This window comes from Stegostoma tigrinum, chromosome X (assembly GCF_030684315.1).
Source record: "Stegostoma tigrinum isolate sSteTig4 chromosome X, sSteTig4.hap1, whole genome shotgun sequence".
Classification (NCBI taxonomy): Eukaryota; Metazoa; Chordata; class Chondrichthyes; order Orectolobiformes; family Stegostomatidae; genus Stegostoma; species Stegostoma tigrinum.
Window position 1 is genome coordinate 17,206,084 of NC_081404.1, and position 72,089 is coordinate 17,278,172.

Here is a 72,089-nt window from a genome sequence, read left to right on the forward strand (position 1 = left end):
CATTGAATGGCAGAGCAGGGCTGATGGGCTGAATGGCCTATTTCTGCTCCTACATCTTATGGTGTTAATAAATGTGGAATATAAACTAGTCTCAGTGATGGTGACCTTGCTGATCATCATCCATTGTCAGGGAGAAAACCCCATCTGGTTCACTCATGCCCTTTAGGGAAGGAAACTGCCATCCTTACCCGGTCTGGCCTACATGTGACTCCAGAACCCGCAGCCTAGGGCTTGAGTCTTAACTGCCCTCCGAAATGGCCGAGCTCAGTTCATGGGCAATCGAAGGCGAACAGCGAATGCTTGCAAGTGTCTGAATACAGGTTCCACGTCACCACCAGTACCAAGGTCCGAGAGGGTACCAGCACCCCGAGAACAATGGCAACTTGGGTTGACGTAGCGCCGTTTATGATGATGCAGCTTGACCAGCAGCAGCGGACAAAGACAGAGAGCTTCAGGGAGGCGATGCAAGAGTTTTAGGGCAGACGGCTGAAGGTGAGGGCACCAGGACCGGACCAAAGCACAATGTGCAGTCAGTCTCTGAGTTATTTGGATTGGCAGCGTCTGTTGAGAGCTGCTCCCTAATGCAGTGTGACTGATGGCCCACACTTCAATGTCAGTACGTGGAGCAGTTCAGAGGATGCCTGGAAACACACTCAGTTCAAACACGTCCTCCATGGGGCATCGATGCAAAATGATGCTTTGCCGTCCAGTCCCTGTTAACTATAGCACTCTGTTACTTTAGCTCGCTGTAAAGAAAGATTCACATTGCTGTTTGAGCTAAAACTGTGCTTGCAGTGATGGCTTCTTTCAGTCCTTGTTCAAAACAGAGAGGAGAAAGTTTTGTTTTCCTTCTTTGCGCAGATGGAGGTGTATCTTTGTGGAATTCTCTGCCCTGAAGGGAAGTGGGCGTTTAGCCACTGCCTATGGGAGGAAGTTGGTTAGCTAATTCGTTTTCGATAAAGAGTGAGACACCAATAACATGGGTTTAATTCCTGCATTAGCTGAGGTTAGCATGTAGGACTTCCCATCCTCTCTTGTGGTGCAGTGACCCTCAGGTTAAACCCATTGCCAGTCATCTCGCTCTCTCTCTCTCTCTCTGGAGAGAGTGGGATTTTTAAAAAACCTTACCTTTAAGATGAAGAATTCTGGAGATTAAATATAAAGTGAGACAGGAATAACGGCTTTGGGGTGGAAGATTAGCCATGATCTAGAATGAATGCATGCCCAGCCTCTGCTGCCAAGCTCCAGCATGTGTGTGGACTGTACCAGCTGGCACTAAACGGGTTAACATGCCTGCTGCTGCCAGTAAACACTCGGTGCCATTTGATGTACCCGCTTTAATTTCATTATCTTCCAGCCTTTCCAGTTCATTACTGCCTAATTGAACACTGCTCTAGATAAACAGATTAAAAGCAAATTGTAATTGTTAGCACACTATCTAATTATCAATTGAGAGCCACACACCCCTCTGTATAAGTCATTTGAATTGCTGTTTACATCTCCTTTCAGGATTACAGCGCATGAAGAGTGGTGTAGGCCTGGCTGACTGGCAATTTGTTGTTTCCATGGTAACGTGGCTCTGGTTGCCATCAGCAAACCGCTTTGAGGTGGGCTGTACACCATTTTACTTCTTTCAGGAACAAAGCTCAAATCTACCTCTTCCCCCAGCCACAGAGGGGCCCAGGGCTCGGTGTCAAGTGGCACGACCTTTGAGATCTCTCAAGAAATTCAGCAAGTACCAGCACCAGGACGGAGGCTCGACTCGCTTTCCTTTTGTGATCCAGGATGCTTCAGTGCCATGCCATATTACCCAGTCATCCCCACTCTCTCAGCTACTCAATCCTCACTGTTCGATGACAATTTAGTGTTCAATCTAATCAAAAAAATCAACCCCCCCCCCCCCAATGTTTCCTTCTCTCATAGAAATGTAGGCTCACGTTAGTCAGTACCACAAAACTTGCATTGCCCCCTCGCCACTGCCCGCTGTACCCTCATATCGAGGCTCTGTGCCTGCTGCCAGTCAACCCCTCCTCCCTCCACATGCGCCAGGATCTTCCAAAGGCTCTCACCCACCTCGATCCCTCATGCTGACATTCTGCATCGCTGCTCTGAATTGAAAAATAATTTATTTTCGGATGGGGTACGAATATGTTTGGGCTGTCAAGAGGCAAGAAACACAGGTGCCAGGCAGTGACCATGTCCAGCACATTGTGCCAGCTCTTCAGGTAGGCATCATTACCCAGCGCCAATCTCCTGTTTTCTCCTTCTACGTCATTGCACTTTGCTTTTACCCCAATAACCATCCAATGCCCCTCTTGAATGCCCCAATGGAACCTGCCTCCCTGACATTTCCAGGCAGTGCATTCCACACCCTGACTACTCGCTGGGTGAGAATGTTTCTCCTCACATCCCCCTCGCTTCATCACTTTCAATCCACTCCCCCCTCGTTCTAGTTCTTTTTACATATGGGAACTGCTTCTCCCTGTTTACTCTGTCCAGCCCCCACTCATCATGTTGAAAACCTCGAACAGATCTCCCTCTCAGCCTTCTTCTCTCCAAGGAGCACATTCCCAACTTCTTCAATCCATCCTCGTCGCTGAACTCTCTCATTCCGGGAACCATTCTTGTAAATCCCTTCTGCACTGTCTGCCCACTTGCCTCCAACAACACTCAAGAGGCTGGACACCACCCAGGACAAAGCAGCCCTCTTTGCTGGTATCTCATCCATCAGATTAAACCCTTACTCCCTCCACCAAGACCTAGTGGCAGAAGGATGTACCATCTGCAAGATTCACCAGAACAACTCACCAAGGCTCCAACAATAGCACCTTCTAAACTCCGGACCTCTACCCCCCTCGAAGGACAAGGGCAGCAGATACACAGGAACACCACCCCCTGCAAGTTCCCCTCCAAACCACTCACCATGCTGACATGGAAATATAATCGCCATTCCCTCACTGTCGCAGTCAAAACCCTGGAATTCCATCCCTAAAGGGACACAGCCCCCAGCACATGGACTGCAGCAGTTCAATATGGCAGCTCCCCACCACCATCCCAAAGTCAACTAGGGACAGGGCAATTAATGCTAGGCCAGGCAGCAGTACCCACGCTCCATGAAATAAACCTTGATTGGACGACAACACCTTGGGGTTTCCCTGACATTTAGGTCAGCGGACACAAACAGTGATGGGAGCGCTGGATGCCCACCCCCAGCTCTGAAGAAATGGAGCAGTCAGTCATCGCCTCTCCCCACAGCCAGATCCTTCTGTTGTGGAGGCCCATGTAGTTCAGAGTGCAGCACGGCCCTGACACCCTGGGAGAACCATATTGGTGGGTACCTAAAGATCAATAGGAGGCACAGAAACTCCCCGGGGCCTGCTCAGCAGCTGTATAGGCATTGGTTAAGCCACAGAGCTAGTGTGTTGTGCACCGTCCTGGAACCCACATTATAGGAAGTTTGGCCGGGGGGGCGCGGCGGTGCGCACGGGGGAAGGTGGTGTTAATCTCCCTCTGTTCCCCCGATCCAGTGCTATCTGGGAAGTTGTCCCTGGGGCTGGAGAGAGATTGGACAGTCAGGGGTTTTCATCGGAGCAGAGGATACGGAGGGCAGGGGGGAGGGCATGTGATTGTGATGTATAAAATGACAAGGGGCACAGGCGCAGTAGACAAGAAACATTTCCCTTTGGTGGAGGAACATAAATTCAGGATAATGCTAATGCACAGGTGGTTTAGGGCGATGGGCGGGGGGAAACAAAACAGAGGGTGGTGGGAACGTAGAACGCGGACGGTCAAAGAGGCAGAAACCCTCAATCATATTAAAATAATACTTCGATATGCACTTGTGACACTAAGGCAGCAGGGTTTATTGGCCTAGCGTGAGGAAATGGGATTGGAATAGTTAGGTGGTTGGTTTTGACCAGCACAGACTTGCTGGGCCAAATGGCCTTTTTTCTGTGCTACAGGCCTCCAATGACACAAGTCAATGGGACAGGACAATTTAAAGTGTGTAACATGGGGCAGGGGAGGAAATGGTTAACCACATGTCACAAGTATGTTGGACAGGGAAATGCAGACTTCCTGCTGCACTATCAATCCATGTGGACAGAGAGGATGCTGGGAAGACAGCCACGCTGGTTGTCCATTCTTAAATCACCCAAGTGGTCACCCAAACATTTATTTTAAAAAAAAACAGCTGTGTAGAAGACACTACATTTTTCAATTTCTCTCCACCTGGAGAACCAAAAAAGTACACTCACCAATTTACGCAGAGACAGCTCAGAATTACTGTGCTACTCACAGGAGCGTAAAGATGGTCAGCGCAGGCAGGTAACATTGGCGGTTTATTCAGGAATCTCATTTGTGACCAAAAGTGACTTGGCATGAAGTCTCACAGCTCCTTTTGAAAGCTATCAATCATTCTGGGAGGCATAGCAAGTCAACCTTGGAGGGTTTTAATTGACTGGGTCGTTTGCTTTGGGAGTAAAAAGCCTTTGAGCTGTGTATATTGGGAGTGGACCAGGAAGTTCCATTTCTACTGCTACATTCTGAGTTTGCATCATACGCGTGGCATGAGTGCAAGTCACCCATTAATCTTACCCATAATAACCTGGTCTCTGCAGCCTTTGCTAGCCTGCATTTTAAAGTGCTGAAGTTAAAAAGCTTCCCATTACTTGGAATTAAAATGTATAGAATTGATTATAGACCCCCCTTTCGCTTCTGATACATACTATCTTTCTTTCTTGCCCTACGACAGGAGGCGGGCCAGCTTTTGTAGCCCAACTCTAATTGTCCCTTGAACTGAATCGCAGAGGAAAGACCTAAAAAAGGGGACCCAAGGGGCAACTTTTTCACACAGAGCGTGGTGCATGTATGGAATGAGCTGCCAGAGGAAGTGGGTGGAGGCTGGTACAGTTACATTTAAAAGGCATCTGGATGGGTACATGAATAGGAAGGGTTTAAGAGGGATATGGACCAAACGCTGGTGAATGGGACTGGATTGATTTAGGATATCTGGTCAGCATGGATGAGTTGGACCGAAAGGTCTGTTTCTGTGCTGTATGACCGACTGTGGTTCTCTTTCCTTCCCTGTGGGATGTTTCTTTAAACAATTCTGAGATCAACTTTCGCCCTAATATTTCACTAGGTGGATTGCAGTGTCAAATCAATGTCTGGTTAATGCTCCCATCAAGCGCCACAGGATTGTTTTCTGCTTGCTCTACAAATAGGTGTTGCGTTTAAGCTGCAGGCTGCTCTCAATTGATCCAGGAACTGTTTCATTAGCATTATGAAATAGCTGGAGTGTGTAAAATGACTCAATCACAACCCTTTTCAGTTCCGAGAAACAAACCCGGAGCCATTAGTGACTAACTGCATTACGGTTAAGTACACACTAAAACTTGCCAATGCTGGGGACACTGATTGGCTCAACTTAGCTTCTTCTATTAGAGACACATTAGGAAGAACAGCATGGCGACAGGTCATTATAGGACCCAGGGCTCCTGACAGACAGCCTTACCTGCCGAGTGCACATAGCCAGGGTAATGCCTCACACAAACCTCAGTGTTTCATCCACTTTTATTCCCATCCAATGTTTCTATTGCAGTTCCAACACAATTGGATATTGCTAGGACTCTTTCAAAAGGGACAGTTAGGGGTCAACCTTATTGCAGTGAGCCTGAAGCCACGTTTATGCCAGGCCAGGTGAGACTGGCAGATTTCCAAGTCAATGAAGTCAAGCAGATGGAGTTTTGTGTTCTCTCTGGGATGACCAATGGTCAATGCAGATTTGTTTTGCAGCTCTCCTTAGACCAGGACAACATTAATTGCAAGACAGAGCAGGAGAAATAGGCCACTCGGCCCATCACATCTGCTGTGACATTCAATGAGACAGTGGGTGATTTGATCATCCTCAACTTCACTTTCCTGCCTTATCCTCAGTGGGCCAAGGAGTGACAGATGGAGTTTGACTGCGATAAAAGCAAGGTGTTGTATTTCAGTAAGACAAACTTACATAGTAAACAGTAGGACCCTGGGAGCGTTGTCAAACGGAGAGACCTGTGGGGGTGGGTTCAGGTGCACAGTTCCTTGAAAAGTGGCTCTCAAGGTGAAGAAAACATTTGGCATGCTTAAACTTTAAAATCAGTCACAACACTGACTATCGGAGCTGGGACAACTTATTACAGCTGTGGAGACCTTGGTGAGGCCACTTGTAGAATACTGTGTACATTTGTGGTCATTCTGCTATAGGAAGCAGTTCAGAGAAGGTTTACTAGACTAATAGCAGATTAGTCCGGAGGAAAGGCTAGGCCTGTAGCCTCAAGTTTAGAAGAGTCAGAGGAGACTTCATCGAAACAAAACCCTGAGGGGATTTGGCTGGGTGAATGTGGAAAGGATGGTCCCTCTTGTGGGAGAATCTACAATGTGGGGTCAGAGTTTAAAAATAAGAGGTACAGATGAAGAAACATTGGAGGATTGAGAGTCTTTAGAATTCTCTTCAGAAATCATTCAACATTTTGAAGGTAGAGGGAGACCGAGGGGATAAAGAATTAAAACAAACAAACAAATAAATAAATAAGGGGATATGCAGGAATGAAGAGTTGAGGTTAAAAATCAGATCAGCCATGGTCTTATTGGATGACAGAACAGATTAAAAAAAAGGGCCAATTAGCCTACTCTTGTAGATGCGAGAGAGATCATAAATCCGAATCAATGTAAGAGTCTTGTGGCACAGTGGGAGTGTCCCTGCTTCTGGGCAAGTTCAGAGTTCAAAGTCAGAGCCGAAATGGCTTGTACACATTCATGACTTGAAATGTAGCGATGAATGATCAGTGCTTTGGGACACAGGACAGGTCTGGTCAGAGAAATCCCTCTTTGCACGCCCCTACATCCATCAAAATATATGGCTGTCCCCAAAAACATTCTGCATTAAAATGGTGCTAACCATACCAAAACATTAAGCAAAAACAGACACTGAGATGGCGCACAACTTAGAAAATATTTAATTTTGCCACATAACACCAAAAAACTCTCTCTACACTTGAATATATGAGAAGCCATATTGAAAATAGCATGCAGTCACGTTTTACATGCTAGAGAGATCGGAAAGTGAAGAAACCTTCAAATTCTACCAAGAGGTCTCCAATTCTCCATGACTGTAGCGAGTTACATAGTTACAGAGCAGCTGTTGCAGACATAATCCACAGGAGGCTGATTAACCACCAAAACTGCTCATTCACCAATGTCCCCGCCCCCCCCCTCCCCAAAACTGTACACTTGGTACATTCCACCCTTACTCCTGTTTAAAATATTTGCTCCAACAGGATTGAGCACATTTATTTGGGTGGGGTGGGACCAGCAGCAAGAGTGAGAGCCTTACCAACACCTACCCTTACACCTTGTACTCCCAACTTCTTAAAAAAAGTTTCCCCAAAAGTGTAATTTGGAGGATATGCAGCCTGAAGATTTGAGACAGCAAACAGGCCAAAACAAAAATCAGATTCTCATCTTCGATCTCCAGAGGGTAGTCAGGCAGGCGCCTTTATTCCCAGAATACATCACTGTCAAGGCTCTACTGGAGCACACAGCGTCACCCCCGGCACAGGCACCCATCAGCCTAAGGGTGGGGGAAAGGAGGGGCACAGGAAGAAAGTTAAATTGCTTTTTATTAACAACAGACAGGCTGTGTTTTGGAAGACCTGACACTGACACCAGAGCACACGGGATTGGCCACTTTGCAACTGACCAGATGTTACAAATCGCAGCACAGAAAAATCTTTGAAACAGCTTCAACTGCCACATGCTATAAACAATATAAACAGTTGACCTAAAACAATTCAGGAGCTGAGTGTGGAGTCTGATTAATACACACATCATGCTGGCTGAGGAAATCCTATACCTCTTCATTCTACACCGCATTCCAGTAATGTAGTTTACTAATCTTACTCACAACACAAAGCCAGAGGGGAAATTCAGATCCCTGCCCTAGATATTGGGAGAAGTGTGCATGCGCTAGTACACTGAAAATTTTAAAGATTCAAGATTGCAAGTTGCAGTGAGAGAAATTTTAAAAAATGTTAGTTCCAAGGGCAAAAAAAAAAGGAATCAGTTTTAAAAACATGCATTTTCACACGTGCTTGAATGAGGCACTGAACAACCCTCTTGCAAGAGCGAGACTTCTTCCAAAGCAAGACTCCAGTTTGCATCTTGGCAATATTTAAAGAAGAAAACAAGATAGCACAGGCATGGGTCAATTTGAAACACACAAATGTGTCGCGACTACTGGCCGTCTGAACAGGCCACTAAACCAGTCAAATTATTTGGACCAAGAAGAGATTGTTTAAATTCTTTTGGTTGCTACCAAATGCTAGGAGAGGTTAATTTGAAAACCAAAAAAGACATTGATTTTTGTGGTGTGGAGGTCAATGGCGATATTTTACATCTAAAACATTTTTTCACCACCCACCCATCTACAGTTGGCTCCACAAATGGCAGTGCGGTCCTTGCTCACAAACAATAATGACCAGCAAAGTCACTCAAAAAAAGGACAAGGTAAGCAGTTGGTTGCCTCAGCATAAAGAGAACATATACCCACGTGCTGTCAAATTCACCTGGAACTAAGGGGATAGGCCTCATCCAAAATCCCAGCCTGCAGCATTTGTTTGCAAGGCCTTCCAAGCCAAAATGACCGCCCTGTAGAAGATGCTATAAGACAGCGAGGGAGGGACGGAGGGGAGGGAAGGAAGAGGGAGAGACAGATCTTTGTAGTCCTCAGAGATAGAACGAGGGTGCCCTAAAAGAAGCCAGCGATGAGCTGTACTTGAGCTGCAATTGGCAAGTCAATACATTTACATTTTAGTATTTATACATTTTTAAAAAACCAAAAGCAGGATAGAAAAAGATACAGACATTTGTTTCCTCTGAAGGAAATAATTTTTTCATTGCGATTAACATTCACAGGTGTGGCAAAAATACAGACAAAAATATATAAATCGGACAAAAAAATTGGCCTTTTAAAGACGGAGACTACATTACTTCATAGCCACTTCGAATGCCTTTCATGAGCACACAGGCAAAGATGATACCCAGGAGCTGGAAAGGAAACAAAAGAAGAAAGCACTTCAAAGACTATACAAAGAGGTACTTTCAAAACATCAAAACAACAAACAGGTCATCATTCTCGTTAGTACAAGAGAGAGACCTTGACACATACAAAGCAGCCACTCCATTTGCCTACTGTCGGGGATATTTTCCAACCGCTGTCATCTTGCAAGGGTGTTCAACATACCAAATTCCTGCCCGCCCACCCACACCATTTCAATATTGGCATTAGCTCAAAAACTATGCCATCAGGGGAAGCAGTACCACGTGGCTTAGAAAGTATTAACTCTTGAAGCACCAAGATGGCAGATTTATAAAGAAAAAAATCTCAACTTGTTCTCTGGGAATGGTTGCTTTAAAGAGATAAAAATCACTGGAGACATGATAAATTTATTAACATTGCTCTGAAGTAGTTTAAACAATTAAATTCAAACTTGGCTATCCACTCAAGAATTGGTATCTCGCTAGGGAAAGAACCTGCCAAAGAACCGACACTGGCAGTCACTATCAATAACAGGCACAAGAGGATCACAAAGGGGGATTTTCTGAGCCTCTCAATCACATCAAATTCCCCATGTTCTCTAAACCAAGGGACTTCCTCCTGTAAAGTAACTGCAACAAAATCCAGAAGATCAGCACAACTATTGCTTCTGTTTGGTTGAAGTTTGTTCTCTCATTCTTCAGTCTTGCCAAATCTTTGAACTCAACCACCAAAGAAAGATTTTTACAGAAAAAAAAAATTTTAAAAACCTCAACCCAAATTTGGGAAAGCAACAAGACACCAGCAGGACTGGGCTATACAAAATACCTAGCGCTCACCAGCACAGCTGTATAACACAGGTAAAGCAGTGGTCACATTCTCATGGCATCATTTTACATCCTGGTAACAAAAAAAAAGTATTTCCAAACAATGTTCATGTGTCGTTACATTGGAGCAGATGGGAATTGAACCCAGGCCTCCTGGTAGGGACATTACCACTGTGCCACAAGAACTCATCACTTCACAGCTCTCATACTGATAGGTGGGTCGTCATTTGTGTTCTCCTGAACAGGAGGCAACGTTCAACTGGCAAGTGGAAACTGAGTTAAGTAGGGGCTGGGAGAACAGCTGAGAGATAATGGGAACTGCAGATGCTGGAGAATTCCAAGATAATAAAATGTGAGGCTGGATGAACACAGCAGGCCCAGCAGCATCTCAGGAGCACAAAAGCTGACGTTTCGGGCCTAGACCCTTCATCAGAGAGCTCTCGGATGAAGGGTCTAGGCCCGAAACGTCAGCTTTTGTGCTCCCGAGATGCTGCTTGGCCTGCTGTGTTCATCCAGCCTCACATTTTATTAGCTGGGAGAACAGCTTTTTGTTTTGGACCAAAATACAATACCCAACACCCCACTACCCACTCCATGCATACACGTCAGGAAGTTTCCATTTCCAGGCACCTAGGCCCTTGATCAAACCATCCTGCATACCCCTGGAAATTACCCATTGGCAATTAGCACCCCACCACAAATTGGACACCCAGTGCCCACTCTCAGGCCATCAGACCATTGGGCTGCTGGAAGTTTTAACAGAAGCAGCCATCTGGCCATTAGAGAGCAGTCTTTGATCACATTGCACTGCACTTCTCTTTTGCCCCTCTAACCCTCCATCTCCCTCTCTACCCACAATCTCTTAAAATAGTCTCTCCCTCAACTAGGCAACAGAATTGCAAATATATTCGTCAACTGTCTATTAGAACAGTACAGGCCTTTTGACCCACAATGCTGTGCTGAAATTTTACCCTAAACCTCAGGTCTACGTAACCTCCACCCCTACCTTATACTATCACCCATATGCCAAACTAATAGCTGCTTAAATGCCCCTAATGAGGCCGACTCCACTACCCTCTCCGGCAATGCATTCCACGCCCTGACCAGTCTCCGAGTAAAGGACGTCTGACGTCTCCCTGATATCTACCTCCACTCACTTTAAAACTATGCCCCCTCGTAATAACTACCTCCACCCTAGGAAAGAGTCTCTGGCTGACTACTCTATCTATACCTCTGATCATTTTGTACACCTCTATCAAGTCACCTCTCGTCCTTCGTCATTCTAAAGAGAAAAGCCTGCGCTCTCTCAACCTTTCCTTCTAAGGCCTTCCTTCCATTCCAGTCAACATCCCGGTAAATCTCCTCTGTACCTCTTCCAATGCTTCCTCATCTTTCCTGTAATGAGGCGACCAGAACTGGACACAATACCCCAGATGTGGCCGAACCAGGCTTTTGGCTAGCTGAACTGTTGTCTATTGCAAGCAGCTTTCTCCTATCTTTTGACCACCCCTTGGCTGTATCAAAATGTGTCTTAAAACAAAGCATTTCAAATTGTGTTTCACCTTAATCCTCTCATTATCATTTTCTGCCCGTTCAGGAAGTACCCAACCCAAAAAGGGAAAACCAAAGAGATACCAGCAGCTTTTTCTTCCCCCCCCAAAAAAAAACACCCAGCCAGAAAAACAACTCCAGCCAACTACACAGCAAGGTTGAATTCAAGTGAAGGACAGGTTTAACGATATCACAAAATAGATTATGGTACAACAGCAGACAGGAAACCCCTCCTCTTCCTAAAATGGTCAGTCCACCTCATACAGGAACGAGTGGATTCCCTTATGAGGAAAGGCTAGACAGGCTAGGCCTGTATCTTATGGAGTTTACAAGAGTCAGAAGTGATTTAATTGAAACATAAAATCCGGAGGGGATCAGGTGCATGTGGAAACGATTCAGAGATAGCAAGAACTGCTGACGCTGGAGAATCCGAGATAATGAGGTGGTGTTGAGCTGGATGGACACAGCAGGCCAAGCAGCATCAGAGGAGCAGGAAGGCTGATGTTTCGGGTCTAGAACCTTCTTCAGAAAAAGAAGAAATATGTGGTTGTGGTTTAAAAATAAGGGATGTCCATTTAAAGACAGAAGAAACAACAACATTTCCTTCCCCCAACTCCCCCCCTCAGAGGATCGTGTCTCTTTGAAATTCCCCACCTCAAAAGGCAGTGGATGCAGAATCTTTCTATAATTTCGAAGGCAGAGGAAGATGGATTCTGAACTGAGGAGGATGGAAGATTAAATTTGCGGGGGGTGGGAAATATACAAGGATGTAAGTTTAAGGTTAGGACGAGATCAGCCCTGGTCTTATTGAACAGCAGAACCGGTTTGAAGGGCTGAGCAGCCTGCTTGTCAATAGGCTCTCACTGGGAAGGTAATTGCACAGTGAACAGAACTGTACATGGAACATGTATGCCAGCTGCATTTTGAACGAGCCAAGCCGCAAGAGATCACTGGCCTTGCACAAGTCAAAATGAAGCAGCTGACTGAAAACAGCCTAATTATAAATGGTCTGTTAAATTTTACTTTATATCCACATCACACCAACTATAGAATGGAGTCTTTTTATACCTGGAATAAGGCGATGCCAAGAGCCACACCCGCAACAATCAGACTGTTTTTTTTGAGCCATGCATTAATAACATTCACACAACCCTGTGGGAAATAAAAGTACGAGGAATTAAAACCATGAAACAGTAGCTTAATGAAAAGCCAAGAAGCATAATGTATTGAGAGGGAAGTTACTAAATTCACAGCAAGACTGCAGAAGAAGTAACACCACAAACTAAACCTGAATTGACTTGTGATACAAGGGAAATTTTGGAGGGGGGGGGGGGGGGGGGAGAGAAACGAGGCGATTTCTTTCCAATCTCAAGACAAAATGCTCTGTCCAAAGAGTCCCGACAGGAGGGCAGCACACAACAGCAGTGCAGGGCAGCTTCAACAACACTTGGGTCTCCAGGCAGGTGATAACATTTAGCCTAAGGGAGGGTCATCGGCACGACATGTTGGAATCTAAAGGCTAGCCCACCACCAGCTCACATCAGGTCTGGTCAAGCCCACAAGTGACTGAATAGGAAATTTAAGAGTACCAGCAGAAAGGGAGGTAGTTGGAGAAGCCTTCAGAGTGTGGGCATCACTGGCATCTCAAATGCCCATGCCCCAGCATCTTAGATGCGGTGGAGTGGCTCAACTTCTCTGGTGGGAGGGGAAAAGGTTTTTCTGCTAGACGACAGTTTTCCCCTTCCTTAAGGGGAAGGGCAGAACGTGAACAAGTCAGGGGTTTTTTGAAAATAACTTCATGTTGACTTTTCGGTGACCAGCTTGAAAAACCCGAAAAGCTAGGGCAGGATGTGACCTTGCATTTTCCAGAGCCACGTCACTGCCCAAATATTCAATTGGTTCTGTCACCCACTTTGCTTCTGACTGTCTACCTTCATGTTAGGTCACAGAGGGGAGTGGTGTCATTTTTACAGCGCATGTGTAGATGCACGTGAAATAAACAGTGACCAGCTAGAAGCAAGGCATGTTCTGATGACTAGCAAAAGGCTGTTGCCATCAAGTTGGCGCCATCAAGTGCCAAACTGCCCCAGGGCAGTGACAGCAACAAACTAGGCAGTCATTTGGGACAGACCTGGCAAGTTACAAGCAATTCCTGCTGAAGAGAAATTATGGAGCTGGGGTATCCTCCTCCAAAGGCCTCCCATTCCCAACAGGCACTAATTTGAAAGATTAAAAAACAAAAAAAAAGCGTCACAAGTGGATACTCGCCTCTTTGTTAATATTGCTCGATGTAGGCTTGCTCCCGCAGCCAGGACGCTCAGCTTTACAACAGGAATCTGGGACTGTGTCGTTCAACAGCGGAAGCCAGTCATTGTAGGAGGCACTTCCACAGCAGCTAAACTGAAACAAAGAACAAAAAAAAAATATCAAGCAAGGGCACTGGGCTACAGGGATCTAAAATCATGGATGCATAGAAATTCAAATACACCAACCTGGTCCTCCTGAGCTCATCGCATTTAAATGCGGAGTCCCAGCCCAGTAATAAATAGGAAGTTTTCACACTCACTTCAAATCAAAGAGTAAATTTCTAGTTTTAGGCATCACAAGAGCTACAATTTCGTCAGAAAATCCCAAAGGAAGGGGGCTGCTGACTACTGCAAAGCCAACACAAAAACAAGACAGCAGTTTTACTGGAGTCAGGGTCGTAGAATTGCTGCAGCATGGAAGCAGGCCCTTCAGCCCAACAAAATCCACATCAACCCTCAGAGCATCCCACCCAGGTCCATCCCCGAACACTACAGACAATTTAGCACAGCCAAACCACCCTATGCGTCTTTGGGCTGTGGGAGAGAACTGGAGGAAACCCACGCAGACGTGGGGAGAATGCGCAAACACCATGCAGACAGTCACCCGAGGGTGGAATCAAAACCCAAGAACCTTTATCGTTTGCCCCTCCACTTTTGAGATTTAAAAGTCAAGAGGATCAAGAGTTTCCAGCTCACCTGCTTCTGCAACTCATCAATGTTGACAGCATTTCCTGTTTTGTTGTAATTCCTCATCGTTTCATTAAGTGTCCTCTCAAGGACCCCACGAATCTGTCATTGAAGGAAGATAAGGCTTTTGTTTGATGCAAATTTAAGTACACAAATTTGGTGCAATTTCTCCAAACTTCAGCTATTTAGGACAGGCACCGAACAACGATTTAACAGCTCTGTACGCAAGATCACTCGATCAATGGAAACACGAACGAGAGATCAATCCCCTTGGGTTCCCTCATGCAATTCATTTCCCCAATAGAAACAAATTGTGCGTGTGTGGGGAGAGAGGCTGATGCCAACCAACCTTTGCAACATGTTACAAACATCAGCTGAAAATTATTCATGAGGCAGTTTATAGTCGCAACTTTAAAAAACAAGCAGCACCTTGGAGAGGTTACACAAATCAAATCAAGACATCAATTCCACCCCCAAAAATCTCACAGCTGAACAGGAATCTCCCCCACTGTTACTGGTTTGGAATTCAAACTCTATCCACTACACTGCAAGACCTCAAAGCAGGAATAAAAGGGAGAGAAAAAAAAGGGGGTGGGGGAAAGAGAGAGTCAACTATATGAGCTCTCCATTTCCAATCTCACTACCTCCTCCACCCCCAAAACTACAGTTAAATGCTAAAGTTAATGTCGATCACAGGTTGGCCTGTTAATGCCCAGATGGTAAGAGGAATTTGAAAAAAAAATGGCTTAGTCAGAAAAGATGCCACAAGATGGAAGTTCAAGCTAACAGGACACACAGTGATACTCAAACGTGCATTTCTCATGTAGATTTAAAAAAGAATGGCCTTTTAAAGAAAAGGCTGATCAAACCTTGGTCATCGTGCCAAGCTCAAGTTTGCAAAATTATCACAAGGATGCACGGACCATGTCTGATTCAGTCATGCTCAATTACTACAAAAAAGTCAATTTAAAAAAACACCTTTGGAGCAGAATTAACTTGGGGAAGCAGTTACAACACGAAGAAAATCCATTCACCCACACAGAGCATCAAGGGAGCTGGATGGCTCACACACTATCCAACCTCTTATTCAAAGAGCAGCTCCACTTCACAGAAACAGCCGTGTACTTTAGGCCAATGCATGACTCACCTGATCCTTGAAGATGTAACCAGCAATGGCAGCAGCAATTTCCACAATGAAAATCAGGATCAGCAGAACTGCAAACTAAAAGAACCAAAAAAAAACAGAAAAACGACAAGCTAGTTTCACCAGGTGAGTACTCTGGAAATTGGCTCCTTAATCAAATGCTGAAAAATTTTGGGGAGACAAAACAATTACAGTTACACTATAGACTGTGAAAGAGGAACATTGTAGGCACTTACCCACTACAATGCAGAGGCAACTAAAAAAGTGGTGGGTTAATGTTTTCCTCTCCTTTTTGCTCATCCTGACCCAATTAAAAACACTCTCATCACACCCAAGCTGTGATATTGCTCGTTCTAGAAAATTGGGTGGTATCACAGTCAGGCAAATTTAAAGCCTCTTCAAAAGCCGAGAATCCTGGACAGCACTTCTGAACTATTAAAGCTTCCAGGCCATTGAAACGGGTCATCAATTTGCCACTCACCACTATTCACAGTCTCTGGACTTGTCACTAGCGTCTGCATTTTATGCCTGCTCTACTCAACCATCCTTCATTCTGAAAGCGGGGGGGGGGGGGGGGGGGGGGGGGCGGTCCCCCCGACCAGAGGCATCAGCTTTCCTGCTCCTTCAATGCTGCCTGGCTCGCTGTGTTCCTCCAGATCCACACTATGTTCCCTCCTTCACATTCATTTTCAGCGTAGTAGCCAGGAGAGACATGTTATAGGGTGTAAACGATTATATTTGGAGTCGTACATCACATGTGTGCCGCGAGAGAGAGCGCGCGCGAGATGAAAAGCACAAAGCTCTACATGCTCCCATATCAGGCTTGGGCTGCAATGCAGCACGAGAAGGTTATGAGACCAAATGGTAAATGACCATCTCCAACAAGATAAAAATCTAACCCTATCGCCTTGACATTCACAGTCATAACTCTTGCTAAACCTGATCACCATCATCAACCAGAAAGTGAACTGGACTCACCACAAACAGCTACAAAGAGCAGGTCAGAGGCTAGGAATGCCGCAGCCAGCAACTCTGCTCCCGACTCCCCAAAGCCTGTCCAAAAGGCACAATTCGTGTGATGGCATACTCCCCATTTGCCTGGATGGATGCAGCTCCAAAACAAAAGCAGCTCGACACCATCCAGGACAAAGCATCCAATTTATTGGCATTCCACCCACAGCCTCACCACTGGCAGCAGTGGGACTGATTTACAAGATGGGCTACAGCTGCTAGCCAACACTCCTTAGAAAGCACCGGGTCATCTCTACCGTCGAGGAGACGGGCTGCAGATACACGGGACCACCATCAACCGAAAGATCCCCCGAGCCACTCGATCCTGACCTAATCTTGTTGCAATTCCAGGACATATAACCTTGTGAAAAATAACAGTACTCCTTCCCCAATAGCAAGGAGCCCTGTCTGTAACTAACAGGCTACAGCAATTCAAAGCAACAGCCTGCCACCACCTTCTCCAAAAAAAAAGGTGGATGCGTTATACATTCTGGTTTTACACTAGCAACATTAGCAGTGTGCACACAAGTGTTTGGAAAAAAAAAGCACTAAAATGAAAATCAAAAGAACTGCAGGTTTTGTAAATCAGTTCTGAGGAAGGGTCACTGGACCCAAAGCATTAACTGATATTTTTCCTTCAGATGCTGCCAGACCTGCTGAGCTATTCCAGCAACTTCTGTTTGTATTGCAAAACACTCAAGTGGATAATCAGGACTGTAACGAGCTGACAACTACCAGGTTAAATTGCTCACATGTACAGAAATGCATTCCTTCCACTTTAAAAAACAGAACTAGATACAAAACTTCAAGAAAAGGAGAAAAATGGAGAATGCACGTGAGGCAGAGACCCACCCACTCAGCTCTCAAAACAGAAACAGCTGCGAAACACACTAATCTGCACCATATCATAGCTTGGGGATTGCTGGGAAAAAAGAAGTGCAAAACAAAAGCCAAAATTGCTGGAAGAGCTCAGCAGGTCCAGCAACATCTGTGGAGAGAAAGCAGAGTTAGCGTTTCAGGTTGAGTGACCCTTGCTCAGGGCTGTCATTCTCGATTGGACAGCCCTCCAACTTGAAGAGTAGCTGACTACGTTCGGAGCTGCAGCCCGAGGGAACGGTTTACGCGGTGCCGACAAGCCCCTTACCGTAGTCACCATGCAGTAGTTCTCCTTCCAGGCACCACAGCAGCCAAAAAAGGCGACAAAGTTGATGATCACCCCGACGATAATGATGACAATGGGAGCTCCAGAGGCAGCGACGCTGGTGATGTGCAGGGAGCCATTCAACTTGGTCTGCACCACGATGCCGACCACGATAAGTGCAATGCCAGAGACCTGGAACAAGGGAGAGGAAAAACCAAAGGGGAACAATTCATGCCAGGCCAGAGGATTGTGACACTTGCCCCTTTGGAGAGTTCACAGCAACCAAAATGCTTCAAATCTCACTGAAGGATAGTTACTGCGTCAAGCAATTCAAGGTCATTTTGGCCTTCCTTCTTTCCCCAGCTCCCCAGAAGAAAATACTTATGTAAAGCAGCAATTTGGCATCTACTAGAGATGGTCACCCACTTCTACTGTCCTTATAGGCAGCAAGGTACAAGTCACCACCATCACACACTCACCCGCATCTCGGACTAAACCTTTAGCTTGTGGTTGCACCTGGTCCTCGTGGCATCACCCAACAGGAAGCATTTAACCCGCCAGAGGAGAACGTGTTCATCTCTGGGCTGTTACTACACAGTAGCCAGAAAACAGTCCTCACTTTAAGCAACAATTTAAAGCACACACACCCCGAAAGTAAGAACTGCCAATGCTGGAGTCAGGGATAACAGTGCGGAGCTGGAGGAACACAGCAGGCCAGACAGCAGCAAAGTTGCCATTTCGGGTCAGGACTCTTTCCCAACCAGAAACGTCAACTTTCCTGCTCTCCTGAGTTCCTCCAGCTCCGCACTTACCAATTTAAAAAAAAGATATAGTCTTTGAAGTGAAATGCTCAAAAATATAGAAAGAGCAAAAGGAATCCCCACTGCTGCCCCCCCACCACTGCCTGTGACTCAGACAAGGGAGAACAGAAATCCACCAAAAAAAAGCCACAGGGTTTTCCAATTCCCCCTCTATCTCAAGAGGAGTTACAAAGCATGGCTCCACATGTGGAAGGAGTCTTTGCTGCTGTTATACAGCCACTGCTCGGAATGGGCAGACAGATGGCAGATGCAGTATAATGTGGTTAAAATGGGAGGTGATCCACTTTGGAAGCTTAAACAGGAAAAGAGATTATCTGAACAGTGATATATTGGGAAGGGGGGAGGCGCAGTGAGACCTGGGTGTCCTTGTACACCAGTCACTGAAAGTCAACATTACAGGTGCAGCAGGCAGTGAAGAAGGTAAGTGGTCTGTTGGCCTTCACAGTGAGAGGGTTCGAGTCCAGGAGCAGGGATGTCTTGCTGCAATTGTACAGGGCCTTGGCGAGACCACACCTGGAGTATTGTGGGCAGTTTTGTTCTCCTTACCTGAGGAAGGATGTTCTGGTGATGGAGGGAGTGCAGCGAAGGTTTATCAGACTGATTCCTGGGATGGCAGGGCTGATGTATGAAGAGAGACTGGATCAGTTAGGACTGTATTCAGTGGAGTTTAGAAGAACAGGGTGTTCTCAAACTTGTAAAACTCTAAACAGTGCCAGTCAGAACCAGGAGTCACAGTACAAAAGGATAAGAGGTTGGTAATTTAGGACCAGTTTTCTATGTTCCTAGACTGCATTAGGGCAGTTACAAAAAGATAGTAGGAAAGAAAACTGTTTACAGCAGCTAACAGCTGTGGTTGCGATCCAGGGGGAAAAACGGCATCTCGCCTTTGGCATCCAATGTCAAGGAGACAGCCATTTGGGTAGTGCAGGAGTGGCCAGGATATTTAACAGAGGCATGTAGCACCTCACTGCTGAATGCAGGCACACATCTGAAAGAAATCAATTTCCAAATATTGCTCCTGGTGCACATCAGAAGGAAGACGGTTGAGACACCATGCTTGCAGCAGTAGTGTCACTGCCTCTGAGCCAGGAGTTCCCAATTCACGTGCCACCTGTTTTTGATCGGGTCTGTACGGGGGCGGGGTGTCCAGGTCCACAGACACTCCGATGTTGCCTGTCCTACCACATTCCTCCAGCTCCACACGACTGAACAGAAACATTTGTCAGCAGACCCCATTAATGAGACAGGATGGGGGGCAAAAATAAGGTGCATAATGGAGATTGGAAATTGCTTCAGTACACTTCAGGGATGCACAGATTGTGCGCACACACAGGACAAAAAAAAGGAAAGCTGTGTCCAAACATCTTTAGTGTGGAGGCACTGGATGGGGACAGACAAGATCATAAGTCCCACGCTGCCAGGTTATAGTCCAACAGATTTATTTCAAATCCCAAGCTTTTGGAGCGCTGCTCCTTCATCAGGCTCACCAAACAGGAGCGGCGCTCCGAAAGCTTGTGATTCCAATTAACCCTTTGGACTACAACCTGGCAGCGTGGGACTTGTCAAAACTTCAACATCCAAAAGATGTTTGTCAAGACTGCAAGGTGACTTGGACTCAATCTGGCTCAGAGGTTTGATATTTGGAGCGTACATAGAGCACTTTTTTTAAAAAAAAAGAAATTCTTCTTGTACACTTTTTAGGCGGAGACTTGTAGATCCCAATATACCTGGGAAGCTTCTCTTCTTAAAAAAAGAGAATATTGATTTACTAGGCCCCTCAGAACAAAGATCTTTTTATCTAGGTTTTAAAAAAAACCAAACTATGAACTTCAAAAATGCCTCTGTGCCTAAAAAGTTAAACCCAACCTGATCAGTCCCTTCCACGTGGGCAAAAGTTCTCAACAACAGGCAATATCCTCAAACCTCCTCCACCACAAATCACATCTTTGTCACTGCCAGCCACCAGCCAGGCCCTCGTCTCACTAAGGCCATTCAGGCTCTCTCAATATCATGGGGCCAAATGTTAGCCCCCTTTTAAAACAGCCCACAAAGATCTACATTTTGGGTGGGATTGAGAGGAGAGATGGAGCCCTGTGTCCTAATTGAATCCAAAAAAAATACAAGACCGACACACGAATTATATTCTGATAAAGATTTATGATTAAACTGTTAACAGTTTAAACGACACTCTCATAACAGTGCTCTTCCCCTAGGCCCTTGTCAAGTATATCTAACCTACACCAGTCTCCTTATGTGTTGTTGCATTATTCCAGATAGTGGAGGCACTGCTGAATGGGACAACGAGAGAGAAAATACTTAACTGACAAGTTGTAAGTAATTCGTTACTATCTTTTTTCAGCTTACATCAAGTCTGTTATTCCTCCCCCCAAAAGTGACACATTTGGGTTTTGGTGAGGGTGAAGAGAGAAGGATCAAAACCAAAAATGAATTCAAAACTGAAGTGGCAGGGTGTATGAGGCACCGTGGCTGGCAGCTTACAAAATATTTAAGGGCAAAGCGAAAGGGAGGTTCAAGAGACATTAAATAACAAAGCCAGAATGTCGAGAGCCTAAAAACAAACAGAAACCAGCTGCTTCCCTCCAGTCGGGACATAACCACATGAATTGCTGGAATGTTTGCATTCGGTCGAAACTGTACCCCTGTGGGATCTGTGAGCAGAACGAGGCTTTCGCCAATACTTCCGGACAAGCAAAGAGTGGGGAAAAAAAAAGGACAAAATTTGGTTCACGCCAGTTGAGGAAGAACTGCCAAGTTGCCAAAAAAAAGGCTTGATATATTTGTCTGCATGGTAGAGTTAATTGCTAAGTCACATTAGATGTTGCTACTGACTTTATTGCCTTCAAGATAAATCTATTTGCCCAATTTCCCCCAGCCTACAACCTGATTAGTGGGGAGCTTAATGCAGCCTAACATTATCCCTTTCAAAACCACTGCTGGAAATACACTCTAAATTAAGCATACAATTATGCCTATTTAAGTTTAAAAAAAGTGAAATCTTCTGAATCATACAATCTGAAGGCATTACTCACACACTTCCCAACAGTAACTGGTGTTTCTGGTAACAAGTTCAAACTCCAACTCAATGATTCAACACCACATGGCAATTCCAACAAACAGGCTTTTATTCAAAATAGATTGGCAAGTTTAACCAAATTAATACTCAGGAGGGGGAATGAGGAGAGAGAGAAAAAAGGAAACAGAATTTCAGTTGCTTCCAGGGGGTTTAGAAGAAAGGTCACACGTTACAAGCAACTCCTGAAGCTGGGCCAAATGACAACATTTGAAGAGATGTAGAACAATGAGCCATCAGCAGGATGAAGGACAGAGGTCAGGGTCACATGCTTACAGACAGACAAAATAAATTCTGTGCAAAAGGAAGATATTTGTCGAGCCCGAGAAATGCATTCACTCCGAATCCCAAACAACGGGCAGTACACACAGTGACACCAATTCATACTTGTGCCTTTCAGCAATGCAAGATCAATAAGTAATCTGCTATCCTGGAGATTGGAGAAAAAACCCCCCAAGCAGAAAGCAACATGGGCAGCAGGTCACATCTCAGAATCTATATCCCTTAACCATCCACCTTCCCCACCCCAAACAAAAACTGCCAAACACCAGCACCCTGCCATGTTTTGGGGGTTGGGGTGGCGGGGGAAAGAAAGAGGAGGGTTGGAGAAGCAGCAAATTGGAGTTCTCTCAGTACTGTGGGGTGAAACATTAGTCCCTGTTAAGTAGTGCTAATGAAGCAGCACAGTCTCAGTGGCCAGTGACCCAGGTTCGATCCCACCCTCAGGCAAGTGTCCTCTAGTTCCTTCCCACAGTCCAAAGATGTGCAGGTTGGGTGAACTGGCCACGCCAAATTACCCATAGCGTTCAGGAATGTGCAGGCTAGGTGGTTAGCTGTGGGGAAATGCAGGGTTACAGGGATAGGTAGAGGACAGGTCTGGGTGGGGTGCAGGCTCAATGGGCTGAATGGCCTGCTTCCACACTAAGGGCTCTGATTCTGGTTTGGGGTGGGGGGTGTTGGATAGAGAAGGAGCTCCAGATTTACTAAGGTATTTACAGGACCAACATACAAAATAATATTCTGATAAAGATTCATTATTGCATGTTAACAGTTTAATGCCTCATATTAGTGCCCTTCCCCAGGTCCCTTCCCAATCATGTCTAACTCTCATTGGTCTCCTAACATCCCGGAGAATGGAGGCACCACTGAACGGACAGCTCCAATCGGAGTTATAGGTACAAGCCAGACAGAGCACACTTAGATATTAAATAATTCATTTATGTGAAAGCAAAAATCACATCAAGTCTGTCATTCCTCCCCATGTCTACTCCAGCTTGGGTTGGAGACAGCAGCAATGGGGGGGAAAAAAAACCTAACTGACCTTGATAAGATATGGTTCTTAACTGCCATGCAGTTTTAAAGCGGTAAATCAGCAGCAACACGCAGGATTGAAGTTAACCATGCCCTCATGTTATGTCTTGTAGGGCAAGATAAGAGAGGGGGGACAGGATTGATTTCATATGCAAGAGGCCATTCAGCCCCATACCTGCTCCTAGAACTCCTCAGTTTGTTCCATTTCCCGTGATGCTTTAAAATTTTTCCCCATTTAAACCCCCAAATCTCTACTGATTGCAATGAGATTATCCATTCTGGTAGCAGATTCCAGATCTGATCTCACCGACATCTTCATCTCCCCTCCGAGTTACCAACTACCTTCAATCTGCAAACTCTCACCTTGTTTAGGTGAGAACTTAGCCACAAAAGGAAAATGTGGGACAATACAGATGGTGCTGGGATTGGGGGGGGGGGGGGGGGGGGGGGTGGGGAGAACTACCTGTGTGATGCTTCTTTCAAATGGGAATTTGAAATTTAAATAAAAACTGGTGTGTAAACAAACCAAATTTGTCACTGCTGGCTTGTAACCAAGTAAAAGTGACTTCCATCGCTCCTAGTGATGAATGCACTGCAGGGAACGTTCACAGCACTCGCTACCTGGACATTGGCCTGTTTTCACATTGGCTGGAGTAGCAGCAGATGGAGTTTAATTTAGATAAATGTGAGGTGCTGCATTTTGGAAAGGCAAATCAGGGCAGGACTTATACACCTAACGGTAAGGTCCTGGGGAGTGTTACTGAACAAAGACCTCGGAGGTGCAGGTTCATAGTTCCTTGAAAGTGAAAAACACAGGTAGACAGGATAGCGAAGGCAGCATTTGGTATGCTTGCCTTTTGAAAGGCAAGTGTATCGAGTACAGGAGTTGGGAGGGTCATGTTGCAGCTGTACAGGATGGTGGTGGGACCACTTTTGGAATACTGTGTTCAATTCTAGTCTCCCTGCTATAGGAAGGATATTGTGAAACTTGAAAGGGTTCAGAAAACATTCACAAGGATGTTGCCAGGGTTGGAGGGTTTGAGCTATACAGAGAGGCCGAATAGACTGGGGCTATTTTCCCTGGAGCATCAGTAGCTGAGGGGGTGAGCTTAGAGGTTTATAAAATCATGAGGGTAAGTAAATCCAAAACTAGACAGCATAGGTTTACAGTGAGAGGGGAAAAGATTTGAGAGACTCAACGGACAACTTTTCCACGCAAAGGGTAGTGCATGCAGGTACAATTACAACAGTTGAAACAAGGCATCTGGATGGGTAGGTGAATAGGAAACGTTTAGAGGGACATGGGCCAAATGCTGGCACGTGGGATGAGATTAAATGTAGGATTTCTGGTTGGCACAGACAAATTGGAGCAAAGGGTGCTGTTCGACCAAGGTAGGACAAGTTAGAAATACTAGGGAAAACTGCACTAAATTTCTTCTGATCCATCAGCATTCCAACAGGATTGGTTTCTAGATGGTGGTCTGGCACTTCAGATAGTTCATTATATTTTTTAAAAAAGGATGAGAGGAGCTACAAATTTTGACGTGGGGTGGAAACTGTGTGGACGTAGGCAAGGCAGATCACCCTGCCAAATCAACTTTCCTTCAAGTTGAGCTGAAACTGTTGGAGCCAAGAATAGATGGTGGTCTCAAAACAAAAAAATAAACATAAAAACCTGAGGGGTCTGGACAGAAAATACTGAGAAGATGCTTCTCCTGGGAGAGAACAGAATTAGGTGACAGGTTAAAACTAGGATTCTTCTATTTATGACAAATTTATTTCTCAAAGCGTTGAGAACTTCCTGGAGCCAGATGCTTTATTCAATACTTCCATGACAGACGTGTAGATTCTTTTAAATAAAAAAAAATCACGTTTTAGAATTTTTATTTGAAACAGAAGGAGAAAAAAGGTGAAGTCAGGGAGAGTACAAGCAGTTACCTTGCAGGTTAGGAGGGATGGGTACAAACACAATGCTTCAAAAGAATAAATAAATAAGCAGCTTGGAAATTTTAAAAGCGGTGAAAAAAATTGAGCTACAGTAGTCAGCCTCGTCATTCCCTCCCTCCTAGGGATGGGAAACCAACTGTATCATCACACAGTCAGTCATTATCAATTTGCTCAGTGGAGGCTGTTGATCAACACTACAGGGAGCTTTGATTTAAAAAAAGTGCTAAACTCGATATCTTGTTTAGAAAGGGGGGGCAGGGGGGTCATTATGATGGCTAGAACAGATTGCTACACTCTAGGCTCGAGCAGGAATCACTCCATTTCACGGCAGTAAACATCAGGACAAAGGGCGATGCTCAGAGCAGAAATAGGCAAACGAGATGCAAGAGCCAAAATCTCCAGCCCTAAAACCGAAACATGCCACAATTTCACTGGGGCAGGCAAATCAGAGTTTAAGATTTACAGACAAGATCCAGCTCAAACATGAACGGTGTTTATTTTCAGTTTTGCAAGCAAAGATGCATAAAAAACAGTCGCTTATGAAAGTGACATCCCTGCTACCACTAGTCACAACCCCCAGCCCAATAATCTCCAAATTGGGGAATTTATCCAACCTGTTTATTTTCACAGGAATTGCTGATGACTAATCGTACAAATTAAAGCTGGACTTGAATTGAAATAATTTATTCCAGTACGCAAGAGGCCGTTGCTCTATCAATGATGGCATTCTTAAGTGAAGAGTTCACCAAGTGGTCACTCCCAGTCCCCACCTGTGCATTCTGCTCAGATTATGATCTAATTCAGTCTTGAACATCTCAACTGAAATGGCCTCCAAGCTCAGGAAGTGCATTCCCAAACCTAACTGCTGAAGAACAAAACACGCTGGAGTCCTGAAATAAAATAACGTGCTGCAGGAACCCAGGTCTGGCAGCATCTGAGGGGAGAGGAACAGTTTAACATTCATAGGATCCCTACAGTGTGGAAACTAGCCCTTCGGCCCAGCAAGTCCACACTGATCCACAAAGCATCCCATCTGGACCCATTCCCCTATAACCCACCTAATCTACATATCCCTGGGCACTACGGGGTAATCTAGCATGGCCAATTCACTCTAACCTGCACATCTTCAGACTGTGGGAGGAAAGCTACAAACATGGGGAGAATGTGCAAACTCCACACAAACAGTGGCCCAAAAAGGTGGAACTGAACTTGGGTCCCTGGCAGCAGCGCTAACCTCCGCCTTGGGGTCTGAGATACATTTTTTAAAAAAAGCTCAGCTGCAGATTTCTTCAGCTGACTGTTTCATCCCATAACCTGACCGCTTACTCCATCTTAGTCTTGTCCTCTCCATCTCTTTCACTACCAACTACATTGCATTAGCACCCTATCGTGTTTGAACCTTCTACCAAATCTCCACCTCTCCAACCATTCCCATGATGTACAACACCTACAAAAAAAAAGTTTCTCCATGACTGCCTCACCTCGATCACCTTTCCTCGCCCCCAAAAAGATTTAAGACTTCAGCAAACATATTAGCCAAAAAAGACCTCACAAAAGGGAATGTGTGACCAAACAGCAAAAAAAAAAGACAAAACATTGTTTTGGGAGAAGAATTATTGATCAGGCATCTTGGTCCTCTTCACACCATGATATTTGGCATTTGCCAAAGAGAATCAGGCTACAGAACCAGGTGCCTAACAAGGGGACCATGTTCAAGAACAGCCAGCAAAATGGTGGTCAGAGTAGGCCACTTTGCGGCCTAGCCCACACCCACACCCACCTCACTGTTCCTCCCCAGTATTTCAATCACAGATGGACACGCAGCCGAGGGGAGCGGGTGAAAGTAGGAACACCCAGTGTGGGCAAGACACTGGGGTTATTAAAATAAACACTTCATACACAGCACCTGCTATAGTGTTACAACCAGATCACTAAAGCTACAGCCATAGGTAGATCCTGTGAGACACTGAATTAGGTCGTTACTGAAAGTGTTCTCGTTGCTCAAAAGAGGCCGCCATGTTTTTTTCCTTGCAGATTGCATGTGGAGGATGCATCGATTGCGATAGCCGATTAGAAAAAAGGGAATTATTAACCTGACCCCTCAAAAGCTGCCCACAGTGATTCAAAATACCCGATAGGTAGCAGCTGCCTTCATGAGTACAAAACCAGTAATGTTAGTGGGCAGGGTGGACCGAGCGAGCACGCGAGGTAGTCACTTCCGTTAGTGAAAGATCCAAAAGCCATGAAGTTAAAAAGAGAAGGCAGAGTGGCTGACAGCCAGAGTGGAGCAACAGTTGGGCTGGGGACTGGTATGGACGGTCAGTGACTTGTGAAGCTGGTCAGACACCATGTGGAAGGCCCTGTGCTGATCTACTGCAATGTTTATCTGTAATCTGGTTTCTCAAACTGTAATGTTCATCCTTTTAAATGGTGTCTTATTTCCTAACTTCTACTGTGAAGCACTGCAAGGTAATATTATTTTTCCCTTTTCTTTGGAGGAGATTTGTACCGGGCCCCACGATGGGGTGATATTGCACTTGAATACACGCGACAATGAAACCTAATTCTAAATGCAAAGCGACAGAGCAGGACCCCATAAGCCTGCCCTTTTGTTTACAATTATGGCTGAACAGATGAGCATGCTCTTTCCAATCCTACCCCATGAAACTCACACCCCCTTGTTCAACATGTGAACCACCTCGGACTTGAGCATTCAAAGGCCATGCTTCCACTACTATTGAGGTCAAGAGTTTCAAAGACCCACAAAAATTCTCCTTGGTTTGGAAGAGGGGTGAGCCCCTTAGCCCAAGGGAGGAATAAAAAAAACAGCCTCTCCACACATTGCTTCCTTGTCAAGGCCTCTCATCTCCATCAAACCCCAGCAGGGACAAGTCCAACCCATCCGACATTTCCCGCAAAAGCAGCCTGCCCATTAATCTAGCCCAGCAAACCTCCTTCCGATGCATTTACACCTCTGCTTAAATAAATAAAAAGAAAGCCATTACTCCAGGTATCATCTCACCAATTCACCCTTCATTCCCAAAAGCAGCCAGAATTTCGCTTGCTCATAACAACTAGAAACGTTGTCAAGAGCTTTGGGCCCCTTACTGAAAGGGAGGTTGGCCTGCCTCAGACAGCTCACTCACTTGATCCCAGGTTCAGAGGGACCATCATGAGGGGAGAGGTGGAGTAGATTGGGTCCATACTCGGTCACACAGCATGGTCCAAAAGGTCTTTCTCCAACTAGTTCATGCCAACCATATTCCTGAACTAAATGAGTCCCATCTGCTTGTGTTTGGCCCACATCCCTCCAAACCTTTCCTATTCATGAATATATCCAAAAAAGTTTTAATAAAATGCTGTAACTGTACCTGCGTCCACCCTTTTCTCTGGCAGTTCAATCCACACGCACACAAAGGTGGGGGGGGCCTTTAAAAAAACTCTTTCACTTTAAAAAACACACCTGTTTGGAAATACCCTACTTTAGGGAAAGGGCCTTTGCTACTTATTATCTGTACCCCCTACAATTTTATACAGTCAATCATATGGTCCTCAACCTCCTGTGCTCCAGCTAAAAAGTCCCAGCCTATTTTGATAACTCCAAACTTAATTCCCAGCAACATCCTGGTAAATCTCCTCCAAGCCCTCTTAGTTTAATAATATCCTGCCTGTTACAGATCGACCAGAACTGTGCTCCAGAAGAGGCCTCACCAACATCCTGTACAACCTCAACATGACAGCCCAACTCCTACACTCAAAAGGAATGAGCAATGAAGGCAAGCATTCTAAAAATGCTTTTCTAAAAGCAACTTGTCTATAATGTAACACAAACCTCAAGAGAATATATGTCTGAACACCCACCCCACCCAACCAAGGTCTCTTTTCTACAAGAGAACCCAGGGCCCTACTTTTAATTATCCAAGTCCTGTCCTTGTTTGCTGTACCAACATGCAATGCCTCACATTTATCTAAATTAACTCGATCCGCCACTTGAGCCCAAGGGCCCAATTGATCAAGATCTCTTGGTAACCTTTGACAACCTTGCTCATTGTCCACAGTGAGGAACTGGATCTGAGAGGAGGAAGGGGAAGAGGAAGGAAAGGGAAAAAAAAAATAAAAATCACTTTCTGGACAGGCGTACTGTCCTTATGAAAGATAAGGATGTAGGATGACAACAGCAATGACTGATCATCCCATCCTACTCAACTGAAACAAAAAAAAAGGGTTTACAACTAACGAGAAGAGATTGGTCAAATTCCACTGAAAGAAAGAAAGCCACGCCACCATTTTATACATCAATGCTGATCCGACTGTACACAGCAGCATTCACAGAACACCACAGATTAAGCCACATAGCATTGAATTTCAACCATAAGCTGCTTCAAATTTAAAAAGTCGAGTCTAATATCTTAAAATTACTCAAATGGCACTTAAGTACACATTATATCCTGGTTTACATACCTTCCATGTGGCAGAGCAAACAAGAGCACAAACACACAGAGTATGTATGCAAGCTAACACCCCATCATTATATACTATCAAAGAAAATAAAGGGCCCATAATATTTTGGTGAACAATGGCAGAGGCTCCCACTGAATTCTGGGTAGTTAATCCACTAGCATCAATGCAGACGATCACGTTCCTGCTTGAGGGAGCTTGCTAAATGCCCTGCATGAGTGACTTTCATAACTTGGCAAGTATACAAATGCAAATGAATAAAGTGTTGTGGCGCAGTGCTGGTTACAGTTCCCGCGGGCCAGAAGATCTGGGTTCAAGTCCCACCTACCCTGGAATCAGGTCAGAAACATCCAAATGGGTTGATTAAAATAGCTACAAATATGGTCTTCCTCTACTTGCACAACATAAAAGTTGCAATCATTTCCAAACAAGGAGTGGGGGTGGGGGTGGGGGAAAAACCAAGAGAGACAGTAACCCCTAGTGCAGTTACAATTTTCTGATGCAGCTCAGCAAGGTTCAGGCTGTTGATCAACAAAAGGCAAGTAACATGTTGGGTTCAAGTAGTTGTTTAAAACAGACTATAAATGGTAGAGTGCAACCCAAATGATTCACATTTTAGCAACAGACTTAAAGTGGAAAAGGAGCCATCTGCTCAGCTTTATCAAAGATCATTTGCCATTTATGATTGCCAACACCTGTTTATCACCATTCTCCATTTAATATCAAAGGTCAGGATGCAGACAGACTCCAGTGAGCTCCCTCAGCGAGGAGAGGGTATTAGAGCAGAATCAACTCCTGTTTGGCTCAGAGCCAGGACCGGGATGGAATATCACCCACGTGCCTGAACGTGTGTAGCTCCAGCGACACTCGAGAACCAGCTGCAACAGTATCTGGACGACCCAGCAACCAACTGTAACCACTGCTCCACCAACATCTTGCTGGCTACAACCAAATGCCACCAATAAAGAGATCCTCATGGTGGAGGCAAATTCAAGCAAAAAAAAACAAAAGAGACAAACCCCTTTTCATTTCTTCTTTATTCATTCATGGAATGAGTGTCATTGACCAGGCAGCCTTTAATGCCCAGAGACAATGGGAACTGCAGATGCTTAAGAGTCCGAGATAAAGCGTGGAGCTGGATGAACACAACAGGCCAAGCAGCTTCTTAGGAGCACAAAAGCTGACGTTTCAAGCCTAGACCCTTCATCAGAAATCCTAATTGCCAAGAGGGCAGTTAAGATTTAGCCACATTGCTGTGGGTCCAGAGTCACATGTAGCCCAGACCAGGTCAGGATGGCAGCTTCCTTCCCTAAAGGACAGTAGTGAGCCAGATGGATTTTTCCAACAATCAACAATGGATTCACGATCTTTAGATTCTTAATTTCAGATACTTATTGAATTCAGATCCTACCACAGCAGATGGTGGAATTCGAACCCAGGTCCCCAGAACGTTATCTGGCTCTCTGCATTAATAGTCCAGCAATAATATCACCATGCCACTGCTTTCCCACTTGAAGAGGGGTGCTGTGGTGAGACCACACCTGGAGTATTGTGGGCAGGCTTGGTCTCCTTACCAGAGGATGGATGTTCTGGCAACGGAGGGAGTGCAGCGAGGGTTTACCAGTTAGATTCCTGGGATGGCAGGGCCGATGTATGAAGGAGGACTGGATCAGTTCCGTTTATATTCAAAAGGAGTTGAGGAAAAAAAGGGGGAATCTCGATCCTGTAAAATTCTAATAGGACTAGATAGGATAGATGCAGGGAGGATGTTCCCAATGAGTGGGGAGTCCAGAACCAGAGGTCACAGTCTAAGGATACAGGGTGGGTCATTTAGGACTGAGATGAGGAGCAATGTCTTCACCCAGAGAGTGGGGAGCTTGAGGAATTCTCTGTCACAGAAAGCGGTTAAGGGCAAAACATTGAATCTTTTCAAAAAGGAGTTGGATATAGCACTTAGAGCTAAAAAGGATCAGAAGGTACAGGGTGACAGCAGGAAGGGGGCTGGAGAGCACAGAGTTGGATGATCATTTTGAATGGGGTGGGGGGGGGGGGGGGAGAAAAGAGAGCAGGCTGAAAACAAAAAAAGTGCTAAAAATGGCCTACTCCCACACATTATTTTAAAAGCAAACAAACAGAGATACAGACTCATAGGCCAAGTGAACTGCCCAGCAGGTGGCCATTTGATGCCACCATACGCTGACCTACAGTTCAGCGAGGCACTTCTCCAGCACAACTGTTGATCCATTCCCCATGCAATGAGACTCACCCAGTGCTCCCTCCTCAAGCTCACCATCTGTATCCTCCTGGCATTGTGTAGCTGAGCTGGTGCTTGCAGACGGTGCTGAGGGGGACACAAGGGCCTGTCCTGTTCTTGGCCACGAACAGCCTGCTCTTCCAGGCCTACAGTGACAGAGAAAGGACGCCACGTTAGAGTGCTGCTTCCCTTAAAAAAGTAAAGCTTACAATTAAAAAGAGACAACTTCAGCTAAGTTTGCATTAAGCCACACCTCAAAAACTAAAAGTCTCAGTAAGTTCATTAGGATAGCCCTCCAAATAAAGCGTGTGGCAACAGACTGACGTTCAAATGCATGCCTCAGGTGAGCTAGGCAGTCAAAGCAAACGTAAGTGTTTAAAAAATGTGAGCCCAGAGCGGGTGAGAGGTCTCTAGCTCCACGTAAGGCACTCATAATAGCCTCCTCACAAGAGAGAGTATCAATGACTGATTGAGTGGTTCAATTTGGGGCTTATGGATTTTGTGCCATATTGCATTGCAAACAGTTCAGTTATGATTGAACACTGGCCGAAACAAGTAGTAGTGACAAAAAGAGGACAGGATCTTATCTCGCTGCTGGGAGCAACTGGCCAAAGCTGGGCTGAGTTACTCTGCTGGCTTGCGTAGCTTTTTTTTTGGTGGAGGGGGTGGGGTGAGGTGGGAGAGTGCTGGGGCTTTCTTAGATGCGCGCCTTGCTGGACTTTGGAGCTGCGTGATTAAAAAGCAATGCTCAGGTGCGAGGGAGGGGGAAGACGGACGGACGGACGGGGGGGGGGGGGAAAAGAGTGTGGCACCATCGCGCAGCCCGTACCTTGGCTGTTTCCTCAAGGCGGCCTCTCTTCTTCCACGTGGTTCCAATTTTCTGCCGGTAACGCGCACATCTCAGCGGCTGGCAGCCTCACAGCAGCCATGTCGTGTTGCCGTCCTCTGGGAAGGTTGCCCTGAAGTGCTAACTAGGGCAACCTCCCCCTTCTCTCACTGCAACCTTCACATCCCCTGCAAGGCCTCCATTTTGTCATCTGCTCAACGTAGACCACAAGATGTAGGAGCAGGTGTAGGCCATTCAACCCATTGAGTCTGCTCTGCCATTCAATGGGCTCATGGCTGATCTGATCATCTTCAGCACTGCTCTCCTGCCCTTTTCCCCTATAACCCTCAGGTAATGGGTTCCCAATTCCAGTGCCACAGAGACGAACTTTCTTTTCTGGCCTCCTCTCAAAAAGATGGAGCAAGAAAATTCTTTTGACATCGCTGTCACTTTCTTGCCATTAAGAAGAAAACAGAAGTGCCAGCTGCACAGGCCACACCAGCCCCGTTCTCTTTGCTCTGCAAGCTAGGAAGGGATGGGCGCTCCAAAAGGCAGTGGTCAGGCACAGCTCCTGAGAAGGTTTAGTGCAGACAATAGGCAAGAAGCTTCAGTGGCCTTTCAACTGCACGATCAGGAGGTAAGGGTCAGTAGTTTCCAGGGAAACCGCTTTCCCCTCACTCCCAACCACTCAAAGACTCCATTTGGTCAGGAGCCCTGGGGATGGCTCTTCAGTCGAGATTTCCCATTCTGCTTGCTTTCCTCTCACCACCGCTGCCCAGATTGGGAACGGAAACCCCAGCAATTTCCTTCTTCAACTGGAGGCCTGATAGTTATCTCCCTAAACACCTGAGGACCAACAGGTTGTTTGGTAAGGAGATTGCTGCATGCTGTTTTTCCCAAACCCAAAAAACCCCATCTTCATCTCAGAGACGAAATGTGCATTTTATACAGCGCCTTGCACAGCTTCAGGATGCCACAAGCAGCAAATTTGCGCACAGCAAGCTCCCACAAAAAAAAAAAAGGAACATTTCATTGGGACACAGAGGAGTAATCTTCAGCTAGGACACAGGGAGAGCACCCCCTTCTCTCAAGAGCACACAGTGGGATTTACCCTAAAAAACAGTGCAGGTGGGGCCCTCGATTTAACATCACAGGCCCTGCTCTTCCCCTCGGCACTGCCCTGGAACACCAGCCAGGATTGAACCTCCGAGCCAAGTAGCAGCTGAGCCAGCAGTGGTCGCTGTCTTGGGGACGTCCGAATGCCGAGCACAGTGGGGGAGAAACAAGGCAAAGGCTCTTGACAGACAGATGGCAGAAGGGTCATGCTTTGCTTTTGGGCTCCACCTGCTTCCTAAAGGCCTGCTTGGAAAGGAAGGCCTGTCGTCAGGTGATCAGGAGCCACCTGAAGAGGACAGTGGGCCCCTCATCAGCCCGGCTGGACATACAGCCCAGTGGGGGAAACAGCCCATTAAATGGGCCACCTGGCCGAAGACCGGCCCTAGAAACATGCCCAGAACCAAAATTTGCCTCGTATTAACCATTGCGCATGGAGCTGCTGCCTTCAGTTGCACCCCCCCACCCCTTGCCCCTCCCCACCAGGAGGCAGGAACATCAAGTGGGGAGCATTATAGAACAGATAAAATGTCATCCATCTGGGTCCACAACAGCCCGAGCAGGTACATGAATGGGGGAATACAAAAAAAAGAGAAGGATGGTTAAGCAGCAGAACCAAAAAAAAGTTTATTTAAAAAACATTAGTTAAAAATATTAGAAACCAGAACATTCTGGGGTCATTTCAATCTTGTAAGTGAAACAGGAATTGGGGGCAGTTGTGCACAAACCCCTGGCAGATATCAAGGAGGTTCGAACTGCAACTACATTTACATAGCACCACTAATCCAGTGAAAGCGTCGCAGAAATAAAATGCACTTCACTGGAGGAGCAGTTAAACAGAATTTGGCAGGCTCTGGTGTGGCATGACCAAAAGATACAATGACGTTCAGAGATTCTCAGGGGTGGGCGTCCACAACTTCATTATCTTCATGCTCCAGGAGAAACTAAAATATCAGTAGTGCCAGAGGAGCTTTCTTAAAAAAAGACACCAAAAAGATGATGCAGCAGGAAGGAGAGCTGATGCAGAATGGCCTGCTAAGGTCTAACAATGCCACATACACTGCCCCATTCTATTTGCGCTTACAATTTCTGTCTTGCTGCTTGGTACCATTATAATGTGGAGAACTTGCTTTTTTTTGTTTGCATCTGATCTTAGTGCGATTGTGCCAATCCTAAAATTAAAATACCAAAAAAAAACCATTAGTATCCACAGGTGAAGAGAACAGCAATGGAAGTGTGTCATGTGCAGTATTTGAGAAGGTGGTGTTGGGGCAGAGATTTGACCCGCGTGGATTCCCAGTAAAATACTAGAGAAAGAAATTTTTTTTAAATTCCACAAGTTTCTTGTCACAGAACTTCAGTCTCACAGGGATGGAATTTGCCCGTCCTACATTGGGAATAAGGCAGGGAACCAATACATCCTGCACCATAATAGAAACCGACGTTTCTTTCAATCTGCCACTGAAAGTTAGTTGGAGGTACACCAAATCCTCTCTCTCCATAGGAGATAAGAAGATGGAGGCCCTGTACATAACAGTGCAAAAAGGTTTTCCAGACTGACTCCTGGGACGGCAGGGCTGATGTATGAAGAAAGACTGGACTATAATTTACTTTTTGTAAAAAAAAATTATTCTCCTAAAGTTTAAAAGAAGAGAGGCAGGGATCTCAAATCTAAAAATTCTAATAGGACTAGACAGGTTAAACACCAGAAGAATGTTCCCGATCTCAAGTTTAATAATACAGGGTCAGCCATTTAGTACTCAGATGAGGAGAAATGTCTTCACCCACAGTGGGGAGTCTGTGGAATTCTCTGCCACAAAGCAGTTGAGGTCAAAACATTGAATGTTTAAAAGGAGTTGGATTATAGTTCTTAGAACTAAAAAAAGGGGACCAAAGAGGGTACAGGGGAAAAAAAAAAAGAGAACGGTTGGACAATTGGCCATCATATTGAATGGTGGTGCAGGCTCAAAAGGGCCTGCTCCTGCTGAGATTTTCTGTGATACTGTTTCACAAAGGAAACAGCATGGCCTCCTACTTACCACAAAAAGGGCTGCAAGATGATCCATCAGGAGCGGTCAATTTGACTCCAGACCCCTCTTTTGCCCCTAGGCTGGAGCTCACGGATCTACATGCAACCAATTTGCATGCACTGTGTAATGATTCCATTCAGATTTGTTCATTGTTTGCCCACAAACATTTCAAAATGTATTTGTCTACCAATTTTAATTACAGATCATCCGTGAGATGAGGGTCCAAGGAGGCAGGCAGCTTTTGTTTGATGCAAACCCAAAATCGAATGGTTTTGCCCTTTTAAAAAAAAAGTGAAAAGAATTCAGACACATTAGGATTGTTGGGGAATAAAAAAAGGTTAAAAACATGGTAGGAATTTTATTTCAAAAAATGGAGGTTTGTCACAGTTTGTCAAAACATGAGCAGAGTCTTCAGGGCAGGTTGTTAAGAGGTGGATTGACCTGAAGCCTCATGGAAATGGAAGATTAAGGATTTTGCTTTCAGCTTCTCAGCAGAATGTTAACTAGACGAGGAAAAAGGTGCTTAACTGCTGTTTTAATTCTATGTTGCTGCAAAGTGCAGAGATAGCCAGACTAGGCTTGGGACAAGAGAGTAGAGGCAGGGCATCAGCTAAAAAAAGTCAACAACCTGACAGGCCATGATGCACTTCCATGCTTGTAACTATTAACCCGAACCCTAAATGAGACCATGAGTTTCGTGGACTCCTCCATTCTAAGTGGTTTTCACCCACTAGAACCACAGGATGTGACTGGACAACTCAATTTAGCAAAGCTGACGCTGTGCTCTCTGCTTACAGGACTTTTTTTTTAAAAAAAAGACATGATTCATTTACAGGATATGGTCACTGCTGACTAGGCCAGCATTTACTGCCATCCCCAATTACATAGGGGAAACTACATTGCTGCGGGTCTGGAGTCACATATAGACTAGACCAGGTAAGGAATAGCACTTCCCTTCCCTAAAGAGGGCCATTTGTGAACCAGAGCAGGGGTTTGGTGACAGTCAACACTAGGTTCACGGTCATCATTAGACTCTGGATTCCAGATTTGTATGGAATTCAAGTTTCATCATGTGCTACAGCAGGATTTGAACATAGGTCCCTGGAGTAATAGCCTCATGGTAACAGCACTAGGCCATTACCCACACCCTTAAACCCTGCACCTTCTAGCTCAGAGATTTTTTTTTGGGGGGGGGGAAAGAAGGAGAAGAAACACAAAACCACTACTGAACTAGAGCGCTGCACAGGTGAAAAATATTTGTTAATTAAGAATTGGATGGCGGTTGATTTTCTGAAGTCTTTTCCTTTAGGAAAAAAAGGGAGAAGAACTGCCTTTATTTTGTTTACAAGAAGAAAACGTCTTAAGGTTTGATCTTGTACAATTTTGAGGGTTCAGTAAACTCTTTCAATAGCAGTTTGGAGCGGAAAGAAAAATCAGGGAGGTGAGGTACTCTTGTTGTAGCTGTTGAGAGAACAAAATTCTTGTTTTGGAAAACAAAAATACATTCAGTGTTTACAGAACCAGCAGCATCACTACTATCTAGAGGGGAAATGGCTTTTTACCAAGTTTACACACCGACTCATACAAACACAAAGCAAGTGTGTACAAATCTGAAAAGCCTCCGTCCTGGTTCTGTACCAGTGACAAACAGACCAAATGGTTTCCTTTTGGGCCGTAACAATTGTGATTTCATTTATCTTCTACTACTCCCAGACTTTATAAGCCAGGGAGAGATTCAGCGTCCTGTGGAATGGGAGCCACTAACAGTTCTCTGGCCAGCAAGTGTTGCTGCGTTTGTTATTGCACTCACCCACCGCTCAGCTGCTTTTACACGCAGAGTTTGGACGCTGTTTTGCGCAGGCAGCCCTGTTTCTGCTCCTCAGAATCAGACTTGCGTACTACAGCACCAGGCCGTACTGAGCAAACACTGTTTGGCAATCCCAGTGGAGCTTTTCGTAAAGGCAGAAGTCTAATACGAGCCAGCAACTGTAAAACTGACTTCTACCCACCAAGTCGCTGTTGGCCCTGGGTGAGGCAGACATTTCTGACGGCCCTTAGCTTCTGGGTGCCACTTGGAAAATTCCAGAATAAACCAAGCCAAGCTTAAATCATGGTTCAGAAGCATAAAGACAGACATTTTGCTGCTGCATTTGACATGTTACTAGAAAATCTTCACCCCTCCCCCACCCCTCACTAAATGGAGCAAACTAGGAGCCTTAACCTCAGAGGGGTCAAGGGTCAACAGCACCATGACAACACAGTGACGAGACAGTATGGGTGTGTCAGAAACCTCCCATTAGGTTGATTACTCATTTAACCTTCCCTCATGACATGTCAATAGGAAGTTTCCACATTCCCCCCAACACACAAACCAAACAGTAAATTTAAAGTTCAGTTCATCCCCTCCCCCCACTACACCACACAACCAGCCCAGCTCTTCCCCCCCACCCACTGCATCCCAAAACCAGTCCAACCTGTCTCTGCCTCCCTAACCTGTTCTTCCTCTCACCCATCCCTTCCTCCCACCCCAAGCCGCACCCCCCGCTACCTACTAACCTCATCCCACCTCCTTGACCTGTCCGTCTTCCCTGGACTGACCTATCCCCTCCCTACCTCCCCACCTACACCCTCTCCACCTATCTTCTTTGCTCTCCATCTTCGGTCCGCCTCCCCCTCTCTCCCTATTTATTCCAGAACCCTCACCCCATCCCCCTCTCTGATGAAGGGTCTAGGCCCGAAACGTCAGCTTTTGTGCTCCTGAGATGCTGCTTGGCCTGCTGTGTTCATCCAGCCTCACATTTTATTATCTTATATCAGTAAATTTAAAGATCTGGCTGCTTTTGAGACACCAAAAAAATCCAAGCAAGCTTCTCACAGTTCAGCCCCCAAATCTCAAAATACAACACATAGATGACACATGAAACAGAGGATGTTCGGTCACACTGAATTTCAGCCCCACGTGAAGCCAACTCAACTGTAGAGTCAGTACAAGTATTACTCACTGATAACATGATAACTGACACTGGCAGGAAAGCATTCAGGAAGAGCAGCTTGGACGATGAGACAGTGGCTCATCGTGCGCTACAGCAGCTAAGGCAAGAGGCAAACACACAAAAAAAAATATCCCCACCCAAGCCAACATTCAAGCACTCAAAGGCAGGCTTCAAAAAAAAAAAGTCTGCTTCGAGACTTCAGATATTTTCTAACCAGCCTCTTCAGAGATATTATGACATTTCTAAACGGTTGAAGCTTGAAGCCAGGGTCTCCTGACCCAGAGGCAGGGATGCTACCACTGTGCCACAAGAGCTTTGATGGTGGAGATTTGGCCTGATGGCGCTGCAGGCCCTCAAATTGTTAAAAAACGCAGATTGAAGATTCAGAGGTAACAGCCAGAACTACAGGAAAAACACTTTTCTTCCATATAAAGTTGCCCCAATCTTCTGCCAAAAGAATCCCCACCAGGCCACAGTGCCAATATTTTTTTAAAATAAAGGGCTTCCAAGCCCCACAGGTATTTTTTTCTTTATTTATTAACAGGAGTGGGGGGTGGGGTGGGGGACACTGACCAGGCAGCATTTATCGTCTGTCCCTAATTGCCCAGAGGGCAGTTAATTGTCAGCCACATTGCTGTGGGTCTGGAGTCACATGTAGGCCAGACCAGGTAAGGATGGCAGTTTCCTTCCCTAAACAACATTTGTGAACCAGATGCATTTTTCCAACAAATGATTCACAGTCATCATTAGATTCTTCATTCCAAATATCTAGGGAATTCAAATTGCACCATCTGCCGTGACAAGGATTTGAATCCAGGTCCCCAGAACATTTTCTGGGGATCTGGATTAACAGTCCAGCGATAATACCACTGGGCCACTGCCTCCCCATTTTGGGTGAGAGGTCATGCCACCACTGCTGTTCCTATACCCCCCAACCCAGAAATAGACCCACACAGCTTAAGTCATCAACATGCCCGCAACATCAAAAAAAAACCTACTTTCCAAAAAGACTTGCATCTCAAATCGTTCTCCACCTCAAAAAAAGTACTCCTGACCTTCCCCTACCTCACTTGGACTTTCGTCGTGTAGAACAAGACAGGAGGGCCATCACTTGCACATCTCGAGAGAGAGCAGGAGAAATGTCAGACTAGAAGTGCGATGCTCTCTGTAAATGCTACTGAACCTGTGAGAATTCTCTAGTGCTTTGTTTTAAAGACTGCATCTACGAAGCACCTTCCATTACATGAAAGCACAAGTCAACTTGCCAAAGTCCCACATTGTGCGCAGACAACTCAAGAGCAGAACATCCATTACATACAGTCAAGAATTATTCAGCTCTCAGGATGGCTACTTGATGCTACGGGCACTGCCAACTGCTTAGTACTTGACTCATGGGTGCTGTTGTGCCAGTCATACAAGTCAGAGGCAAGCGAGAGCCTCAACACCAAGCAGTAGTTGCCAAGGATTTAAAAAAAATAAATCAGGCACATTCCAAGCTTCCTTAAAAATAGAAATCATACTGCTTTAGCTGATGGGGAATTACAAGTCAGTTTCAAAAAAAAAGAGGAAAGGTGTTAGAAACAGGAGATAATAGGAACTGCCGATGCTGGAGAATCTGAGATAACACCGCGATGAAGGGTCTCTGCCCGAAACGTCAGCTTTTGTGCTCCCGAGATGCTGCTTGGCCTGCTGTGTTCATCCAGCTCCACACTTTGTTATCTCGGATTCTCCAGCATCTGCAGCTCCCATTATCACTAACACTGTGTAGAGCTGGATGAACACAGGAGGCCGAGCAGCATCAGTGGAGCAAGAAAGCGGATGTTTCGGGCCGAGACCCTTCTTCAGGAACATCTGAAGGGTCCAGGCCCGAAACGTCAGCTTTCCTGCTCGGCCTGCTGTGTTCATCCAGCTCCATACTTTGTTACGTTACAAACATTTGTGGTGGATGTGGGAGGTGGAGGGGGGGGGGGAAGAGAAGCATCACAGCAAAAAAAAAAGGCAAGTATGGGACAAGACCACAAACTGCAGAAGTCCTGACACACCCATGTGACTGATAGTAAACAGAACAATTATACAATACCACTAAAAGTGTGGGTAGTTTGCCAAATGTACAGGTTCTTTCTGGCTAATAGCCATCCTCACATCTAGGAAGGAGGGGGCCAGGGCCTGCACCCACTCACCCAGAGGACAGGCACCTTCCAACATGGCCAACTGAACCAAGCTGACACCCAATGCGTGAGACCGCAGCAGTGTCAAAGCAGTCTTCTTTCAGGTAAGAACAATGAAACACACCCCTTCAGTCTCCTGAAGAAGTTACCCCTCAACAGAATTAGCTAGTCACGTCACATTCCTGGTTGTGGTTGTGGGCGTGTGCATGTAAAATGGCAGCCATTTCTCAGTGACAGACATTTGTGTTAAAACAAAAAGAAAAATGCTTTCATCAGCTGTAAAGCACTATAGGACATCTTGAGGCCAGGAAAGGTGCTACACAAATAGAGCCCATTCTCTACTGCCAAGTGTTGGAAGAAACACCAAGCCGTTTGGAGCAGTTCAAAAAAAAAACAGGAAGTCTTCCCTAAGATGGCAGTAGCTTAGTGGAAACGGGAATATTGCAGTAAACGTTTAAATCATAGCCAATTTTTCTCCCACGCGAAGGCAGCAGGTGCCAAGGTCCAACTAAGATCAGGAATCAAACTTGGAAACTTCAGGTCTGATGGGATCGATATCTTCCCAAGTATGCCACAGGAAGCAGATTTGGTCCAGAAAGAACCCAAGGCCTCTCTTGGTCATTAAAAGTTGGTAAATCATCATTTGGCATCCAATTTCCTTAATTCACTTCTTGCAATCCTCAACATTTCCCTGTCAATTAATGGGACATCATGTGGGCCTCAAGTGCAGAGGTGGAACATAAAGCCAAGTTGATGAAAATGATCCTCTGGCAAACAACTAATACTCACTGCATGTGTCATAGTTTAGCACTTTCATAATGAGAAACTATGAAAATTAGTCTACACAAGGCCTTTTCCCCCTCAGTAGGCAGTGGTTACTGCAAAATAAAGTGCACAGGGAGGAGGAACTGTTAGCTCCCATAGGAAATATCGAAGATTAATTTATTACTCAACAGAGAATGACAATGCAATACCAATGATTCATTCACCTCCAAATAAATCAAAACTCAATTTGGCAGTGTTCTATGTAAATGTTGTCAGAGCCAACTGAAATTCCACTTAGTGGTTTAGAAATTCCATGTAGTTTTGTTACACAAGTCAGGGTTTTGGTGTAGCTCATCTGTTTTCAGCTAACAGCACTCTCGATCCTCTCATTCATTCAGACAGACTGTCATGTCTAAGGTTGGATTCACACCCAACATTGAGAGACACACACACACGAGTTTAGAACAGTAAGGGGGTGAATAAAAGTTCTAACAGAATTACAACAGAGTCAATGCAATAAAGATGTTCCTCATGACCAAGAGGTCACAGTTTAAGGATACAGGATAGACCATTTAGGACTGATGAGGAGAAATTTCTTTGCCCAGCATGGTGAGCCTGTGGAATTCTGTCACAGAAAGCAGTTGAGATCAAAACAGCAAATGTTTTCAAGAGTTAAATGTAGTTCTTAGGTTCAGAGGGTGTGGGGGAAGCAAGCGAGAACAGGGGACTGATTTGGATGACAAACCAGGACCACACTGAATGGCAGAGTAGGCTCAAAGGGCCAAATGGCCTACTCCAGTTTGTCTTAATATCACCCAAATTTCCAACTCTGCAAAACCGGCTGGGCTCAAATGAAAAGTATCTCACTCAAGTCACATGCTCATAACTCAACTAAAAGAATGCTAACCCAAGTCAAAAAGCCTATCATAGGGAGCAGGCGGTCAAGGCTTTAATGTAGCTACAATCTCGAGGTGTTGGTGCTGGGCTGGGGTGGGTAGGGTCAAGTTAGAAGTCAGGCAACACCAGATTCATTTGAAAACAAATTTTCAGAGTGCTCTGTGATAACAAGGTGTAGAGCTGAATGAACACAGCAGGCCAAGCAGTAGAGGAGCAGGAATGCTGACGTTTCGGATAGAGACCCTTCTTCAGAAATGGGGGAGGAGAAGCGGGGTCTGAAATAAATGGGGGGGGGGGGGGTGAAGGCAGCAGATGGAAAATGGATAAAAGAGAAGATGAACATTGCTCCTTTGTCAAGCGATGAAGGGTCTGTGCTCTGAAAGCTTAGTAATTTCACATAAATCATGTTGGATTATAACTTGGGTGTTACCTGACTTCTGACCAAAGACTCTTCAAAGTTGAAAGCACTTCGAATTTGTGGCTGTACATTCGGGTAATAAAGCTGCATTTCAGATAAACTGCAATGCTGTGGTACACATTTACAGAAGAAATGTATTTCCTGTCTTACACTAACCTGGATGCAAAGGAACCAAGTGCATGTGAACTGTTCACACCTCCCCACAAGCGACAGAGTAGCACTGCTCCAAGATAGTCCATGGGCCAGGCCACTGTCAACTCATTTTTACACTACAGACAGATTTAGACCCTAACATCCCTCCCCACACAAAAATATAAAAACGCTGCATCCCCAAGTTAGATCAGGAAATAGTTTGCATCCTGCACGGGTCAGCCACAGTAGAACCAATGGGCTATTTCTGAATTGCAGTGCATTGTTGTGCTGGGCACACAGTCTTGCAGCCATGGTAAGATTCCAGACTCAGACACTGGCCAGATTATTCATTTCAGGGAAACCAAATAAAAGCAGGCACACTCCCTCCTGGTTAGTTAATTGCAAAGAAAAAGGTCTTTTTTAAAAAAAAAAGCTGAATACACACAGCCGTGTCAGCATCTGGGGGCGGGGGGTCAGAAGAAAGAGGGACCAGGGTCTTGTCTGTGGATTGAAAACAAGGTTTGACAAGATTCATTTATATTAACATTGTCTATCGAGAATTATCTATTTCAGACTCTTGCTTCACCCCCAACTTCACATTCCTGCCAAACAGGTTAAAACTCAAATCAATGATAATGGGAACTGCAGATGCTGGAGAATTCCAAGATAATAAAGTGAGGCTGGATGAACACAGCAGGCCAAGCAGCATCTCAGGAGCACAAAAGCTGACGTTTCGGGCCTAGACCCTTCATCAGACAGGGGGATGGGGAGAGGGTTCTGGAATAAATAGGGAGAGGGGGGGAGGCGGACCGAAGATGGAGAGAAAAGAAGATAGGTGGAGAGAGTATAGGTGGGGAGGTAGGGAGGGGATAGGTCAGTCCAGGGAAGGTGGACAGGCCAAGGAGGTGGGACGAGGTTAGGTAGGAAGGAGATGGAGGTGCGGCTTGGGGTGGGAGGAAGGGATGGGTGAGAGGAAGAACAGGTTAGTCGGAGGCTTGGGGACCGCTTTGCAGAACACCTCCGCTCAGTTCGCAACAAACAACTGCACCTCCCAGTCGCAAACCATTTCCACTCCCCCTCCCATTCTTTAGATGGCATGTCCATCATGGGCCTCCTGCAGAGCCACAATGATGCCACCCGAAGGTTGCAGGAACAGCAACTCATATTCCGCTTGGGAACCCTGCAGCCCAATGGTATCAATGTGGACTTCACCAGTTTCAAAATCTCCCCTTCCCCCACCGCATCCCAAAACCAGCCCAGTTCGTCCCCTCCCCCCACTGCACCACACAACCAGCCCAGCTCTTCCACTCCACCCACTGCATCCCAAAACCAGTCCAACCTGTCTCTGCCTCCCTAACCTGTTCTTCCTCTCACCCATCCCTTCCTCCCACCCCAAGCCGCACCTCCATCTCCTACTTACTAACCTCATCCCACCTCCTTGACCTGCCCGTCTTCCCTGGACTGACCTATCCCCTCCACCTATCTTCTTTTCTCTCCATCTTCGGTCCGCCTCCCCCTCTCTCCCTATTTATTCCAGAACCCTCACCCCATCCCCCTCTCTGAAGAAGGGTCTAGGCCCGAAACGTCAGCTCTTGTGCTCCTGAGATGGTGCTGGGCCTGTGTTCATCCAGCCTCACATTTTATTATCTTCAAAACTCAAATCAACTTCAACAACACAAGCATAGACCAAACTCCTCACATCCCAAAAAAAAACCAAAAAACAAACCACCTGTGGACCAAGATTTATGTCACAGTCAAGAAAAAGAGAAAGAAAGAACTGCATCCCTTTTAAGTGCCCCCTTTTTATTTTTCAAATAGGGGAAGAAATAAGGGGATGCCACAAGCAAAATTTGAAAACTAGAGTAGGCTACCAACTCTGACAGATCATATCCCTCATATAGCCTCCCAAGTTCTATCAACTTTCAAATCCAAACAAGATAAGGAACTTCAAAAAATGCCCCAATAAGATTTTACTCCAGTCGCTCCCATCACAAGGCCCAGAGATGCCATCTCTTCACTTGGGGAATAGTTGGCACCTCAGAGTGCCAATCAAACAGTGAAAAAGCTAAACATAGGTCTCAGAGGACAAAGCTAACTTTATATTTCAGCAGACAAAAACCATACCAAAAAAACAAACAAACACACTCCTGTCAGCAGCCTTTGAGATATCTCAAAAACCAGAAAGACTGAAAATTTACTCCACATATCACTTCCTGACTCTCCTACTTCCCTTGTTTCTACAGTGACTTATTACTTCCTACTGCTCTCCCTGCCCATGTTCTAGTTTACTGAGACTTGCCTAGCCCTGCTCCGAGAGATCTCCTTGGCTCCTGACCATGCCCTGGGACATGGGCACCAGTGGTAAGGCCAGCATTTGTTGTCCATCGCTAAACTGCATTTTGCTCGGCCATTTCTGAGGACTGCCAAAAGTCAAATCACATCGTTGTGGGACTGTAGTCACCACGTAGGCCAGATCAGCTAAAGGCAGCACTTTTTTTTCACCCCCCTTAAAAAAGGGAGGAAAAGCACACTGGTAAACCAGATAGGTTTTGAACTATTGATGGGAGTGCTCATGGGTCACTATTGCAGAGGCAAGTTTTCAATTCCTGACTCAATGGAACTTTAAATTCCACCAACTGTGTCAGGGTTCGATCCCAGATCCCAAGAGAATGAGTCCAGGCCTCTGGATTACTTACCACCACCTCATTCTCCTGCTAGTCTTACTCATCACTTTCAACCCACCCCACTCCTGCCCATGACCTTTCCCCTCACTCCCTATTTTTTCCCCCCTCACATTTCTACCTCCCCAAAACAGGACGGTGCAGCAGTTTGAGGGCACAATGGGCCACGATGGGCCACGATGCAACCTGGATTTACAAGGCAGTGGGGACTAATAGCCAAGATTCCCACTCAACTGCTGACCAGGTATCAGCTTGGAACACGATCAGACAAACTACAATGCGCAGCCAACACAACACTGCGGAGGAGACTGCTCACGCAAGACAGTTTCTGCTTGGCTAGGACACCACAGGCGACGTGCAGAACCAGACCGAAAGCCACACTGAGGCAGTTGGGAGTTGCATTCTTTTTGCAAGATTTCTGGTGTGACACTGCTGCACTTCGAGGTGCTCGACCCTGCTCGAGTAGCAGTGGAGAGAAAAAAAAAAACACGAGACAAGGATGAATTTTTTTTTAAAAAAGGTGACAATTCAACTTCATTAGCTTGAGCAGAGGGTCGATGAAGTAGGACAAAACACTGAAAACCAGTCAACGTTGGGCTACCATTCAGAAAATGCAGCCAAGGGTTTTTTTTGGGGCGGGGGTGCGAGAAGAAAGAAAGTCATTTACTAGCCCAGCCCCATGAGGGTACTAAACAACAAGTAGTGACTACATCGACAGTGAAAACCAAAAAGAGGAAAATGTTCTGCCAACAAATGGCAACAGTAATAATATACACAATCTAAAAAAGCTGATGCAAGGGGAAAAAAAGGCAGCCAGGGCCCAAAAAAAACCCCTCCCTTTAACAGTCCAATCCTGCAAATCTTCAGGAGATTGCAGAATGACCCAGGTGAAATATTAGAGGGGCCTTAAATTAAAAAAAATTGCTCTCATCTCCAAATGCTTTTTTAGTAGAAAACAAAAAAGGGAGGAAGGCTATTGCACAGGGTGGGGCAGCTGGAAGTCATGTGATGAAACCTTTAAATCAAAGTTGACAAGCTTAGCATTATTGCTCAGGGGGCAGGAGGGAAAGTTTTCCTTGAAAAGAGGAGAGCTTACAAAGCTTTAATTAGAGCCAGTTTGAAGAACTTGTGCTGAAGGCCTCAGGAAAAACATGTCTGCTCATTTCCCATCATGCACAGCAGCTCAGGGTGCTGGGCATCATGGGATTGCTATGCCCATGGAGGGGAAAAGAAACTGTCAAATCAGAAGCCTCAACATCCTCACAGCATGCACAGCTGCAAACAGCCAGAGCGGTCTGGCTAAAACTCGAGAAGACCCAAAATCGGTCTTATAGTTACAGGTGGGTGGGGAGCAGTCAGAATTTGTGCCTAAACTTGTGCAACCAAAGGATGCCAAAGGAGAAGCAAAAACAGAGCACCACATGAACCACCACCATATGAACTACTGCCTATCTAGCTTCAAGGCTACAAATCTGTACCAAATACAAACTACCAAGCAACTTGCTGAGATGCTCAATAGTCAGTCAACCTTCTCTGCAAACAGCAGTGCCCACTTCAGAGAACCTTAAACAAAAACGTCATGATAGTTCTGTAACTGAACTCCATCTACTCACCTTTCACCCATTTTTTTTTGGTTAAATTCATTTATGGGATTGAGTAGCTCTGGCTAGGCCAGCATTTATTAGCCATCCTAATTGCCCACAGTCAACCAAATTGCTGAGTCTAGAGTCACATGTAGGCCAGACCAGGTGAGGCTGACATTCATCCCCAAAGGACATTAAATGAACCAGATGGGTTTATCCCAATAATCAAGGGATTTGCTGTCAAACCCTTAATTCCAGCTTCTTTACACAGAATCCAAAATTCCACCATCAGCCGTGGCCGGACTATAATCCAGGTCCCCAGAATAGTCTAGCAATATCACTAGGCCACTGCGTCCCTCGATGCCCATGACTAAAAGCAATTTAAGATAAATCTTGCTTGCCATTTGCTAAATAGAGCTCCAAATCCATACCCTCTACAAAGTATTTTCATACATGTATTGGAAGAGATCAGGTCATGCTTGAGTACTTGTGTTGATCCCAAACCCTCCTAGCTGTTAGTGTGAAAGACTGAATCAGAAACGCTGCTCCTTGAGCCAAAAAAAAACTTCACACTAATTAAACTTGTCGTCACACCTATGAGTGGTCATTCTACACCAAGGCAAAGCTACATTGTGTTGCTGCAAAAGGCGATATACTGCTTTGAACATTTACAACAAACACTAGCTATAGGCAATACCGAGCTAGAAGCGCCTCCATTCTTGTTTGAGCAGAGCAGTGGAACTTTTATAGCTCCCTCAAAACACAAACAGAGGTCACCTTCAAGTATTAGGAGGAAAGGGATTTGAGACTGGCAAGAATCTGTTCAGATATAGTCTCAGACCATTGCTTGTTCAATAGCTCTGACCTTACAAACTAAGTCCTGTTGAGGCATCATCTTAAGCTTGCCGTTTGTCAAGAGCCTCAATTTAATTGCCAGTGTTTTCAAATCACTCCATGACCTTACCCTCCCTGACTTTAAACTCCTCCAGCTTCTTAAATCACAACGTCTTAAACCACATCACCACCAGGTGAAAGTTAGAATGGCCAAAGACCAGGAAAACCCTGCCATCAGCCTCTCCTGCCTTCCACCAGAAAAACCCATCACTTCAAACCAACTGGCCCAATATCTCCTTACGCTATCAAGCCACATGCCATTGGGCAACGGTCTGGCAAAACACCTCAAAATTCCTTTGTATCTGTGCCTGTAGTGTGAAACAAGCAGTCTTAAATTCTCAGTCTCAGCTTGGTAAGGCCGTAGGCACACGACGGTCCCTGGGATTATAAAGGGTTATCTGCCGAGACAAGCTGAAACTTATATTCATTGGGATTTAGAACAGAGGTGACCTACACTAGTCCAACTATCCTTTCCCAGGAGACAGTCATGCAGGCTGGGGGTATTGAACATATTCAAGGAGTGAGACAGAGACGACCATCTTATTAAATTGCACACTAGAATCACAAGGGGCTGAATGGCCTGATTCTACTTCATTGGGCGGTCAGGGGTCTTGCTGCTGTTGGGAGTAATTTAAGATGTGCACATGCAGCATTTGAAACACTTGTAATAGACTTGACTGGCCAAAAAGTGAAACCACATCGGAGGCCATAACAGGAGCAGATAGTTCAGAACCCTCACCTGAGGGTCAGTAAAGAGGAGTTGGCAAGGCCAGACAGCATGCAAAAAAAGGTCCAGAGCACAGCTATTTCAAATCCTAAAAAGGTTAACTGTCTCTCAATGGATGTTACCTGCTTTCCACAGCATTTTGCTGACAGTGCAACACTGACTAGGCCATTGTCCACTTGTTTGGCCCCAGGCAAAACTTCTTTAAGCAGCTAGGGAAAAGCCCCCTGTCTTTGCTGATTCCCAACCCCAATGGTTTAACCCTCCCCTCCAACAACTCTAGAAGTATCCATTTGCTAATCCAGAAATAAAACATCTCAGGGGAAAACAAAAGGCTCTCAGGCATTCACCAGAAGATATTAAAATGGCAACATTAAAACCAACAGCAAACTACTGAAAGCAATCAAGTAATATTGCCCAGGGACCCAATGCTACTTTTGGGGCACATGTTCCCCTAACTAAGTAGGGCTAATTGCAAATAATTGACCTAACCAAAAAGTTATCGACCCAAACGGTTGAAAAGTTTTTCTTCTCCACAGGAACAGTCCGAAATGCTGAGCCTTTCCCCAACATTGTTTCTAACGCGTTACAGAAACACCTCTCCCTTCCCTTGCATTTGCCTGCAGAGGATTTGCACAAAACCTGAAAGTCCTGTCTGTAAACAATAAATTGGAGAGAAATACCGGGGGGGAGGGGAAAGAGAAAAGAGAAAAAGAAAGCAAGAAAGAAAGATAAATAAGTAAAACAAAAATCAGGGCTATTATCTCAGGCAACACAGGTCACGACTTGTGCAATTTTTTTTAAAGAGAAAAATAAAAATCACTATTCAGCAAATCCTTTTACCACAACCCCGCTGACTCCCAACACCCAAAAAAAATTCTTTTTTCCCCCCTGCAGGTGGGAAGCTAAAATATTTCCCTGAAAGAATCCCCTCCCTCTCGACACATTTCCCTCCACCCAAAACAGTCCTGTTTATTTCTTCAGTCCATTCCTGTTCTAGAACATAATTAATTCCATTTAAGTTCCCCCCCCCCCCCACAAAAATAAAATCTCCACACTCTATCCTTCCTTTCTGGGTTAGGGAAGCCCAAAATGAAGTTCTCGGCACAGATCACGTATTTCTAGAGTGTCTGTCTCTCTCTCTCTCACACACACACACACACACACGATTTCTTAACAAATCTCTGTCCACGTAGCTACTCCCTCGGTTAATAAACAGGGAGCCGCCACTTTGGCAGAGGAGCAAGATTTCATCCTCAGAATATTTGCCTATCGAGGCTAGTATTGAAAACACATTTTTAAAACAAAAAGAGGCAAAGGAAACACGGAAACTTAAACAAAATAAAAGCCTATAATCGTGGACTTAAAAAAACAAAAAATGAGGTAACGCTTTAAAAATAGATTACTCATTTGTAACAAAACAGTCGTCAAGATATAATATCTATATTCAAGTTTTCTCGAACAGTAACATTTGCTGAACCTATTACTTTTCACTGAATTAAACTATAATTCAGTTACATTCAAAAAAGGGATACAGGCACTGAGACCCCCATGATTGCTACATTAACATTTACTAAGCCAATTACTTTTTGTTGAATAAGTCATAAATTCAGTCACACCATTTAAAAAAAAATTGGAATACAAGCAATGACCCTCCCCCCCCCAGCCCATGACCGCACCGTTGTTGTTCTTACCACCCAGACATAACACAAAAAGGCTCGGAAATTGACATGAAATTAAACACTTACCCAGAACAAGAAGTTAAATACGAACATCAAGTACTTGACGCACTTCATCGCGCCTTCTACAGCCATTTTTTTAAAATCTGAAATGGATCCTGTACAAGATAAAAAAAGGAATAAAAGCCATAGGTTGTTTTAAAAAAAATGTTTTGACGATTTTTTTTGTTTTTTTTAAAAAAAGGTGGTGGGGGGAGGGACAGCGATCAAGAATCATGACTTTGAAAAAGGGCAAAAAAAATCCGAGCCATATTTCTCTACAGTCGGAGATATTTAAAAGATTGACTGTCGAGATACTACTAAAGAAAATGCCGAGCGCAAGCAACGCTTACAAACAGTATAAATCCTTACCTCAAATCCCACCACTGCCAACACTCTCAATACAAGAACTGCCACACTACAGCACAAGCGAGTGAGTATTTGACACTTTTTTTCTCTCTGATCCACGGATTTGACGTCAAATGTCGACGTAATAGGTGGGGGCAGGGCCAGATCTTTATATTTTTGAAAAAAACCACGCCAAAAGTCCAACTCCCTGGAGAGGCGAGAAGCAAATCAGTTCAAACAATAGTCTTCCATCTGAATGGGAGAGCAGTCAGCAAACACTTAACGCTAGCAGATACGGTTACCCTCCTGCAGCCCCAATCACAGCAAAGGGATGGAGGGTTAGCAATCAAGACTGGACTTAACAGACACAGCCGTGGAGGATCACAGCCAGAGGAGGTAGTTGGTTGCAGGGGTTGAACTCGATTTTACTTTGACTTATAGACTCGGATGCATTCAGCACCGTAACAGACCCTTCTATCCAACTAGTCCATGCCAACCATACTCCTACACTAAACTAGTGCACTTGGCCTAAGATGAGTTGAATGATTTGCTAAGGGTCAGTTTGTGAAATACGTTCTTACGTGGGCCCATTTCATCAGATGAGTGCAACTAATGTCATTCTTTTTGCTGAGAGTCGCTACATTTGTTGCGCTTTCCAAACTGGAACTGAGTGGCCATATCGTCAGAACTTAATTTGGAGCTTGTAAGAGGGGGCAGTTAAAAGTCAACCACAGGGCTTTATCTGGAGTCATATGTAGGCCAGACCTGGGCGTGGACAGCAGATTTTTTTTCCCTGTAAATGACATTAGTGAGCCATGGTTAGATAGTCAGAAGTCACATGATACCAGGTTATAGTCCAACAGGTTTATTTGAAATCACAAGCTTTTGGAGCGCTGCTCCTTCGTCAGGTGAAGTTCACTGGATCTCCACATCATGGTTAGATAGTCTTTTGATTCTAAATTTATTTTAATGATTTCAAAATTCACTGTCTGCCATGGTGGGATTTGAATGCATGTCCCCAGACCTTTAACGTAGGGTCCTGGATTACTAGTCCAACTATATTATCATGACTTGACCTAGCCCTGTCCTTCATACCAACCCTTGTTACATTGCAGGATTCCTACATCCAGGCCACAAAGGTTAGATACCTCTGAGCAGGACCTTTCATTCAGGACCTCAGTACCTAAGCAAATGGCTCTCATTGGCCATCTGGGACTAGTAAGCGCCAGTTTGCTGAATGAAGAAGGGAGTTGATCAACAAGTCCTGGATTTTAGAAAATGGGCTTCTTTTTAAAGCCATTCTTTCCATTAATCAGAGCTGTCGCTGTAAAATAAAGAGTTTTCAATTACAATGCAATCAACGTGATCAAGAGGAAACACAAACCATGGCCCCTGGACTGGGGAACACAAACAGCCAGGCCTAAAATAATTGTTTTGCATCCATTTCAGCCTGGATGTGCTAATGTATCCCAACAATGCTTCCACAAATACATTTTTAGGACTGTGAAGCAGCGAGTTTTGAGAAGATTTGTAGCTCAGGTTGAGTTTCTGGGTGTGAGTTTGCTCGCTGAGCTGGAAGGTTAGTTTTCAGACATTTCGTCACCATTCTAGGTAACATCATCAGTGAGCCTCCGGTGAAGCACTGGTCTTATGTCCCGCTTTCTATTTATCAGATAAATAGATTAACCAGATAAATAGAAAGCGGGACATAACACCAGCGCTTCACCGGAGGCTCACTGATGATGTTACCTAGAATGGTGACGAAACGTCTGAAAACTAACCTTCCAGCTCAGCAAGCAAACTTACATCCAGACTGTGAAGCACTTTAGCTGCCCCAGTCGGGGTGTGTGTTAGAGATGGCAGCGGATTCGGGACACTCTAACTGGAGCTCCTCCACTCCTTCTGTTATTTTGCATTTCCTTTCCTTTCTTTCCCCCTTTTTGGTGCTTTTCTCCCTCTTGGCATTCACCTCCCCGGGGCAACTCTCAGCAGCTCATGGCGGATCTTAGCCTGGTCTCTCAGTGGCTCGTGGCAGGTCCCGGCCTGGTCTCTCGGTAGCTCATGGCAGATCCCGGCCTGGTCTCTCGGTGGCTCATGGCAGGTCCCGGCCTGGTCTCTCGGTGGCTCATGGCAGGTCCCAGCCTGGTCTCTCGATGGCTGTTGTGGGTTCCCTGCCTGGCCTCTCAGCAGCTCATGGCAGTTCCCGGCCTGGTCTCACGGCAGCTCATGCCAGTTCCCGGCCTGGTCTCACGGCGGCTCATGGCAGGTCCCGGCCTGGTCTCTCAGCGGCTCATGGCAGGTCCCAGCCTGGTCTCTCGGCACCTCATGGTGTCTTGGTCTGGTCTCTCGGTGCCTCATGTTGGGTCGTAGCCTGGTCACTCAGCGGCTCATGGTGACGTCTCGGCCTGGTCACTCAGCAGCTCATGGTGTCTTGGTCTGGTCTCTCAGTGCCTCATGTAGGGTCATAGCCTGGTCACTCAGCGGCTCATGGCGACGTCTCGGCCTAGTCCCTCAGCGGCTCAGGGCGATGTCTCGACCTGGTCTCTCGGCGGCTCATGGTGTCTTGGTCTGGTCTCTCGGTGCCTCATGGTGGGTCCTAGCCTGGTCACTCGGCAGCTCATGGCGGTGTCTCGGCCTGGTCACTCGGTGGCTCATGTTGGGTCCTAGCCTGGTCACTCGGCAGCTCATGGCGGTGTCTCGGCCTGGTCACTCGGCGGCTCATGACGACGTCTCGGCCTGGTCTCTCGGCAGCTCATGGTGTCTTAGCCTGGTCTCTTGATGGCTCATGGCAGGTCCCAGTGTGGTATCTTGGCTTGGCTTGTAAGTGCATCCTGCCTGGGTATGTTCCCGAGGCAGCAGGGGAGATCGGAGAGGGGGGCGGATCCAGCAGCTGAGGGCGCAGCACCAAGACCAAACAGCTAAAATCTCCCCAGAGAATGAGATAAGCACTGCCCAACTTATAACTTATTCCTCTATTTATTTTTCTACTATTCTATGAAGTAATGCTTAACTTTTTAACCCTCATTTCTCTTACTACTTTGTACCTAAGTTTTTTTTTGTACCTGTGTAGCTTGGTACCTAAGATGGTGCTGCATGTGGTGACATTACACACTTTTCACTGTATTCCTGTACTTCCAAACTTGAGTACGTGACAATAAAATCTAAAATCTACATCAGACAGGGTGCTCTGTAAATGGGCTCGACAACATGCTTGTATGGCACAGAGGCGATGTTCCTACCTCTGAGCTTGGAGACCCGAGTTTAACTCCTACCTGTTCCAGAGGTGTGTAATAACATATCTGAACAGGTTGCTCAGTAAACATCTACAGCTCCTGATCCGCATTTTCATCTGTGGGGTGTAGGTGTCACTCATATTGGTTGTAACAAGGTGTGGAGCTGGATGAACACAGCAGGCTAAGCAGCATCTTAGGAGCAGGAAGGCTGACGTTTCGAGTCTGGACCCTTCAAAACGTCAGCTTTCCTGCTCCTCTGATGCTGCTTGGCTTGCTGTGTTCATCCAGCTCCACACCTTGTTATCTCAGATTCTCCAGCATCTGCAGTTCCTACTATCTCATATCCGTTACTTGTCCCTCAGTGTCTTGGAATCGAGAGGCTTATTGGCCATTTCAGAGGGCAGTTAAGAATCCTCCACATTGGTTGTGTGTCTGGAGTCATATACAGGCCAGACCAGGTAAGAACTACTAACTTGCTTCCCTAAAGCATGTTAGTGAACCAGAGATTGGTTGATTTATTGTCACGTGTACCGAAATACAGTGAAAAGTTTTGTTTCTGAGCAGTACAGGCCGATCATAGTAAGCCATGGATATACAGATCAAAAATACTCAGACAGAGGCATACAGGTTACATTGCACAGGGTGTGCACTAGGAGAGATCAACATTAGCGAGATCAGCATTATTTGAGGTTACAGGGTCTATTCAACAGCCTGATAACAGCCAGGAAGAAGCTGTTCCTGAAGCTCCTGGTGCGTGTGTTCAGGCTTCTGTATCTTCTGCCTGATGGAAGAGGTTGTATGAGATCATTACCCGGGTGCAATGGGTCTTTGATGATTTTGGCCGCCCTTCTATGGCAGCGAGCCATGTAAATACAGTCCATGAATGGAAGGTTGGCTTCCGCGATGGTCCGGGCTGTGCACACAACCTTCTGTAGTTCCTTACGGTCCTGGGCAGAGCAGTTACCGTACCAGGCAGTTATGCACCCGGGCAGTATGCTTTCAATGGTGCACCTGTAGAAGTTGGTGAGGGATCTTATGGATAGGCAAAATTTCCTGAGCTGCCTGAGGAAGAAGAGACATTGTTGTGCCTTTTTGACTGTCGCTTCTACATGGGAAGTCCAGGACAGGTTGTCAGTTATCGTCACTCTGAGGAACATGACACTCTCCACCCCTCTCAGCCTCAGATCTGTTGATGTAGGTGGGGGCGTGTTCTCCTCCTTTCTTTCTGAAGTCAATGATCAGTTCTTTAGTTTTGCTGACATTGAGAGAGAGGTTTTCCTGATAATTGTATGGTTACCATCACTGTAAGTAATTTTCATTTGAAGCCACACCTCCAGAACATTAGCTGGCATTTCTGGATTGCTCAGACAGTGCCAGTGCACATGGGCATGGGGCAGGGAGCGGGGAGATTCACTGTCCTAGTTCTAATGGCTTGACCGACCAGTGTGTGCCAGATGAATGGTATTAAAATTGTGATCACTGCACAAGCTTTGAACTTTATTCCAAGCCAGGTGATGTATGAAAGAAGGAAGTTTGAGAAGATGTGTAGCTCGGGTTGTGGATGAGGTTGTGGACTTGCTCGCTGAGCTGGTGTGTTTGATTGCAGACAATTTGTCACCCTGCTCGGTAACACCGTCAGCGCACCTCCGGTGAAAGATTGATGTTCTGTCCCACTTGTTATTTATATGCCTCGGTTTGCTGGGGTGGTTGGCATTACTTCTGGATCTGTTTCTCAGATACCAACCACCCCATCAAACCACGGCATATAAATAACCAGCCGGACAGAACACCAAAGTTTCAACAGAGCTGCATTGATGATGTTACCGAGCAGGACCACAAAACGTCTGCAATCAAATACACAGGCCCGGCGAGCAAGTCTACAACCTCATAAAACGAGGAAATTACATATCTAGAGTACCATGTTGAGTTTTGGTCTTCTGATTCAAGGATGGATGTATTTGCATCGGAGGCAGTTTAGAGAATGTTCACTCAGCTGATTCCTGTGACGATGTTGGTGTGTTGTAAGAGAGAAGGTTCAGCACATTTGTCCCATACTCATTGGAGTTTAGCAGAATGAGAAGTGATCTTGTTGAAACACGAAGAACTCTGAGGGGAGGGGTCCTGATGTAGCAGACGTTACCTGTCTTGGAGAAGTCGAAGAGAAACAGTTTCCAAATAAGAGGCCTCCCATTTAAGACAAAGATGAGGAGACATTTCTTATCTCAGAAGGCCATCAGTTGTTGGAACTGGGAAGGTGGGAATTATGACACAGCACAGCCTTAGTTCTTCTGGACTCTTCCTGGATCTGGAAGGAAAGCAAAAAGGGAACTTGCTCCCACTGTTTCATTCTGACATTTGCTGACAGGAAGCCTGACCTTTTCGGCGAAAAGCTTCAGAATCATGAAGATGCTGTCATAAGTCGATTTTCATTGTACATTTAACAAGGCCCTGGAGATATTTTATCAGCTCCATTAATAATCTGTTTGGATTAGCTTTTGATCTGAAATTTACAGGCTTTTGTTTTGGGGAATGGAAAGATGTCCGGCTGTAGAATCGAACAATTTCTGTCATAGTTACAGTTCAGTTGGTGGGCCTGCTTAACCTGAGCAATTAGCCTGGAGCCACAAAGATTTGGAGAACAGAAAGAGGTCTTTTGGCTCTTTGCTGGCGCAATTGCGAGTATATTTCACTGCCTCACACCCTCCCCATAGCCGTGTACCAATTCTGTCCCATTGGTGTCCTCTCCCCATTCTCCTCATTTGATCCTAATCTCGCTTTCCTATTCTCTTCGCATATCCCTGCATCAATCCGAAATGAATCCAAGATCGCCCTGTTTCAAACATTAATCCAGTTGGCCATTGAAGGGTGATGCAGGTTTTGTTTCACCTGCTCCCTTTTCCAATTGCTCACCGCACAAATAGACTTCTCCAAAGTTACTTTCTTGCTTCTTAGAGCCAAATTAAAGTCCCTTTTGACATTGATTGTCCAACAGAATGTGTCACAACTCTCTATTTGTGTTGTTCAAACTCTGCATAGTTCAAGAAACCTCTTGGATCGCTTCTCAATCTCCTCTGCTCTTGTGGAAGTATCTTCACCATCTCACGTTCGTATTCAGCAAAGTGAGTCTGTTCTGCAGCACAGAGGCTGTTCTTGTGTGACCTCACACTGCAGAAAATCACATTACAGCTAATTTGCATTAACTACTTGTACACTTCATTTAGACTCAAAATGTGAGCTTGCTTTCTGTCATGCCTGCCCCACTGTGATTGCCAGCAATTTTTTTTTGCTTTCAGTCCTTTTATTCCTTTTTCCCTTCTGCATTTATCCAGCTTCCCCTTAGATGCATCTCAACCACTGCCTGTGGTACTGAATCCCACATTCCCCCCGTTGTCTTGAGTGAAGACATTTCTCTTGAATTGCCTGTTGGATTTATTCATGACTCCCTTGTATTTTATGATGCCTAATTGTGGCACCCTCCCCCCCCCCAATAAATATCTGAAGAGGAGAGGGTGAGGGATGGAAAACAATGAGAACTTGCTCCTGAAGTCAAAAGGCCTTTTTCTGCCCTGTACCAATTCGATAATTCCAAGTGGAAATATTTTCCCTGTGTGGTCTCTTTCTGCATATCTGTGCACACCTTACCCTCTGATTACTTACCTGTAGCTGTACGCTTCCAAAGCTAGTCCCATGACTAGACATGGCTCAGCCACCCTTTGGATCTTCAGACTGTGCAGAGGCAACATTGGAGGAATGAGCAAGGAATGACTTGGCGATAGGGTTGTGGCAATGTCAGCTTGGGTCAATGGTACACCTGCCCCTACACTTCCCCCCCTCACTTCTATTCAAGGCATGAAACAAACCTTCCACAGTCAACAGAGGTTCCCCTGCACATCCGTCAACATGGTCTACTGCATCCACTGCTCCCCTTGTGGCCTGCTGTACATTGGTGAGACAAAGCAGAGGCTCAGAGACCGCCTTGTAGAGCTCCTGTGTTCTGTACGCGACAAACAACACCTTCCAGTCGCAAACCGTTTTAACCTCCACTCCCACTCCCTGGGCAACATGTTCATCCTGGGCCTCCTCCAGTGTTACAATGATGCCACCCGCAAACTGGAGGAAGAACACCTCATATTCCACCTCGGGAGCCGACATCCCAATGACCTAAATGTGGATTTTACCGGTTTCAAAATCTCCCCATGCCCGGCCTCATCCCATGACCAACCCTCTCTTTCAACCCCGCCTCCTTGACCTGACACAACATGTCCATCTTCTCTCCCACCAATCTGCTCCTCCCACCTCATTGACCAATCTGCACCACTCCCTACCTGCACTCAACTGTCACCATTCCACCTCCCTCCCCCCAGCCCCATCCCTCCTCTCTATTTATTTTGGAGCTCCCCTCCCCCTCCCCCTCCCCCATTTCTGAAGAATGGTCCTGACCCAAAATGTCAACTCTCCTGCTCCTCTGATGCTGCCTGGCCTGCTGTGTTCCTCCAGCTCCCACACCTTGTTATCTCAGATTCTCCAACATCAGCAGGTCTTACTATCTCTCAATGCCTATGGGCCAGAGGGTCATGGAGTCAAGTTACATCATCTTCATTGGCCTATCTGTACTCCGCTTGGATCACCGATGGTAAACGCATGGCTCTCAGGTTTTGAGGACAGCATAGGTGCATCCATGAGATAGACTGTCCGAGTTGGAGCCCCTTCCAGATCAATGACCCCCATGTTAAACTGTACCCCACATTGCTCACTGTCTGGATTATTGAGGTTTGCACTTCTGCCAACATCAGCCCAGCATATAACAGAGGTCAGAGACCAGATGTTTGCCATGACAGCCTTCATCCCTGAGACTAATACCTCCATCCTGTTCCTCTTCTCCTCGAGCGTAATACTGTGCGGATGGTGCTAATTGTGCTGACCCCCCGTGCCTACCAATCCTGTGGATAACTGTACTCAGTTGGGACTAGCAAATGAGGAGAGGTTTGGTGGGTTGGGCCTGTACTCATTGGAGTTTAGAAGAATAAGAGGCAATTTTATTAAAACGTACAAGATTCTTAGTGGGGGGGGCGCGGAATTGACAGGGTAGATGTGGAGAGCTTGTTTTGCTTCAGTGGGAGAATCGAGGACCAACGGGTATCATCTCAGAATAAGAGGTCACACATTTAAGACAGAGATGAGGAGGAATTTCTTCTCTCAGAGGGGAGTGAATCTGTGGAACTCTTTACCACAGAGGGCTGTCGAGGCTGGTTCATTAAATATATTCAAGGCTGAGAGAGTCAGATCTTTAATCAGGAAAGGAATCAAGGGTTTTGGGGAAAATACAGGAAAGTGGAGTTGAGGATGATCAGATCAGCCATGACCTCATTGAATGGCAGAGCAGACTCAATGGGCTGAATGGCCTATTTTTGTTTGTATGTCTTATGTTCTCTGCAATGACTTTTGCAAACTTCTATTGGCTGGTGGGAATTCTACCTCGTTCACAGAGTAGGTTGGGGATGTGCAGTTGGCTCTGTCTCTGGTGCTTGACACAATGCTAATCTCCCTAGATCCAGCATCAAACCAAGGCTCAGTTGGTAATATTCTCAGTTTGGAGTCAGAAAGCTATGGGTTCAAGCCAGTGGCTGGCAGAAACAGCACTGGTCTCGGGCAATGTAGAAACATTGCAATAAAATCCACACCGAGAGTCAGATGCGTGACCTTGTAAGGCTTGGATAAGCTCTTACTGAGGAAACCTAAGGAGATAATATTAGGCAACCTACTGAGGCAGTGCGTCATGTGATGCATGCCTATTCTGTGCTGCTGCAGAAAGCATAAAATGTTCTTTCATATTTCACAAATCATGAGTCACTTCGATGTAATATTGATCCTTGGAGAATGGCTGATGCTGCACTCAGCAATGTGGTGTCTGATGCTGCAGTCTGTGTGTGTGACATTTTGCTTGCTTGATTCCATTGCTAATAGCCAATATAAGACTCTACGTGCATTGTACGAAACCCATGCTCCGCGGGACTTCAGCTGACCATTGGGCTGAAGGTTTATGAGCATTTTTGAAATAGACCTGAACGTATCGCCCCGTGTAGAAAGGTAAGATGAAGCAATGAGTGTGAGTACGTAGTCTCTTTGAGAGACAGAAGGGAAATATTTGCACTGATTCTCTATCCAAATGGAAACAGCTCATCGACCCCAATTCATTATGCATTGACCACACTGACAGAAATGCTGTCTTTCAGGCGGGGTGTCAAACTAACATCCTGTGCCACACTGTCTCTCAGGTGGACATAAGACCATAGGCGTAGAAGTAGACCGCTCAGGCTATCAAGCCTGCTGTCCACTCAATGAGATCTGATAATCCTCAGCTCCACTTTCTTGCCTTTTCCTCATAGCCCTTGATTCCCTTTGTATCGGTCCCAGCCTTGAATATACTTTACGGCCCAGCCCGCTGTGGTAAAGAATTCCATAGATTCACTACCCTCTGAGAGAAGAAATGCCTCCATATCTGTTTGACATGTGCGACCCCTTATTCTGAGATGATACCCTCTGGTCCTACAAGGGGAAACAGCCTCTCCCCATCTCCCCTGTCAAGTCCCCTCAAAATATTGTTTGTTTCAATAAGGTCGCCACTGATTCTTCCAACTCCATGGAGTACAGACCCAACCTACTCAACATCTAGTGATAAGACAGTCCCTCCATACCCAGGATCAGCCGAGTGAACCATCTCTGGACTGCCTGCAATGTCAGTCTATCTTTCCTTAGCTAAGGGGTCCAAAACTGTTCACACTGTTCCAGCTGGGCTCTGACTAGTGGCTTGTATAGTTTTAACAAAACCTCCCTATTGTTTTGCTGCATTCCCTTTGAAATAAAGGCCAGCATTTCATTTGCTTTCCCTATCACCTGCTGAACTTGGATACAAGCTTCTTTGTGATACATGCACGAGGAGTCCCAAATCCCTCTGTTCTGTAGCTTTCTGCAGTCTTCCTCCATTTAAATAACATGCAGCTCCTCTATTCCTCCTGCCACAGTGCATAACCTCACATTTTGTCACATTGTATTCTACCTGCCAAGTGTTTGCCATCTCACTGCAGCCATCTCTACCTTTCTGCAGCCTCTGTGCCCTCCTCACCACTAGCCTTCTGCCCATTTCTGTATCATTCACAGACTTCGCTGTTGTACTCACAGGGATAACAAGATGTCAAGTTGGATGAACGCAGCAGGCCAAGCTGCATCAGAGGAGCAGGAAGGCTGACGTTTCGGGCCTAGACCCTACTTCAGAAAATGGGGGAGGGGAAGGGGGTTCTGAAATAAATAAAGGAGAAAGGGGGATGCGGATAGAAGATGGATAAAGGAGAAGATAGGTGGAGAGGAGGCAGACCGGTCAAAGAGGCAGGATTGGAGCCAGTAAAGGAGAGTATAGGTGGGGAGGTAGGGAGGGGATAGGTCAGTCCAGGGAGGACGGACAGGTCGAGGAGGCGGGATGAGGTTAGTAGGTAGGAGATGGGAGGTGTGGCTTGAGGTGGGAGGAAGGACAGGTTAGGGAGGCGGGGACAAGCTGGGCTGGCTTTGTGATGCGGTAGTTTCCTTCATATAGCTTGCACATAATTGCTAAAATATCACGCTGCACTATTTCTGTAAAGAGCAAAGAGGGTTCTCCCCAGTCTCCTGGGCCAAAGTTACCCTTCAACAACCAGCCAAAACAGACTGCCCGGGCATCATATAGTTGCTGCTCCTGGGATGTTGCTTTGTGCAAGTCACCTTCCCTGCAACAGTCACTGCAGTTCAAAAACGTTCGTTCCTTCCTTCCCATTTTAGGAAAGAGAAGGACTTGCATTTGCATAACACCTGTCAGGACCTCGACATCCTAAAATGCTTCACAGTTGGGGGTAGGGACACGACCCACTGCACCGCAATATTGCGGCCAATCAGTTTGCACCGCAACAAACTGACAAATGGATAGAGAATCTGTCTGTTGACAACATGTTCACTGAAGCAAAGCCGGAGACCTGAACATTGAGCAAGTTATGCTGATTTGAACACTGTCTCGAGATTATTAATGTCCGTTTGAATAAGATATGTATGTGGGGGCCTCCATTTTACTTCCAACTGAAATGAACAGCAATTCCTTGATAACTTGATCCCAAGGTGGAGCCTGTCGAGAGAAGTGCAAAGCAACATATTTTGGCAGGAACAGTGAGGACATACAAGGAAATAAAGGGTCCATGGCAATGTGCCCTTATGACGTGGAGGTGTCGGTGTGGGATTGGGGAGGCCAACGTCAGAAGTCACGCGACATCAGGTTATGGTTTATTTGATGGATATCAAATAACGACGAATCAAAATACAGAAGGGAAATAGAGGGCTTGGTGCTGAGCTGCAATGAGAACAGCCTTTCTCTCAATGTCAGCAAAACTAAAGAACTGATCATTGACTTCAGAAAGAAAGGAGGAGAACACGCCCCCACCTACATCAACAGATCTGAGGTTGAGAGGGGTGGGGAGCGTCATGCTCCTCAGAGTGACGATAACTGACAACCTGTCCTGGACTTCCCACGTGGAAGCGACAGTCAAAAAGGCACAACAATGTCTCTTCTTCCTTAAGCAGCTCAGGAAATTTGGCCTATCCATAAGATCCCTCACCAACTTCTACAGGTGCACCATTGAAAACATACTGCCCGGGTGCATCACAGCCTGGTACGGTAACTGCTCTGCACAGGACCGTAAGAAATTACAGAAGGTTGTGTGCACAGCCCGGACCATCGTGGAAGCCAACCTTCCACCCATGGAGATAACAAAGTGTGAAGCTGGATGAGCACAGCAGGCCAAGTAGCACCAGAGGAGCAGGAAGGCTGACGTTTTGGGCTTAGACCCTTCTTCCGAAAAAAAATCCATCCATGGGCTCTGTTTACACGGCTCGCTGCCGCGGAAACGCTGCCAACATCATCAAAGACCCATCCCACCCGGGTAACGATCTCCTACAACCTCTTCCATCAGGCAGAAGATACAGAAGCCTGAACACACGCACCAGGAGCTTCAGGAACAGCTTCTTCCTGGCTGTTATCAGTCTGTTGAATGGGCACTAACATTGATCTCTCCTAGCGCAGCCCTATGCAGTGTAACCTGTATGCCTCTGTCTAAGTTTTTTTTTACGACCTTTGATTTGTACATCCTTGCTTACTATAATCTGCCTGTACTGCTCATAAACAAAGCTTTTCACTGTACTCCAGTACGTGTGGCAATAAATCAAAGCAAATCAAATCAAATCACAAGCTTTCTGAGCACTGCTCCTTTGTCAGGTAATGAAGCTTGCGATTTCAAATCTAACTTGTTGGACTATAACCTGGTGCTGTGTGACTTCTGACTGCGTTTCCTTCTGGATAAAATAGATGTGGATGAAGGCAAAATCCTGTGAATGCTGGAAATCTAAAACAAACGCAGAGAAGGTCTGAGAAATTCAGCAGGTCAGGCAGCATCAGTGGGGAGAGAAACAGAGTTAACATTTGGAATCCAGTGATTGATTGTTTGATTTGTTAGTGTCACGTGCATCGAGATACAGTGAAAAGTGTAGTTTTGTGTGCTATACAGGCAGACCCTACCATACAAAATGCATCAGGGTAGCAAAACAGAGAGAGGAATACAGTGTTACAGCCGCAGAGAAAGATCAACATTAATATTTGAGAGGTCCATTCAGAAGCCTGAAGAAGCAGTTTTTCAGAACTGATAAGACGTAGTGTTTGAGACAACAACAACTTGCTTCTTTGTAGCACCTTTTTTAAAATTCATTAGTGGGATGAGGGCGTCACTGGCTAGGCAGAGCGCAGTTCGGAGTCAACCACATTGCTGTGGGTCTGGAGTCACTTGTAGGCCCAGACCAGGTAAGGATGGCAGTTTCCTTCCCTAAAGGACATTAGTGAACCAGGTGGGTTTTACCAACAATTAAAAATGGATTCATGGTCATCATTAGATTCTTAATTCCAGATTTTTTTTAATTGAATTCAAATTCCACTATGTGCTGTAGCAGGATTTGAACCCAGGTCCCCAGAACATTATCTGGGTTAACAGACCAGCGATAATACCACTAGGCCATCATCTCTCCACAGCCTTTAGTAGAGACCGACTTCCTCAGGCCCTTGACTGAAGGATTATCAAACAGCATTTGAAACAAGACTGTGTATGGAGATATCGGGGCAGGTAATGACAATCTACCAAAGAGTTAAGACTTGGAAAGCATGCTGCAGAGGTTAAGACATTTCGATAGGGAAGGCTGTCTTTTATTCTGCTTGATGCACCGTCTGTAAGAAATGTGAATCTAAATGGAGAAAACTACACCCCATCATGGTTAGCATGTGAGTGTGATTCAATCAGACAGTATTTTTAAAAAAGTGCTAGGGACTCCTGTGATGTTCCTTATGACCAGTCAGATGACATGCTGGTTTTTGACAGGACCGTTGTAGTGTGGAAGTTGAATTCATATTGCTGGAATCAAGTGGAAATATTCACAATGGTGCTTTCAAAGGGAGCTGCCTGGAATCTCTTTTCCTTTAAAATGAACATTTATTCATTATCAGGATAGTGAAAGAAGCTCCAGACAGTTTGTAACCAAACACAGCACAGAGATTGTGGACAATGTTATCACAGGGTACGTCACAGTCTCTGAAAGGAGGACACAAAACCACTGTTTGATTGTACAAACCCAGTTGGTTCACCAATGTTCCTCAGGGAAGCAACTCACTGGAAGAGGAGCCTCCATTCTTCCCTTTCGCAGCAATCTTCAGCCTCGGCCTCCTCCGTTAGTCCCCGGCATCACAGGCTGTAGCAAGTTCTTGAGCACAAATCTTCAGCATTATTGTCGGAAAGTTGTAAGGGCCCGTGGCGTTTGCAGTGTCTCCAACCATTTCTTCATATCGCGTGGCGTGCATCAAATTGTCTAAAGACTGGCCTCCTCCATTAGTCCCCAGCATCACAGAATTCAATCCTCACACAACCTGATTCCGTCCATGTGATATCTAGAAACGATTAGAAACACTGGATCCTGCAAAGTTAACACGTCCTGACAGCATTCCAGCAACAGTATTGAAGATTTTTGCTCCAGAACTTGCTATCTCAGCCCCAGGACATCTCTGCAGCAGTTCCTCAGGGTAGTGTCCTAGGCCCAACTATGTTCAGCTGCTTCAACAATGACCTTCCCTCCATCATAAGGTCAGAAGTGGGGATGTTCACCAATGATTGTACAATGTTCAGGACCATTCGTGACTCCTCAGATACTGAAACAATGTCCAAATGTAACAAAGCTTGGACAGTATCCAGGCCACAGCTGACAAATGGCACACAAATGCCAAGCAATGACCATCTCCAACAAGAGACAATCTAACAACCATCCCTTGACATTTAATGGTATTACCATCAGTAAATTCCCCACTATCAACATCCTGGGGGTTACCATTGACCAGAAACAACTGGGTGAGCCATATAAATACTGTGGCTACAAGAGCAGGTCAGAAGCTAAGAATCCTGCAGCAAATAGCTCATCTCCTGACTCCCCAAAGCCTGTCCACCATCTGCAAGGCACAAGTCAGGAGTGTGATGGGATACTCCCCACTTGCCTGGGTGGATTCAGCCCCAATAACACTTAAGAAGCTCAACACCATCCAGGACAAAGCCCCCACTTGATTGGCACCGCATCCACAAGCATCCACTCCCTCCACCACCGACACTCAGTAGCAGCAGTGTGTACCATCTACAAGATGCACTGCAGAAACTCACCAAAGATCCTCAGGCAGCACCTTCCAAACCCACGACCACTTCCATCGAGAAGGACAAGAGCAGCAGATACATGGGATCACCACCCCCTGCAAGTTCCCCTCCACTCACCATCCTGACTTGGAAATATGTCGCTGTTCCTTTACCGTGGCTGGATCAAAATCCTGGAATTCCCTCCCTGTAGGCATTATGGGTCTACCTACAACAGGTGGACTGCAGCGGTTCAAGAAGGCAGTCCACTCCCACCTTCTCAAGGGGCAACTAGGGACGGGGCAATAAATGCTGGGCCCTGCCAGTGATGCCCATGTCTCACAAGACGGTTAAAAAGAAGATAGTCACAAATAGGCTTTTACTATTTGTAAGGCACAGTTTCTTATATGACACAGCCCAGATTTGAGCTCGGAGATAGTAAGAACTGCCGATGCTGGAGAATCTGAGATAACACAGTGTGGAGCTGGACGAACACAGCAGGCCAAGCAGCATCAGAGGAGCAGGAAAGTTGACGTTTCGGGTCGGGACCCTTCTTCTGAAGAAGCATCCTGACCCAAAACATCAGCTTTCCTGCTCCTCTCATGCCGCCTGGCCAGGTTTCAGCTTGCCTTCTATCTTATGTCTTTATGCCCAATATTTTAGAGCAAGTTGGGAGCAAGAACAAGATAAAAAGGAGAGAAACAACACTGGGTAACAGGATTGGTCCAATTCCCAAGGATAACATGTGTGCCTGCGGGGAGGGGACTGAATCATAGCCTGCTGATTTGTTAGGAAAAAGTTCTCAGTCCAATATGGGTGATCAGGTCATGAAAACATTGTATGCATTTTGTGCACAGACTCACAGATCTGTTTGATGAATCCTTTGGAACTCAATGCAAACCTGACCTTTGGCTTGGTGGGGGAGGAGATGATCATTCCCTCGCAAGGCAGTCATGGGGATTCAGTGGAAGATCATCCCACAAGCTCCTTGTTCTGACCCTCCTTCATACTTTAATGAAACGACTGCCCAGGTTCACCAAACCGTTCTGGTTCCAGTCAATGCCTTGCAGTTTGACAGACTGGAGCAGAGATGAGAAACCATTCAAATCAATGACGACAGCACCGGAGTTGGAAAAAGAATGCAAATATTTGAATTGGAGTTAGTTAATTTGCTTCAATCCCCCACAGTCAACATTTCAGTGGTACAATGGGAAAGGAAGATGTTGCTGGTGACATAAAGGAGATGCTACCCTTATATCATCAGAGCTGAGGGAAACATGACCGAGAGTCGAAGGGGAGCAGGAGAGAAATACATCCCATAGTTGGAGCTGCTGCAGTAGAAAGGATGGTCACAGCACAGTTCTCTCTGACCAGTTTCTGTTCAAAAATGCAGTTCTGTGAGGCACTTCACAGAGGAGATCTGGAGAGAACCAAAACCTCATTCTGAGGAAGGGCGACTGGACCCGAAAGGTTAATTCTGATTTCTCTCCAGAAAAGCTGCCAGACCTGCAGAGCTTTTCCAGCAGTTTCTGATTTACAGCATCTGCGGTTCTTTTGGAGATGGAGAGAGGTTGTTTCCCCTTGTGGGAGAGTCTAGGACCAGAGGGTACCATCTCAGAATAAGGGGTCGCATGTTTATGACAGAGATGGGGAGGAATTTCTTCTCTCAGAGGGGAGTGAATCTGTGGAATTCTTTATCACAGAGGGCTGTCAAGGCTGGGTCATTCAGTATATTCAAGGCTGAGAGAGACAGATTTTTAAATCATTGACGGTATTGAGGGGTATGGGGAGAAGGTGGGCAAGTGGTGTTTAGGATGATTATGATTTGATTGTATGGTGGAGCAGAGTCAATGGGCTGAATGGCCTACATCAACTCTTATATCTCACAGTCTCAAATTTAAAAAATTCATACAGGTTTTCAAATCCCTCCATGCCTTCATGCTGTCTCCAATTCCTATCTCTGTCACCTCCTCCAGCCCCCTTCCCTCCCTATCTCCGTCACCCCCTACACCCCCTCCCTATCTCCGTCACCCCCTCCAGCCCCCTACACCCCCTCCCTATCTCCGTCACCCCCTCCAGCCCCCTACACCCCCTCCCTATCTCCGTCGCCCCCTACACCCCCTGCCTATCTCCGTCACCCCCTCCAGCCCCCTACATCCCCTCCCTATCTCCGTCACCCCCTCCAGCCCCCACAACACTCCAAGGTCCCTGAGCCTCTGGAATTACAGCTTTTGGAACTTGCCGGATCTCCGGTGGCCCCGCCTCTGGGTGCCTTTGCCTCCCACAATCTGTGTCCCTCGCTCTGGAATATTCACCTTACCCCTCTCTGCCTCTCCCTCTTCCTTTAAAATCCTCCTTGTATATGTTGGCGTCAGGCCTTTGTCTGTCGCTGAGGGGGCCCCACTACATCAAACGTTCTAGGAACTGCTGTGAGTGAGCACAGTGAAGGTGGACCGAGGTGAAACATTTGAAGCAGAAGGAAACAATAATTTCCAGAGGCTTTCCACGCCAGGAGAATGTTATGCAGCTTTGATTGTGCTGCTGTGAAGGCAAAGCTCCCTTTGGTTCTAACTGCTTTCATACACAGTGTGCCTCACTGTCACCCTGGGAGTGGCAGCCATGTTTAGCCACTTCCTGCCGCCTCCAGAAGACCTATGGGAGCAGAAGTAGGCCATTCAGGCCACTTGAGACTACTCCACCGTTCAATAAGACCATGGCTGATCACGATATCAATAGCAGAGCAACGCCAAGCTGTGTATCCATGAGTTCCAAAGAATCATAGAATCCCTACTGTATAGAAACAGGCCATTCAGCCCAACAAGTCCAAAGAGCATCCCACCCAGATACATTATCCTACCCGATTTCCCATCTCTAACCTACCCTAACCTGCACATCCCTGGGCACTATGGGACAATTTCCCATGGCCAACCCACCCTAACCCGCACATCCCTGGGCACTATGGGACAATTTCCCATGGCCAATCCCACCCTAACCCGCACATCCCTGGGAACCATGGGGCAATTTAGTACAGCCAATCCACCCTAACCTGCACATCCCTGGGCACTATGGGGCAATTTAGCACAGCCAATCCACCCTAACCTGCACATCCCTGGGTACAATGGGGAAATTTAGCACGGCCAATCCACCCTAACCTGCACATCCCTGGACACTATGGGTAATTTAGCACAGCCAATCCACCCTAACCTGCACATCCCTGGGTACAATGGGGAAATTTAGCACGGCCAATCCACCCTAACCTGCACATCCCTGGACACTATGGGTAATTTAGCACAGCCAACCCACCCTAACCTGCACATCTCTGGACACTATGGGTAATTTAGCACAGCCAACCCACCTTAACCTGCACATCTCTGGGCACTATGGGTAATTTAGCACGGCCAATCCACCCTAACTTGCTCATCTTGTGTCTGCAGTGAGAACTTGTCAGGGTTGTGAAATTACGCTGGTTTTACACACAACGCCTCGTTTTCCTAGCAGAGCTGACAGCTAGACAACGCCCTGTTCAGTGAATTATGCCTCAGATAGTGGAGAGCACTCATACCGAAGAGAATTCCACTATACCGTGCATGCCTTACAAAGATCCACCAGCACTGTCCATGACACTTTGAACAAGTCAGAACTGCTGTTCTGCCAAATTCCTCACTGTCCCGATGATGTGACGTGACCTCTTCCCATCCCTAAGCTGGCAGCCAAGATGCCACCTTCTCTCCTTGCCTACAGCCTCTGTTTCTCTGGATCTAAGGGCTCTCACAGGCAGCACTACATGAGAAGCTTCTCATGATGCCCGTAGGAAAAGCTACTAAAACATGGAGATGATGGTGCTGGTTCGCATTGCAGTTCCACATTGCGGTCTACGAGACAAATTGGACCAGTGCTGTCATCCGGGAGATCTTTCTTATTTTCTCTGCACTCTGATGTTGGCTTTAAGTGAAGAAGCCATGGTGAACAGGCAAGACCAATTAAAAAACTTGCATTTATGTGGCACCGACATGTCAAAGAATTTTACAGCCTGTGCTGTGCATTTAAAAAGTTATTTTGTCCTTGTTTGTTTTTAGAAGAGAGGTTTTAAGACAGATGCACAGACCAGTCTACCTGGAATGCCAGTAAAGTAAACAGCTTGTGAGGTCTTGGTTTCTTTTTTAAAAGGTTGGAACAATAGAAGCAGCCTGGCTGAGTGTGGCCAGCTCTCACAGACCAGGATTTCTCTTTTTTTTTGAGGTTTAGTTTTAAGCAGTTGCTGTTGTTGCAATCTCAACAGGGCAGAAGCTGGTAGAGGTTTGAAGATGCAGAAGTTATTTTTTTCCCCTCTCTTGGTTATGGTTTGAAGCTAGGGTTTCTTTCTGCTGCTGGGTGACCTGTGAGACAAAATCTGTTTTTCTGAGTTTGCCTTTTTGCCAAGGGCAGTGTTTATGGGATGTCACTGTATGGGAACAGTTCATTCATAACAGCTGCTGCATCTATTATTCTGTTAAGTGTTCCAACAGAGTTAAATTATTCTAAATTCCTCTTTCTTTTGTTTTGCAATTTAACTGTAGTGTTTAAATAAATTATGTTTTGCTTAGCAGTGAGTAGTTTGACCAATTGAATTGCATCTGGAACACGGGACTTTATATTTGACTTCACTAATAAAAACGTTAGGATCTAGACTACCTTCATAAAATATTTTGAAGGGGTCTGGCCTGGTCCATAATGTTGCCAATTATGTTCTTCTTAGTGTGGCTGTTCTAACAACTCATCTTTAACCCATTATCACCAGGGCAGCTTCCAAAGAACTTTGATGTGGACAGCGCAGAAAATTGCTGGACCCGACCTCCCTTCACTATGGCTGAACACAGATCTGGAAACTGTCAAGGATTTGGGGACTACGTAGTCAGGAATGGAATGAGTTTGAATGTACGCACACACCTGAGTCTTGCTGAATGCCAGAACTAGTCAAGCCAAGCAGCATTTCAAGTAAGCAGCTCACCCACACCTTCGCTTGGGCAGTCAGTACCGGTACCCACCTCCTGTGAATGAACTAAACAAGAGAATGCCAGCTGAAAGTGCCCAAACCACCCTCCATACACATGCATAAAATGAACACGTGCAATACTCCCTGCCGGTGACATCACGGTGACATCGTTCACCCATCTTCTTTGTGCTTACTTGAGTGTTGCCATGTTTGTTACTGGCAGGGTGTTTCGCAAAGCGTGCGTGTGCAGAACCATCCACATGTGCAATGTGAATCCTTCGGGGGATGTCAGGAGTCACATCCTTAAAAACAAACTTGTTCTAGTACAGCTATAACACTGGTATCTACCCGACAATGTGGAAAATTGCCCAGGTGTGTCCTGTACATAAAAAGCAGGACAAATCCAACCCGGCCAATTACCGCCCCATTGTTCTGCTCTCGATCATCAGTAAAGTGATGGAAGGTGTCAGTAACAGCGCTGCCAAGCAGCACCTGCTCAGCAATAACCTGCTCAGTGACACCCAGTTTGGGTTCTGCCAGGGCCACTCAGCTCCTGATCTCATGACAACCTTGTCTCAAACATGGACAAAAGAGCTGAATTCCAGAGGTGAGGTGAGAGTCACAGCCCTCGATATCAAGGCTGCAATCGACCGAGTGTGTAATCAAGGAGCCCGAGCAAAACTGGAATCAGTGGGTATCAGGAGCAAACTCTCTGGTGGCTGGAGACATACCTGACACATAGGAAGATGGTCGTGGTTGTGGGAGGTCAGTTATCTCAGCTCCAGGACATCTCTGCAGCAGTTCCTCAGGGTAGTGTCCTCGGCCCAACCATCTTCAGCTGCTTCATCAATAACCTTCCACCCACCATAAGGTCAGAGGTGGGGATGTTCACCGATAACTGGACAGTATCGCATTCCAAATTCGATTCAGACAATGAAATTGTTGGTGCCCATTCACAGCAATCCTAGAAAATATCCAGGTTTGAGCTGACGATTGAAAATTTACATTCACACCACACAAGTGCTAGGCAATGGCCTTCTCCAACAGGACAGAATCTAATCACCTTTCCTTAACTTCTAACTATTACTGCATCTCTCACCATCAACATCAATTGACCAGCTGTGTAAATACCGAGACTACGGGTCAGAGGCTAGGAATTCTGTGGTTGGTAAATCACACCCTGTGCTCAGTGACGGTTCGACAGTCTGCATGGCACAGGCCAGGAGTGTGATGGAATACTCTCCAC

At 45.9% G+C, this 72,089-nt stretch overlaps 1 protein-coding gene across 2 annotated transcripts; it reads right to left on the bottom strand.

Annotated features, from left to right (window-relative positions):
- Nucleotides 1-6,980: 6,980 nt before the first annotated feature.
- On the bottom strand, nt 6,981-51,089 carry cd63 (CD63 molecule). Of its 2 annotated transcripts, none has more exons than XM_048523513.2 (8): nt 50,940-51,089; nt 50,598-50,686; nt 17,747-17,935; nt 15,595-15,669; nt 14,457-14,549; nt 13,723-13,854; nt 12,523-12,606; nt 6,981-9,087 (listed from the first exon to the last, which is right to left on the bottom strand). In XM_048523513.2, exons 2-8 carry the CDS (start codon nt 50,661-50,663, stop codon nt 9,022-9,024), a joined length of 705 nt encoding a protein of 234 aa, XP_048379470.1. In that variant the 5' UTR covers nt 50,664-50,686; nt 50,940-51,089; the 3' UTR covers nt 6,981-9,021. The 2 variants fall into 2 exon arrangements, with proteins under 2 accessions (XP_048379470.1, XP_048379472.1); XM_048523515.2 differs by lacking the exons at nt 50,598-50,686; nt 50,940-51,089 and adding exons at nt 31,638-31,771; nt 37,604-37,653.
- Nucleotides 51,090-72,089: the final 21,000 nt, after the last annotated feature.

Coding starts and splice junctions, on each gene's coding strand:
- cd63 (XM_048523513.2), bottom strand. CDS start 50,663: ATGGCTGTAGAAGGCGCGATGAAGTGCGTCAAGTACTTGATGTTCGTA. Junction 15,670..17,746: donor ACTACTGCATGGTGACTACG/GTAAGGGGCTTG, acceptor TGGTTCTTTTAG/TTTGCAGTTCTGCTGATCCT. Junction 9,088..12,522: donor TTGGCATCGCCTTATTCCAG/GTATAAAAAGAC, acceptor TTTCCTTTCCAG/CTCCTGGGTATCATCTTTGC.